The sequence below is a fragment of the Lagopus muta genome, chromosome 2, assembly GCF_023343835.1.
Source record: "Lagopus muta isolate bLagMut1 chromosome 2, bLagMut1 primary, whole genome shotgun sequence".
Lineage (NCBI taxonomy): Eukaryota > Metazoa > Chordata > Aves > Galliformes > Phasianidae > Lagopus > Lagopus muta.
The window spans coordinates 41,559,961-41,632,049 of NC_064434.1; positions in this window are offsets into that span (position 1 = coordinate 41,559,961).

The window sequence follows — 72,089 nt, forward strand, 5'->3', positions numbered from 1 at the left end:
TTTTTTTTTTTTTAAATCAAAAGCCTTGGTTTTTCCCCTTTAAAATACATAGGTATAAGCTACCTTCTAGTTTGTATTCTGAAAACAAAGCCAGTGCTAGATAAAGGTGGAAGAGCCACATCTGGATGTGGCTAGCAGATAAGCCAGGCTTCCCATGGTTTCCCATATTAATTTTATTTTTACATCTTCTGAGTTGTTCTATTATGTCTCCAAATGACAAAGAAAAATGCACTGTAGTCTTATATTTTCTCTCTTTCCATTTCGCTTTTAAATAATGTATTTCCTTTAAGTGCCATAGCTGTAATAGAAGCATGCCCTGATAAAACTATTAGGAAAGAAAATACAAAAAGCTGCAAAGTAACCTTCAAAGCCACCATAAAAATCACAACAAAGGAATTAGAATTTAAAACATCAAAGTACCCGAAGTACTTTAATCGCTGAAATGGAGGGTACGGGGGAAGGAGGGAGGGGATGCATTTCCTGTGTTGTTATATTTTAGCAACTTACATATACATGCACTTCAGAAATAACCTGAGAATAAAGAAACTGTATTTTAAAATACACAAACAAATGTAAATAAGACATGTTGTTTTTATTTCTTTCGGTCTTTTAGCCATTCTTTTCCCTTCGCATGACATTCACTGTTCATCTGAAGTCAGAAGAGCCTGCACACACCTTCATTCTTTTTCAGCTATTGTGATTTGCCTCTATTTTCTTGTTTAAAGTAGAGCATGCAATTTGCTACCTAAGGTGATTCAAGTGCAGAGTGGAAGAGAGAACACTCGGTGACCTCAGCTCGGTGCCCTCTCACTACAACGAATAATGCAGTTCCTTCCAATTGTCACAAGAAGGCAATCACATTAAAACCCTAATCTTGCTCAAAAATTCTCCCTGGATAAAAGCATATAATTTGTACACTCCAATGTATCTATCTGTCAGACATGGATTTATTATCTTCACCTAGGACTACTTTCCTGATCTGCTGTTTCTGTATCTTGCTTCAGTGATTAGAATTATTTTCATCATCTGCTTCTATTTTCAGCTTCAAAACTCCTGTCTGAGATTTATCTAAAAAGCAAGATTCTAACAAGAAAATGTAGCTGGAGCCAGAACTCAGTTTCCTTTGGGAACTCCACCTCTACAACATGACTTTTTTCCCCTGCCTACAGCATTTCAATTATATTAAACTCTCTACAGCACTTCTGTAACAGCTGTAAAAGTATTTTTTCCAGTAAAAAGGGATAAATAAGTATGCATATAAAACTGCTTCCATGTTTTGAAGGCAGTGGGAAGCATTAAAAATCTCAGCCTCCAGTGAAATTTTTGCTGGAATTTGAGTTTCACAACAGTATGTAATGAAAAGTCCTTCTATCCATTCTGGACATCTCTAGTTATGTCAGTATGAAGCAGTCTCTCATCATAGGCCTGGCTTAAAGTCTCTTTTGTTATGAACTTGTTTTAATTTATTTTAGTTTGGCCATCATTTGAAATTCATCTGCACAATCACAGTAATTAGACACTCCTTTTTTCCAAAATGTGGTACTACAAGCAACACATAAAATGTCAAGGGCCAAGCAATAAATTCTACAATTTTAAATAAAAATAGTCTACAGGACATTCAGCTAGTCATCTAGCTTATCCTGTGCCAAGGCAGAATAACCTTCATCTGTACTATATCTCATAGATTTTTTTCTCATCAGTTCTTAAAGATTTCCAGCTCTGCAGATTCCATATCCTTCCCAGAAAATCTTTTACAGTGCTTCACCAGTTCTATCATTAGAAAGGTTTTTCTAAAATCCAGTCTGAATTTTCTTTGATATAAGTTCATTTCTCTCACCCAATAAGATTATTCTCTTCCTCTTTGCAGCAGCCTTGAACTTACTACAGCACAGCAGAGCTGCCTTTCTTTTATGGACTACCCATGAATCACTGCACACAAGATTAGTCTCATAGACCCACAAAATCCCAGATTTCCACAGTAATGCATCTTTGCTAGAAAGGCTTTGTACTAACATTAAATTGATAGCATAAAACTAGTTCCCTTCCCTCTTACTTCATAAATTATTGCTGGGGGAAGAGGGCATTTCTCCTGAAGGAATCCAAGGAAACAACTCTACCAGTAACATCCCATTTGAACCCAAAGAGCACTAGTGGCTTTCAAGGCCCATTAAATTCAGAGGCAAAAGTGCTTCCAATTATGCAATTCAGACAGTAAAATGGGAATATTGCCTGCTGGCACCTAAGAGGGCGTGGGGAGATCTATGCCTCCTCATTGCCTCCCAGAAGAGAAGAGAGGATCCCCACAAATTACTCAGTAATTATCAGGGCTTTGGGAAAGGAGGTGTGTGTTAAGGCTCTGGAATTCTTTCCCATCTTACAATCCTCTTAGGATCCTCATCAGCACAAAGCATGGAATCACCAGCCCAGCCCTTTGCTCCTTTAAGAACCAGGGTTCAACTTTCATCCCATAGCAGCCACCCTCCTTTGGTTTTCTACAGTGTACCCAAGGCTACATCCCACACTAGCCAAAAATAATATAAGCCAGTTTAGAAATATGATTTTCTGCAGGTTCCAAAGTAAGGTCTGTGTGCCACTTCAATTTTTGTTAAGTGCTTCACATAGAGGTTAAGTGGGACTTAGGTGGACTAGGTCCTGTGCTGATCTACTCTGCCTGGCATGTACATGTCCCACAGCACTGATCAGACTTGCACTTTTTCACGGGCGCACCAATAGCTCATCAGCTTAATGATTTGCTCACTTCCCCAGCATAAAAACACAATTGCTATGTATTTCGGACACTTCAAACTGAAAAACAACCTAGAACATCCACAAGCATACACAACATAAAAATTTATGCTTTGAGATTTAAGAGGGCAGCAGCCAGGGAGACATAGGACTGATTGCTGGATAAGGTGGTCATGATTAGTCTATGACATCTGACTTAAACACTGTATTCAGTAGTTTGGATGAGGGTTTGGAAACTGAGAAAGGGGATTATACAGCTATGTAAACATACGGAAGGGAGTGTAAAAAGCAGAAAGGATGTAATCTTGAACTTCAGTACAGTCTTTTCATCACATAAAACAGTCACATATCATGAAGCTTCTCATTAATTCCAACCACTTTCAATCAGACCACAACAGTCTTGGCTCTGTAATGTAACTTCTAACTGTTTTAAGTATTGTTTTATAGTGCTGGCAATACTCAGCAGTATTACTTGCCACCATTTGGCACTTAGTAATGTCTTTTTTTTTCTTTTTTTTTTTTTTGGTTCAGCATTAAATTGTTTAAATTTCTCTAACTACTTATTGTTTACAATTAGGGAGAAAACTTTTAGAGTGGTAAGAAAACATTTAACTTCTCTACAGTTGCTCTCAACTGAGGAGAAACTGAAAAAATGTAGGTCCTATAACTGCCAAGTCAGGAAAAGGTTTCTCTTCCTAACTTTGAATGGCAGTTGAGAAGCTGTCCTTATTGCTTACAAGATGTCTTTGAAGTTGCCGTGAGGTTATAAGCTATACTGTTCAGATAAGAAGAAAAAACAGATTCTGGAACCTCTGGTTCACCTGTGAAAAAAGTGTTAGTCTGAGCAGCCTTTTGGGGCACCCCCATGTGTCTCGGGTCAGGAGAGAGCCTAATCTACCGTAGTCCAGCTTAACCTCTGTCTTCCCTGCTTAAGAGGAACAAATGTGGCACAAAGTCCTCGTTTCGGCTCTTGAGGAAAATTACACTTCTAGATTGGTTTACATTAGCTTTGTCTCACAACCTTGCTAATTTGAATCTTTTAATGGAAATCTGATTTCTCTTTCACCTCTGTTTTCTGTTTGCTTACTTTGATTTCAAGCTCATTAATTTACTGCCATTTTGTGTGTCTTGAATGCAAACTTTGTAATGCACACCAAGTGGTTAACGATATCTACTTAAGCAGTTATTATCCATCAATACCATTTAGCAAAGTCTTCCTTTTCCTCACAGAAAAGCCACGTTTGTAACAATCAATTGGTGTTACTTCAGAAGCAAGAAAACTGGTACACAATACCACACAGAATATAGTAGCTCTGCTGTTGTGCATGGGTTAGGCAAAAATGAGTAAAGAGTATAATAAGTGCATAGTGCAACTAAGAAGTTCAGGAGTAGCGGGACTATTAATCTACTTTCCTTTTCTATATTATTTCATTAACATCTCAGCATAAATCTCCCAGGACAGGATATTATAAACTGTTTTTTGAAGCCAGTTTTATCTCAAGGCTAAAGGCATCAGAGTTTAATATTCCTTACTCACTAGTAATAAGGATTATAAACAATACTGACGTAGTCTGTACCATTCCACACTTCTCCAAATACACAAAAAATTGTAATGTGTAAATACTTTTCTCATCCCTAATAACTGAGGAAAAGATTACTCACTTAAAAATGTTCAAAAAAATTCAAGAGCTGTAGGAGGGATTTGAATTCAAATTAAAGATTTAGCTAAAACTTAATCACCAGTTGCACTGCTACAGCTCTCCACAGTGATGTGCTTCACAAGAGCGCAAAAGGAATGAAAGTTAGGCTAAATTTCAGTTATAATTTTGTTTCTGATAGATAATGCACTAGTCTAAATGTACTTAAAGTTTTTAGGACCATTTTTTGTTGAGGTTAAAAGAGATTGTGAAGTTTAGACTTACTGCATTATTGTATTCTCCTTGTCTGTGGAAAATATATTTTGGTGGCTAGCTGAATCAGATTGATAAAAATGTGCAAACACGTATCTTGTAAGTGGCACATGAGCTAGCAAATGCCATGTCTGGACAAATAAGAATATAGTGCACAGATTTGGCTATTCCTATAGTTGTATAATAATATATTTTTTTTTAATTGCGAGTATAGTTGCATTATTAGTTAAATACCAGAGGTGCTGAAGCCACCACTAATATCACTTTCAGGAAAAGCATTGAACTCTCAGAAGTAAACAATCCACGAAAATGAAATAAGTATACACTAAAATAAAAAATAAAAAAATCACAGTCTTAAAATTATTGATAGTGGTTTTGTATTTTGTATTAACATTTCATTTCCAAATGTATATGTATTCTATTAGAAATTATGTTCTCCAAAAACATCTGAAAAATATTTTTGAGCTATGATTGCCTCATATCTTGTAGTCTTCAGTATCTTTGACAAATTCCAACACTGTCATTTTTTATCTGTGCGAAAAGTTTCCAAGAGAAAGGTCAGGGCAAAGCAACATGTCTTCCACTTCGCTGATCTCTGGCTTGTTTCAGACACAGTATTCACTATGTTTCATTCCTTACTTTTGCTTTTAGTTTTAATAAATCCTAAATACAGTAGACATCAGTTGCTATTCAACAGTCCTTATACCACCTCATAGCTCAGAATAACGTTCAGAACTTTTGGAGATGTAAATGATAACCATATACGCAAATACATATCAGCAACGTAGTTTTCTGAAATCTGTGTATACTCCTTTTCTGGCCTTCCCTGTGTATCCAGTGACTGCTTTGTTTTTCAGCCAAGCAAACAAATAAGTCTAAACCAGTTTTCAAAAGCTAATCACATGAAAGATTGGAGAACAAATGAATTTACTGTCATAGAGCAAAATTCTTTCCACATACACACACACACTATACAAAGCATTGGAGCAGCCAGGTGAGGCTTTATGGAACAGAGCATAGAAACATTTCTTTGAGATGATCTGATGAGTTATGTAGGAATGTGATGCATGTAATACTACAACATTCATGATATGAGACTACACTGCTACTGCTACTGGGGTGTGTAGGAACTGGCTGAAAACTGGTAGGGCCAAACAGTCAAAATCTTGCAATCATTTTGTAGCCTTCACCAGATCTACATGGATATCTGAACATGGGTTATATATTTTAAAGATAATTCAGGTATTTTATTATTATTTTATTTGTCGTGGATGATCTCTTCGAACTTGTTTCAGAAGCAACTCTATTTCTAGGCCTTGAAAGAGGACAGAAGTGGATACTGAGTATCCACGCATTAAAGAGTCAAGACAGGTCAGTATTACTATTTTCTCTCATCTCCTCATCTCTCCTATTGTCCTCTTCACAGGTTTTTCTGAACATTTGCTTAATAATTGACTTAAATAAATCTTGCACCATTACTGCTAAGTTATTCATAGCAAAACTCCTTTCCTTCCTTTTCCTTGGTTTTGCACAATTTTGGCTAGAGATACTAACAAATCTCACCTGTTGCAGAACAATAACAACAAAAAAGCTGATGCTAAAATCCCTATTGTAGGCATTGCACATCTCAGTGAAAAATGCTGTGATGCATTCAGGGTTTTAATTAAGTCTTCTCTTTCATACAGTAATTTGGTAAGGCCTTTGAAATCCATTTCCAGGCCTTTTGTGTATTTCCATGCATGGTCTTCCAAAAATCACTTTCCAAGCATAACTAAGGAACATCTCCAGATTTTGTTTTCTTGCAGACTTCAGCTTCTGTTTCTTTCAGAAACATTCTATAGAGATTCCTCCATTTATGTAAATACTGGTTAAATGAGAAAATGCCAGCAGATGGTGCTCAAGAATATGAAGCAATTTTCTTGTGCACATTAAATGGCTACTATCCTGCAGTTTTATTCACACCCTTCAGTCTCCATCAGAAGCATACCCTGATCCTATTTTTACACAGGAATGATCCAGCAACAGTCATATGCAGCATATGCTGTTTGAAAGTGTTCCTCCTTCCACCAAACTGCCTGTGCTCAGGTATAACAAAGGAATTCAGACATTCCATTGGAGTAAATATTCTTTGTGCAGAGTGGGGCACTGAAATTCACAGAATTTGAATAAACTCAATGCTATCTCTTCCTATCCTTAAGTCAGAGAGGCAGTTGTGGCTTTCTACAGTTTCACTATTGCATTAAATATCATACCTGGAAACAGAAATAATATTCTGAAGGACATAATCTGGCAAAGAAGAGCATGAGAGTTCCAATTTTTCATCATGATGCCCTTCGCACACATACATACTTGAGCATGTGGCTACATAGACTGTTATCTTTTGAAACTAATAAAAGTCAGCCACTGAGAAAATGTACTAACATCCATCAGAGGCAAAGCTGCTCAAGATCTGTGAAGCTCACCATGAGCTGCAGCACCCAATGAAGAAAACTCAGTCAGCAGAACTCATGAGCCATGCCATCTAGCAAGTGAAAGCTAGAAGTGGCAGATTTTGAACAAAATAGCATTTCACAGGACAAGTCTGCATTTAAAGAGCTTCTTAAAATGGCAGGGAAAAAAATTACATGAACTAATAATATCAGTCAACCTAAAATTTTGGGAAGGGCAAATGTGTCACGCAGTAAATTTTCTTTCTTTTGTCTCTGCAGTGGCATTTAATGGCAACACAGTTTGTAAATCTAGACAATCTTCTGCACACACACATACACACAAAAAAGTGGAGCAGTAGAACAGCAGGAAAAAATAGATATATAGATAATTGTCTGGCATCGGTAATTTATCACATTTGGTTACTGAGCACTGCTTTTCACTACCCAAAGGAAGCAGTTAATGTATTACCAAGCTGCAGAGCTCTTTGTGCTGCTAGAAGATGGAGTTATGGAAAAAAAGAAATAATGTTAAGTGACTACATGACAGTCTAAAAGAGTTTTTCTGTAATTATCAAGAAAGAAAGCAGAAAAAAACAAGTCTCCTGTATATTAACTTCCAAAACTTATAATAAATTATTCCTTTAGACATGAGTGACACCTGCTCTAAAACAATCTTGAAAAACTGAACAGTTGGATACGTTCCTGCGGATACTTCTCCTCCATAGAGTGCTGCAGGCTCACTTAACCCCTGTCAGCACCAATCTTACTGTTCTCATACCTTTAGTTCCATCCCACTTCCAATCCTGATCATGGCAGTGGAAGTTGCATGATGATATTTAACAGCATTTACTTTTAGTTGGATTACGACTAGAGAAATTAGTGGGGTCAGCAAAAGATAATAATACAAATTCCCAGAGGAATTATTCTGGTTTAGTGTTTTATATCTCTATTTTTCATTCTCTAAGTCAGAATGGTGAATTAAATCAAGAATAGTTTTGTCTTGCATTTCTTAAGTGGTATAAATGACAGTCATGCTCTTCAAGCTAAAATAGTCACATGGTTATTCTTTTGTATTAGCTGTTAACTGACACAGACAATATCCTGGGAAATTCTCACAGTACCTAAAATCTGCAAAAATACATCTTCACATGTTTCTCCTTATAACTTCCCATGGAACCAAAAGTAATGTTGCAAAAGATGTATTTGCCTTTTTGGTTCTCGTCATTGCTGGCTATCAAGCCTACAGCATTAGAGTAAGGCCTTCAGTTTTGGACACTCTCTCTCTCTCATTTACTTGATTTATTAGCTTCATTTCAAATTATAATGTATTATATATACGTTATATACATTCCACTATCATATTTAGTAAATTAGTTTTCTCCCCTAACTTGTTGTAGATTTTTTCCTCCTTTGGGCCCGTATTCCTATCTTCCCTCTTTCCCCTTTCCCAGGCATGGGTCTATGGGTCCCTCTGCCCCATTAGTCACAGAACTAGGCTGAAACAGGCCAGAACTATGACAGCCATAAGCTGATGCCTGGAAAGAGTTGGCATTATCTCACAGTGCACACAGAGCTTAGATATTTTGAATTTAGAATGGGAAGGTAACATCTCAAAGTGCCTTGTAGACTCATGAAAAATAAACATAAATTGCTTCCTATTCTTTATGCACTGAAGCTGTACTCCAAGCATAAAATAGGTTCTGCACAAGCAAATGATTTTCCTGCTCTGTCTGCCCCAGGGATGCCTTAGCTGTTTGTGTATTCACTAATCAAGATGAACATATAGTGAGCAGAAGACTGCAATAAATGAAACCATTCTGTATTTTGTAGCCACTTAGCATTCTCAGGACTATATTCTCATGAGTGTGTACATCACAGTTCCAACCACCTACAGAGCTCAAGAAAAGTTCATCTTTACACCCACCACTTGTTATGGGTGCTATCAGACAGGCAACAGATACAGCAGGAAGTAAAAGGAGAGTACTGCAGAAAATTTTTTATGACTGTCTCTGGGTGACAGGTCAGCCAAGTTTCATTAAGTAGATAAACCCCACGTGAAAAAGCAAGGAATGCTCTTGGGAATAGATGGTCACAATATCAGTAATGGATCAGTTTCTTCAGAGTTTACCGATTAAAAAAAATTACCCTTACAAGTGTAAAACTAAAATTCTTCATTTAAGTAAAAGCTTCTCTCCTTCTAAAGAGGAAATTAAACAGAAGTAAAGATAATAATGTTATTAGGAAAGTTGAGAGTGAAGCAGAAAACCAGAAGGACAGTGAATACAGATATAAATCCGTCCAATTCAGAAGAGGTCAGGAAGAGCACATGACTCCATTAACATCAAAGTCATTAGAGTACGAGATAACAGTTTGTTACATTACCGTAGTGAACTGCAGACAATGAGTTATTGTATTGCCATGTACTTCATTCCATAGTTTTCTGATAAATTCAAATTAAATATACTCTAAATGCGCTTCTGAGGAGAAATTAGCCTATTTAAAATTTAAAATTATAGACACTTATCTAATTTGATTTGCGATTCCCTTCTGCTTTTTACTTTGAAAAAACGTGTTTAGGGATATCATCTGCCAACTGAGATATTCCCTTTGAGGGAAATGTGACTAACTCACTTTCTGTCCTCCGGTGTCTGTGTCATCCCTGTTTCATTCTTGACTATCACACAGAGCTGCCACAGGAAAAAAAAAAAATGAAAAAAAAAGTTGCTAAAGTGGTATTCTAGCTTACAGAACTGGGGAAGTATTACAATAGGTCTGGTTAATATTCTCATATAGAGCTGCAGAGATGCAAACCAAATTATGCTTTTTAGCATTCTGAACTCCTAACTTCATGTTTTTCTCTTACACTAATACATTTTTTATAGCTGCAATATGGTAACTCCAGGTGGTGTGGTTATCATGAGATGATCGCTCCCCTGGAGGATGCCTCTTAACACCCCAGAGGTGATGATAACCAGACCCCCTGTCATGCCTTATTGCTTGTATATGTGCTGATGGCAGCAACTAGAAAGAATACTTAAACATGAACAGCATGCAGGATTAATCTGCTATGTCCATTTATTAATTATAAAGGCAATGAACACTGTCAGTGAGCACCCTCTACACTTTTACATTGTCATCATAATTAAAAAGTTTTAGTACGTGGTTTTGTGTTGCAACAACATCAATCAAAGTCCATTTCCTGACATGTGCAGCAGAAGCAATATGTTCCATACAGGTTATTTCTGAAATTACATTACTTGCTGTAATAAAGCCCAGTCATACTACTTCCATTGCACCAAATATACCTGTCATGGCTGCAGCAGCTTATTCAGTTTTCTGGCTCAGACTCTCTCAAGCATGTACCAAACTGAATTGTTGCAAAATGAGTGAATTTATACAGTATTCTTCAGAATTATTTTTTTCTTTTTATGCACTGCAAGACTGATTTCTGTCTCTGCCCTTGCTCCTGAATATCAATGAATATGCTGCTAGGAGTAGGGGAGCACTGCCTACAGAGGTGGGCCAGAGAAAGGCAGGTGACAAGGATTCAATACTTGTTGAATGTCCAAACACAAAGCTGAAGAGTAGCAGTGGTTAGTGTTGAATTAGGGCATTGATAGGAGTAATGTAAGGCATGTGCCACAGGATAGAGCCACTGTATAACACCCTACAAAGTTTGCACTTGTTTTCTTGTGGGCCAGCCTCTGAAAGTTCAGGCAGCAGTAAGATACAAGTCATACCTCTACTACAGCATCTGCACTATACTTTCTAAAAAAATGACAGCTCAGAAGCTTTTTGCTTGAAGTAGATGGCTTTCAAAGAGTTAACTACTTATAAAAAAGTAGATAAAGAGGGGGAGAAAAGAGTGGGAAGTTTAATACCCATTTTACATCAATGTCCTACTTGTTTACTCTTTGTAAAAATGTAGATGAGATGTCTGTTCTTCATGTTTTACTGTCTAGCAAATGATGCTTTTCAGCACCTTGTTGTCTGCAACAGAAAAAGAAAAAAAAATGAGAAAAGTTGAAAAACAGCAGTGCCTTAGCAATAACACATTTCTTGCTTTTGATTTTCTATTCAGGTTCTATAAGTGTCATATAGCAGGAAACAGATAATGGGTCATCTTTGAGGATGGTGAAAAGAAAAGACAGCGTAGGCAGGGAATTTGACAGAAAGATGATAGTACCCTTAAATGACACTAAGTATGGATTGCAGAAGCACTGATTTTTTGTGTTCATGGGAGAAAATCCCCCCATAACATTTACTGAATTTGATTGCCTTCCCAGAATTTAACTAACTGCACGGAATTAACGTACTGCTTTGGTGCATTACAAAAATCACTCACTGTTTTACCCAAGTTCAGAATGTTCTCTCACAAAAGTATTAAATGAGGCCAGCTTCAAAATGTACAGTAAAATCTCTTTCTGGACTGATATGTGCCATGAGATACTTGTCAGAAATTAATCTCTCTTTCCATCTCCATTTCTCTAGGTATAGTTTTGCAAGTGCTGTCTTTCACTTGAACAGTTGTGATTTTGAATAGTGGGCACTGGAATATATAGAATATGGCATATACATATGAATCTATCTACTAGTTGCCAATGAGAAAAGATGCTGTTGTGCTCATTAAAGTATAATAAAATTGTGCAATGGAGGATGAAGTCTTCATTATAGGGAGGAAGAATGGAAGGGATGTACTCATTTGGCATACTGACAGCTATGCCAGGCAGTTAAAAAATGCACAGTGATCAGATATAACCTTCCCTGGAAAATCTGCTCGCAAGCACACATTAGCATTAAAAACAAAACAAAACAATAACAGAGAAATGTTATTTTCAAAGTTGTAGTTTAAATTAATCACAATGTGCTCTCCTTGAATGAGAAATACAGATGTGAGCATGATACAGAATCAGAATACCAGGGGTTAATCTTGCTTCTTGAACAAAAAGGATTATGAAAGTAACCAAAACCAAAAGGCAAGCCAATATCAGAATTACCAAAATCTCAGCTGTTAGCCAACTATGGTAATGAAATTTTCCCAGAATCTGAGCCCGGATAACACTGTTTAGTGAAGAAAACACTCTCCATCTTTTAAACGGAATAGTGACTTTTGATTTATTAGACCTATTTTCGAAATTGTGCAGAAGAGGCTATTTCCATTTGCCTGGGCCAACTTTACTGTTCAAAAGACTTAATTCAGTGTTAAAAAGCTCAATTGTCATTCCTGTTCAAACCAACTAATGTGCTGGTATGAAATGAGTCATTGAGTCCTGTTAGAGCTCATTGCTCCCCAGTAGACATCGTGAGCTCTTGAGATCTCTTGTCACTGGTCCCTAAAATGGGAACAAAGATATTTGTATAAATGGAATTAATGATATCTAAGCATTATCTACGACAGACATCTTTATTACATATTCAAGGAACGCTGTCTCCCAAATATGTCACATGCTATGTATAGGGTTCTTCAGTTTTTAACAGGAATAAATGTATCCCCAAGTGTTCTGTAGACTACATAGTCTAGGACATGTGAAAAGAGGCAGAGACAGAAGCCTCCCTTCCTTTTTATTTACTTTACAAAACATAATAAAGATAACTCAAAAGATAACAAAATAACTGCCCTTGCATTCAGAAGATCTCAAAATTCTATCTTAGCAGCTTATTTTCCATATAAATATCCCTTCAAAAGATTAATCATGAAATTTGATAAATTTGATTTTTAAACAGGAGAACATAAACTGCGTTAGAATCTTAGCTTTTGACTTTTGACTGCCAAAAATCATTATCTCCTTATTAGGTTCAAATTGCTCTCGGTCCACCTTGAGTTGAGATTTCTAAATACCACGTTTTAGGAGATGAAATATTTTACAAGGCAAGTGTAGTCACAGGCATAATGTGTTTCTAATGCTAATAGCATTAAAATTATATAATAAACTCTAATCTACTGTGAGGAATACAGTGGGACTACATCTACATGGGAAAGGAGAAAGAAGAGAAAGAACAAGAAAGGAGGAAGGGAGGAAAGTAAGGAAGGAGGGAGGAAGGAAGGGAGAGAGAGGGGGAGGGAGGGAGGGAGGGAGGGAGGGAGGGAGGGAGGGAGGGAGGGAAGGAAGGAAGGAAGGAAGGAAGGAAGGAAGGAAGGAAGGAAGGAAGGAAGGAAGGAAGGAAGGAAGGAAGGAAGGAAGGAAGGAAGGAAGGAAGGAAGGAAGGAAGGAAGGAAGGAAGGAAGGAAGGAAGGAAGGAAGGAAGGAAGGAAGGAAGGAAGGAAGGAAGGAAGGAAGGAAGGAAGGAAGGAAGGAAGGAAGGAAGGAAGGAAGGAAGGAAGGAAGGAAGGAAGGAAGGAAGGAAGGAAGGAAGGAAGGAAGGAAGGAAGGAAGGAAGGAAGGAAGGAAAGGAGGGAGGGAGGGAGGGAGGGAGGGAGGGAGGGAGGGAAGGAAGGAAGGAAGGAAGGAAGGAAGGAAGGAAGGAAGGAAGGAAGGAAGGAAGGAAGGAAGGAAGGAAGGAAGGAAGGAAGGAAGGAAGGAAGGAAGGAAGGAAGGAAGGAAGGAAGGAAGGAAGGAAGGAAGGAAGGAAGGAAGGAAGGAAGGAAGGAAGGAAGGAAGGAAGGAAGGAAGGAAGGAAGGAAGGAAGGAAGGAAGGAAGGAAGGAAGGAAAACACTGCAGCTTCTAGAATAGGGTAGAAAGGCAATCGGGGGATGTTACCATATCTCAGTGACAATTAAAAGTACCTGCAGGGAAAGGATGGTTTAAAGGAACCAATAAAATAACATAGTTTATAGCTGGGCAGCTACTGATGGTAATTCAGTCTGACAACTCTTCACAGGCATGTGCAGAATTTCTCTTTGTAGCTCAGGGTGTCTATCGAGGTAGTACCTAACAACCTCCTCATCAATTAAGTCTATACACAGAAGCAGTAAATTTGTGTTACATAGCTCTTACCCCTCCTCATTAGTTACAGGAACAGCTGCTGGAGAGCAGAGCTGTTAATTTTGCCTTCTAAGTACAATCTATAATCAATTGAGGGTTGAAGAGGAAAAAAACTGAATGAAATATTATCTTCCCTATGTGAGACTTTCAGCCCCTCAGCTGGAGCAGAGCTGTATGAATGTTTGATTTTACTTCTGGGACATCAAAGGGGCATGAATGAAAAGCTGGTTCCAGAGCAGATCTCCTGATGAAGGAGGAAGTGTCCATTCCATTGGCAGTAGTTCTTCTTTAGGAAGATCTTTCTGCAATTCCTGCTGCTTTTCTTTCTATTTCTTCAATTTCCAGCTCTTCAAAGTGTTCAGAAGATTGAATCGGTTCTTCATCAGGCTGTGCTCCGTTGGTACATAAGGAGATGAACCAATCATCACACATGAAAATGAGAGGGAAACTGGTCAAATTTTACCAGTCCCACCAGAAATTCACAGTAACGTTTAGCGCATGTAACAGCTCCTACAGTCTCATAAACTCACCTCTCTTTCCTGGGGACCTCCTTTAATCCCATGCTGTAGCTAGCAGTTCCATAGGGACGTATCATACTTCTTGGATTGTCTCACCTAGCACGTATGCATACAGAATTGAATTGAGATCTTGGATATGAATATGACTATTAACAGGACTGTCTTCAAGGTCTGGAAAATTAATGCATCAGATTGGCCCAGAAAAGGAAATTTCTCAAAGCAACAAGAATAGGATGCAGTGAGAAAGATGTGTTAGGTCAGACCTTGGCAACATTGCAGTGTTTCAGAGGAAGAGAATCAAACAACTGTGCAAAGGGATAAGTGTCATGATCAGACTGGCAAGCACACAGCAATTTGTATACTGATGCGTGCATGCTGGAAGAACACACTCATTAAGCACACACAAATGCATGCATGCATGCATAAATATCAAGTATGCTTGACTTCAACACCAATGTTATCTTGGGCTGTGTCTAAACAGAGAAACCCTGATGTCCTGGCTCTCTTGCAGAAATGCGGCTGAACATTCTGTCTTTCTTCTTGTCACATATTTTGGTTTTCCTTTCATGATAAAGAGCTAATATATATTAAATGCCTTGTCCTTACACAGCTTTGGGATGTAAACATAGAGGAAATGAAACTGATGCGTTACGTACTACTATATACATGCAACAGTATTCTCCAATTCTGTGCTTATTAGACCCAGCAGAGACCATGTTCTAAAAGTTACACTGAAAAACTTAGAGTGTTGGTCAGAGCTCCATTTCTTTTGCAGAAATTCTGCTTCAAGTATCTCCAGCCTTGTAGTTACCTGGGTCAGTGTTATAGTTATCCTCCTCAGTTCATAGGCAAAAACATGCTAGCCATCCTGTAAACATATATTTATAACATTAACATATAAACATCTATATATTAAAAGAACACTATGTGCAGTACTCTAGAATTATGTGCTAGAAAAATATGGCTTCTAGACTTTTCAGATGAAATAAATTGCAGCTTTTCATTGTGATTTCTTTGTATTTTTTTTCTAAATCCAGAACATAAATGTTGTTTACTCCAGCCAATAGAACATGATTTCACAGAGCCATTACATTTCATGTTTCAATTAGAAAACAAATAGATATAAAATAACAATTTATTTACACTCATTATAGTTCTGAACTATAATGTGTTGAAGCCCTTCAGACATGTGGGAGTACAGTGTTTAAAGTTTCCTCTTGCTTTGAAAAGACATTACATAAATCTTATCTATGCTGAAATGTACTTGTATTTTTTGTCATTACACTAATTCCTTGTTCTAAGATAGTATAATTTAACAATGGTTGCTCAGTGTATATTAGTTATCAATAAGTGTCATGAGGAATGACTAACTAGAAGCCTGAAGACTAGATGTAATCTGCAAGGCACCATTATCTGATCAGCCAAATAGCACACATCTTGCCCAAATGGCTGACCACGCCTTAGTCCATGGGTGCCACTTGGTGACCAGCAAGTGAAAGACATCACAGGGTAGGTAAGTGGTACAGATCCAGCTTAGATTCTCTGGAGTCAATCAGTGCAGGTGCAGCTCTGCTTGTATATGATTTGCTGTGTCTAATGGTCAGAGTCATATTTATAGTCTTTAGTGTCAACTCAGACAAAACACAAATTCATGACTACTGAAGAAGGTACTAGTTAGCTATGTCAGAGCCAGCTGGATTCAAGTGTATCTGCCCTGTGCTACTTTGTCTTCCAAATTAACAGCATTCAGAACAGCCCTGATTCAGCTGGACCATGCCGGCTCCTGCACATTTGAAAATATCTTGAATTTGTTGTTCCTCTTAGAATAGCCCTCAGAGAATGCTAAGCATAAGCATATTCTGCATTACCAACCCTTTGATTACAAAAGCATGTGTCCATAGCACTTGATTGGCTTCAATCCACATTGCTGATGCCTTCCAACTCTGTGCCTTACTTAATGGTACTTAATTTGAAATCACTCTGGAAACACGTCACTTCATTTGCACTAATCAACTTTGTCAACCCAGACCTGTACCAATATTTTATTTCTTCCCTCTTTCCCTACTTTATCTCTCCATCTTTATGTTTCCCAACCTTTTTATTCCCTACTTCACTTCCTTCGCTTCTGTGCCACCTCCTTTACCTTCCTAGTTTTCCATTATATTATCCAAAGCCATTCTTATAAAGAAAAAGATAGCCAGGCAATCTTGCTCTGCATATATTGCAGATACCTGAGTGGCTGTCACTATGCCAGTGGAGTCAATAAGCCAGAAGGTCAGACATTTGACTCTGATTCCCAGGAAAACAGTGAAAATCTGGGGTGCATTAAATAGAGTAAGGCCAGCAAGTCGAGGGAGGCAATCTTTTCCCTGTACTCTGCCCTAGTGAAGCCACATCTGCAGTATTGTGTCCAGTTCTGGGCTCCCCAGTTCAAGAAAGACAGGGAACTTTGGCAGTTGGCTATGCAAGAAGTGAACTGTTTCACAGAAGTGCAAATTCACAACCTAGGACCATGCCTCCTGTTGTTTCTTTTCACAGATGACCTTAACATAAATATTTTCAATTTTCTGTCTCAGCACAAGGATTTCTTACTTCCAAGCTTTAATGGAACTCAGAAAACATTGATATTAGCACATTTGTTCAAAAATATCTCTTATCATCACATTGCTGCACAGAATCTACCCAGAAGGGCAAAACAAGGTCAGAAGTTCCACATTAATGTGCAGCACTTTCCACCTATAGGCCAGCAGATCAAATAAGAAAAGGTCATCGCAATTTAAACTTGTGTTGTTGCCACCTGTTCAGATGCCTGCACATTGTTCAGCTGCATGCTAGTGAGCATCAGTGTTGTTCTCTTTACTTAGTGACGCTTTAAATCCAGTTGTAATTATTGTTCAGATCTGTAAGCAGTGATGCAAGACATAAAACAGTAGCGGTTCAGAGCCCTAGCCTTTACCACAAATTCATGTTTACTAATTTCTTCATAAGAAAACTGTCACACACCCATTTCTTGACTGAAGTTTTATGTAAAATGAACACACAATTCGTAATGGAAGGGTATATTGCCAGAGGAAATTTTTAGATTTCTAGAGGTATTTCATGTTCCATTCAGGAAGCCAGAGATTTTTTTTTTAAATCTCTACTTATTTTTCTCAGCTTGCATCCTCCCACCCAGAAATAATTCTTTTAGGTGAACTATTTCAGTACCAATCCACATTTCAGAAACTGATACCATTTTGAAACTAATTACGACATTTTCTCTTTCAGACTTTTCCTTAAAAGCTGATCTTTTGAATCACTCAGTTATTAGCTTGATTGTTGAGAAAAAAAAATACAATAAAAATTGCAGCATTATGATTCTGTAGATATTTTATATGTCATAGGGTACATTTTTTAGGTTTAGCTATTAAGCTAATCTCTGAGTAAGAAGATGTGGAATATTAAAGGAAGCACTTTGGAATTGTAAATAAACATGTTTGGAGCAATCTAGATGAAGAACAGAAAGATAAAAATGGTTATAAAAATCTAATTAACATTTTAACAGTAAAGAGCTTGCTGCTTTAATACCACAAGAGGATAGACTCAGACAGTAGATAAAATTAAATATTCCCATGTGAACTTCCAGCAGATGAAACACTGCTATCAATATTTAATGGAATGTGTCAGAATTTACCTCCATTTGAAAGAATGCAAATAAAGGTTACCATAGAAATCACCTTGACAGAATATCGCACAAAACGCAACACAAACTACTCCTGAAGCGTTCTCAGAGGAGTTAGTAAAATCTTTGTCTGTACCTTTTCATGTAGTCTCTTGACAGGAGGGAAAAAAGTCTTTTGTGTGTGAATGTGTGTAAATATACATTATGATAAATATTAACTATTAACATTAAATAAGAGAAATACGAAACCTAACATATTTCAAACACTTTCACACTGCAGATACATGGGCTCAGTTCAGTACAGTAGTAAATTGTAGCAATGAATAAGTAGCTAACATAAAATGTCTCCATACAGTTTTGAAACACCTAGCTGTGTGTGCCACGTGCTAAAATTCTCACATCAGTTTTGATGGCAAGCTTTTGTACACTTTTCTGTCCCTTTTTCTCCACCACCAGCTTTCAGTTAATCTTTCACTGCTTAAATATGTGCATGTTCACAGAATATAGAAACTTTCATTATTAGAATGAGTTTGATACTCATCACATTTCCTCCAGAAGAAAACTGTATCTTCTTAGAGGCCTATCTTCACCAAACGCTACTTATAATCAGCAAAATTTGGCAGTTCAAGAACTAGCTATATGCCTAACTATCCAGCCAATTTTGCAGTGCCTGCGTCCAGAAGATGCAGTCACTCCCAAAATTGCTTTTGAGACTTTTATTATTACTCTTGCCAGGTAACTAGAAATGGAGCTCCTGAACGTGTTTAAGATATGAACGGTTTCCCTCAGTTTCACAAGACAGCACTATCTTAAAAGTAGTTAAGTGCTCTTTGACTACTGAAGAACATAAATTGATCCAAAGTTCTTCATATATACAAATTCACATGGACTTATACATAACATTTCTTATCTTTTGTGTGTGAGAGAGTTTGAAGGTAATCTGTGATGATAACATTTGTCTCTTCTGCAAGTTGTTCTGAAATAGTTTAGAAATTACTAATGCCATGTGTGTCTGGAATCTTATCTGTAATCATATTGTATAATTGTATTCTTCTTACTCACATTTGAAACTGGCAGTGTATGTTACTACTTGATAAAGGGAGATATTCATAATGTGCAATATTCTTATGCAAAAAAAAAAAAGAAAAAAGAAAAAAGAAAAAATGAAATCTGATCTTTTTTTGTTGCCTTTTGGAGGCTATATGTGCATTCAGGTAACACAGCAAAACAGACTGCATTATGACATTTGCAATAAAGAGAGAAAATAAAAGAAAGGAATTGTTTAGGATGCAACAGTAATCCAAATATACACTGAATAAATTTTTTCTCTTTAAAAATGCCTGCATTTATACATTGTTCACTGTAAAAGGAAAAAATCATTCAAACATTCAGAATGATGTCTTGAACGGTTTAATAGAATAATAGAATCACCAAGGTTGGAAAAGAACATGCTCAAGTGACTGAATCCCTGGTGTTGCAAGCTCTTCAAGAGTCTGACTAGAATCACTGCGATTTCAACTATGACATATATGATGCAAGTATCTAGATAGAAGATTCTTACATTAAAAATATATATTCAGAACTTGTTCCTTCAAGACAGTGAATGTCAGTGGAGCCTAGTAGGCTTTTTGGTTAATAAACTCCAGTGTTTTCTTCTCCAATTCTGCTTGATTGTATGTCACAAACAAAAGCAAGACCCAAGCAGCTGCATCTTCCTTTCCCCTTGCAGGAACATACACACTATGAGTCGTAAAAAAATACATGGTAAGAATGGCAGCAGATCATGGCTTTTCACACATGTGATTATAGTTATCTCATCACTATTTTTGTTCATCATAATTCTGCTCTTTAGTCTTTTAAAGGGAAATAGTATCTCCTCCGATTCTTACTTTTCAGGCTTTTTGCTAACTTTTTACTACAATGAGTTTAAAATCCTCTTGACTGACTAAGGAGCATTCTGTAACTAGTACCGAAGATCTCTGAGGTATTAGATGATGCTACTGACACTATGTTATCTAAAAATACTGATGGTCTTTCAGTCTCAAAAATATGAATCTTTTATAAAATGCCCAAGCAATGCTGGGGTTTCGTTGCTTGTTTTTTAAGGTTCTGGTACACAGAATCATAGAATCATATAATGGCTTAGGTTGGAAGGGACATCAGAGATCACCTAGTTCCAACCCCCCTGCCATGGGCAGAGTTGCCAGATGCCATATCAGACTGCCCAGGAACCCATCAAGCCTGGCCTTGAATGCCTCCAAGGATGGCACATCATTCTCTGGGCAGCCTATTTCAGTGCCTTGCCTCCCTCTAAGGGAATCATTTAAATCTTTGTAGCCATGGAATCAGAATTCTTTCTGAACTTCAAAAAATTTTCACATAATGCTCCTCTTCTCATACTTGGTACATACAAGAAAGAAAACAAAAGAAAAGAAAACATCTTTCTTGTCATGCCATTTTTCTAAGCAAGGAAGCATTTGAAAATTCACAGGAAAGGTTTTCATGGGAGATCAGATTAATTTTGTATACATAAGGGTAATTTGAAGACATTTCTGAATCTTTGTGGTTTTATGTAGGTGATATCTTTGGACTCATCAAATTTGTCCTAGCACATAATGAACTGAATGTTTTGTACTCCTTCTGAAATGTAAAAGTTATTAAACAATGTAGATGGAAAACCTTAGTTCTGCTTTGAACTGAACTTGCATATAGACATTATAATCCTACCTAGCTCACTTTTCCTCTCTGTACATTAAAAAAAAAAAATAATAGGTTTGTTATACATCTTCCAATGTATTACTCCTTGTTTTCATCATCTTGTTTAGGTAGGTATTGGTACTTTCTTTTAGCTGGGAAGAAGGGGCAAAAGGCTCCAGCTAGCTCTGAAATCAATGCTAGTACTGCTCTTTTAGACAGCTTGAAATAAGACCAGTCTGCTCCCTTGGAGTCAAAGATCGTGCAGTCATAATACTAACACCTCCCAGTACACAGCTCTCTGTTGTCTTAGCTAAATTTTCAGACTTGTAGGAAGGGGAAAATATTGCCATTGTGTTCTTTGGATAAATGTCCTCACACTTTCAGTTACTGTTACTTTCCAAGAAATACAATTCAGTTGTAGCATGCTACAGTATAAACTGTGCATACAGAATATCTAGCAATTTATCTGGTGATTCAAGAAAGTTATTGTTTTATCTTTTGATCAAAACTGAAAAGAAATTTTCTGCTAAGTGTAGATTTTGTCCCAGGTGTTGGTTGCAGCTGAAGCAAAGCTGCAAATTCATCTGAAAATCATCTGAGAGGAAGACTGTTTCCTCCTCCTGTTGTAATTCAGAACATGGAACTATTGCAAATAGTGGCTAAATACAAGGCATGTGAAAGTCAAAGAACTCTTTGGCAATCTTCTCAGGTATGTCTATGTTCCAGAATAAAGACTATCTACAGACCAAATAAATCCTTTCCACAACAAATATATAGCAAATGCATAGAAAATTATTCTCAGCAACTGGTCATTATGAAATAATTTTATATGAATATTTTGTCAAAACAAGGTTGGCAATCTGCAGGTGATCTGTGCACTTCCAGAGGAGAAGCTAGATAACAGAAAGTTTTTTCAGATGGCAGTGGATACAAACTCTTATGTAACATAGTATCAAATGGCTGTGATAGGTGGTCAGACCCAACTCAGATCAAAGAACTGTAGAACCATGGAATCACTGATTCATAGAATAACCCGAGTTGAAAGAGACCCACATGCATCATCAGGTCCGACTCCTGTATGTCTTAAGAGCAGTGTCCAAATGCTTCATGCATTCCAGCAACTTCATGCCATGAGGACTTCTCTTGGGAGCCTGTTCCAACACCCAACTACTTTCCTGATGAAGAGCCCTTTCCGAATATCCACTCCGAATCCCCTCTAACACAGCTAAATGGGTAAACTAGTGTCCTAATCACCTAATCTTTTGTCTTCATAGCTGGTGCTCAACCTTATGTCCAGTCAGATATTTTTCAAATGGAAGCTTCCCTTCAACAGCAGGGAGCAGGCTGCAGATGCTGGAAATTCTGCAGTTGCTTAAGCAATCAAAGCTCAGAATAGAGCTGGTCCTTTCCTAACATTACTATGTGGTGGAAAACTACAGTCACATATGGTAGATAGATTTTCTATCCTACTTTGTGTGCTTTCAAATTTGAATGGTAACTTGAGTTGGAAAGGACTTCTAGTCCCTGTGGTATTCTTAACACCATCTAGTTCCAAAATATAGGACCAGCATCATTATTTCAATAGGCTGCTGAGGGCCATATCCAATTAATCTTTGAACACCTCCAAAGATGCAGATCCCAAAATCCCTCTGAGCAATCTGTTCTAGTACTTGACCATCCAAATGGTGGCTTTATTTTTACTGTATATCTATTTGAAATTTACTGTGCTGTAGCTGCAACTATTGCCTCACATTCTTTTCCTGGAGGAGAGGAACCTGGCTCTGTGTTCCCAGGTAATTGAAGATAGCATGTAGATACTCTCTTAGCCTTCTGCTCTCCATGTTAAACAACTCCAGCTGTCTCAGCATCCCCTTAGACAACAAATTTCACACTCTACTTAAACTTCTTCCCCTTCCTGCATATCTACTTCTCTGTGAGTGCTGCTGAACTCAAACAGGAATCAAACATAAATTATACATCAAAATGAGCATACAGTGACACAGGAAGTCAAAGACCTGAATACATGACATTCTTTCCTCAGGTAACAATGATCAGGATTCTCTGAGACTCTTCCTACTTTATGTTGCAAAGACAAATCTGTTCACTTCCATTTATTCAGTACAGCATTTTATAAGAATCAGTAAAAAGAATGTATCTTCAAAATTCATAAAGCTTTGTATTTTAATAGTAAAAATTATCATTGCAAAAGCATTGTTAAATGCATGCTACAGCAAAACAGAACTGTTATTTGTATGAAGTTGAACCCAATAATAGAGCTTCCTATCACTGCTGAAAGATTTATTTTCAGGCTCATTTACCCTTGGACTGATAGAAAAGCTTCACAGAATTCTCAACCTAAAACGTCTTTGGAATATCAATGTACACTCAAGGGAATGAAGAAAGAAGAGCAAAAGCAAGGCTGAACTCTACCTCCACTTGAGTAGGAGCAGGTGCCTGAATTAATTTCTTGCTGCTAAGCAAGAACATAAACTAAACTAATCAAAGGGGGATAAAAAGGTTGGTTTTGAAGTTGAACTTTATATTCAGATTTAATCCAAATACTCTAAAGCCAAAGCAAAACTGATGTCCTGAAATTAAACACAGCATTGTGTACAGCATATGTGCACGTTATGAATTGCAGATGCAAACAATTGAAATTGTCTCTAAAGCAGCATGAGAGAGAAGTGTAAGAAAAGAACATTTGTAGTTGGGTATTAAAAAAAAGATGCAGATGATGTGCTGGGTCACTTAATAATAGTAAATATCCCATGTCTGTCCTATACTGTGAAGCGGGATGTTATATTTTCCTTAAGTCTAGTACTCAGTTTAATCTTCAAGCTTACCAAAGCTTATCGTCCAGGTGTGGAGCCCTCAGTAAAAGAAAGACATAGAGATTTTGGAAAGGGTCCAGAGGAGGGCGACTAAGATGATCAGGGGGCTGGAGCACCTCCCCTATGAGGACAGGCTGAGGGAGTTGGGCTTGTTCAGCCTGGAGAAGAGAAGGCTGCGGGGTGACCTCATTGCAGCCTATCAATACCTGAAGGGAACCTACACCCAGGAGGGGAGTAAACTCTTCAAAAGGGCTGATAACAGCAGGACTAGGGGAAATGGATCCAAGTTGAAGTAGGGAAGATTTAGGTTGGATGTTAGGGGGAAGTTCTTTACAAGGAGAGTGGTTAGGCCCTGGAACGGGCTGCCCAGGGAGGTTGTGGATGCCCTGTCTTTGGACGTGTTCAAGGCCAGGTTGGACGGGGTCCTGGGCAACCTGATCTAAATGTGTATGTTTGGTGGCCCTGCTAGGCAGGGGGGTTGGAACTACATGATCCTTGAGGTCCCTTCCAACCCAGGTGATTCTGTGATTCTGTGATTCTGTGAGGGGGATTCCAGCTCTATAACTGTGGAAAAAGCTGCAGTGGTTTTGGTTGTCATCAGAACTGTATGCCATTCTTCTTTGCAATCTAAACAACTTATACTTTATGATTCCCACAAACTGAACACAAATTACAGTTACACAAAAAGTATATGTGGCAGGCTGAATTCTTGTCTGATTGAAGATATTTAGAGACAGAAAGCCACCCAGTTGATGTTATTTTTGCAATGTAAGAGACTTCTGGATTACTACATGGCACAATTCCTTTCGAAAGAAGGGCCACTGAGGACACAGCTACTGGCTAGCTCAGTTATTAAAAGGACATTCGTATGAACATAAATTAAACATATTTATGTTTACATATAAACTTGAAGTAGTAGAAACAAGTGTATACATCACTGTTCTGAATTCCCCGGCCATATCTGGCATCAACCTCCCACATGCCTGTTTTTCATAATATTTGCTAAAATTCTGCTCTGCTTAATAAGAACTGGCACATCAGTGCCATAGGAAAGGATGTTGTTTACCTGCACATGGCAGCTCTTTGGCCCTTTTACAACAACTTTCCATGTCACTGTCAAATTGAGCAGAAAACTGAGAAGTCCCAGCTCATAGGAAAGTCTTGGGCATCAGTCAGGCCACCATGGTCTTCCCCTTTGACACAAAGAGCAGGGCCTGATCTCATTTCCAAGATCTCCAGCTTGCTGCATCAACTCCTTTGCCATAATTACAACATAACTGAAGCTACCTAGTGCCCCAAAAGCCTCTTTATTGCAGATAAATAACACTGGGATTTCAGCAAAAGAGAGGTCCTGCAAAGACATGTTCACTCTCCAAGTTTTTCTCTTGTGCATTGTCTGATTGATGAGAGTAGTTTGTTGCACTTTACAGGAAAGTTTGGGAACTATCTGTCTGAAACACTATTTGTTAGAACAATTGGGAGTCTAACTTTCCAAAATTACCATGATGCAAAGTGAGTTTGATAGTTTTTGTTTTCCCAGGCACTCATTGTGAATATAAAAAAATGTGGTTTTTAATGCTAGAAGAAAGTTATATTGAATGTTATATGAGGATAAGATTGCTTTTATGACGTAGAAACAGAAGAGGAGAATGAATCAAAAAGCAGCTCCTTTTCTCAGCATGGTTCTCAGTGTGAGACCTTGCACCAGAAATACAGAGGCTTAGCTTTGCCAGAGAATGGTAGAAACCTTGGCTGTGCAAGGAACAGGGGGAAACAAAAAAATAATGGAGAAATTAGAAAGTAGTCATGTCTACAGTCAGAATTTTTTGCATGCCTCATTCTGTGGCACAGCAGATGTGCTCAATATCTTCTTGAGAGTGCTGAAATAGCAAGAATGAGTGAAAGTTGATTGGTCTTCAGATTAATTGAATTTTATATGAAAACTAGAAAGAATCCAAAAAAGTTCAATTAATTACATATATCAGAAAGCCTAAAGCCTCACCACAGTTTTCAAGATTGGCTAAAAAGGATCTCTTCTGACTTCATTCAGTACCATGGAATGTATATAAAAAAAGTCCTTCTGTAGAGTAACAATATGCTTCTCTGTTGAATTTTACTTGGAGATTTATGCTCTTCAAAACAGTAGCCTCATGTGTTTTTAGTGTTTTTATGTGCAAATATTTTGTAATGAATACAGTCACAAAACTTCCATGTACCATCTTTTTCTAAAATAGCCTGGAGAATACTGGTTAACATCAGTGTAAATAAATGTAGGATATAAAAACCACAATTCTGCCCCCGTCTTCTCTCAGAACTGAAAATGCCGTCAGGCTGACTTAAAATACTAATGCGTGAAAAAGAATCCAGTCACAATGGCCCACTTCAGAATATTATTTTATTTTATACATTTGTCTACTGCATATTTGCTTAATTATTATCTACACAATTACATGTTTTTTGGCAGATTTCAATCTTTTGAGTAAACAGTTCCAGCTTGTGGAGCCAATGATCTTCTGCCAGAGTCATATAACACTGATTTATGTGCTTTAATGAATTTTAGACAGAAGTTCTGAAAAACTTTTCTTTCTGATTCTAAAATTTGAATTCTAATTAATAAAAATATTTAAAGAAATAAATGCTTAGAATATGATTCATTAGTGAGCAGAAAGCCTCCATTTCATTAAGCTTATCGTTCTTTATAATGGAATCAGATAAAAAGCTAATGGATAAAAACTACTACAAAAATCCAGTTCTTGACAATTTAGCAAGATGAAATATGCTTTCAAGATTCAGTTCTTCCATTGCAAACTACTAGACAAATGCATTCAAAAATGCATAATTTTATTTAAACACTAACTTTTCAGTGAAGAGATCTGCTGTTCTGTTCAAACCAGTCCAGGAAGCTTTTAAACACATTTCACTTCCATCTACAGTCTGAATAAAAGCATTCTGCTTTATAAATATGTGCATTGGAAAGAGGGAAGGATTTTTTTCTTCCTTACCTGAGAACACGAAAGCATGCACAAAAGTTATACTTTTCACATCAACTATTTGCCTTAAGAAAGCTTTGAACTGCTCAGATTAACTAGCATAATTGGGATTGGCACTCTTGAAGGCCTTTCTCAATTTAGATGATTATATAGTTCCATGATTCTTTAAGTTATACGCAGATGTCACAAGACCTGGAATACTATGAAAACAAACCCATCAAAAACTGATCTCCTTTTACTTTCTAATTACAAAATTTTATTCCTTTGGAGGTGTTTGTTAGTTTTTCATTCCTGAGTGGAGAAATACTTATCAAATTACTTCAGCAGAATGGAACTGTGCACGTGGCAGCTAGAAATGTTGAGAGTAAAATATTTTCAGTACTTATCTACCATGAAAAGAACTACTGGCCTCTAATGAAAAATATATTCAGTTACGTAGTAACTGGAAGTTGAAACCAGTTTTCAGGATTGATTTGCATTTGATTTTTTTTTTAGTTTTTTTTCATTACTATTATTCTACTCAGTTATGGAAGAAGGAAAAAAATCCAGTGAGTTCTGAGAACATTAATTTCATATTTATTAGCTTTGCCTTCAAATTTCCACATTCATCATGATAAGTCCTTGAGGGAAAGGGGTTTAATCCTGCTTGGAATATGATAGGTATAGCAATTTTACAACTGGCAAGAAAGCTGGGAAGTAGACATTTGTGAGGATCCTTCTTTGTTTTTTCTTTTGGCTCAAAGCTTGCTTCCTGAGGTATTTCTTGTGATAAGACTCTGATTGATTTATTAAGGAGACAAGTGATGGGTGCTACTGTGTGACCATAACATCACTTTGTGGATATTTGAAAGCCCCTTCCTCCAGAGCTGCTTGCCTCCAGAATAGAGTGCTCAGGAGTGTTTATGGCGGAAGATCTGGCCTGTGACTAAATAGCTCCAGCCTCTTATGGGAAAACTGGGAATGTGATGCCATTGTGTCCTGTGACAAACAGGATGCAGGTGTGCTGCATCCCTGCTCCCTCTTATCTGCTGACAAGGCCCAGAAGATGGGAACAGAGGAGTTTCTGCTGAGATCCCAGAGCCAGAAGCTGCCACTCTAAGGAGAGCTGACTCAACCACTTTGGATTTGAGCTGTCAGTTCAAAGACAGCTGACTCGATCACTTTGGACTTATAAATAAGTTGGTACTACAATTGAGAAGTTGCCATCATCGCTGTGGTCACTGCTGTCATCAACAGAACAACAATTCCCAATGACCCACCACTACTGAAGATCAGTTACTGAACTATGAATCACGCTGGATCCATGGTGGTGACTAAGTCCGTCTTGCTTCCTATGAAGACTCCTTGCTTCCTCTTTCCAATCTTTTCTATTGCCCTCCTTCCCTTCCCCATTACTCTAATTCATAATAGTGTCCATCCTCCCCTTCCCCATCTCCCTGATTAAGATCTATAATAAACTGGTTGGAACAACATTTGAACTGTTGTTTCTTAATCTCACACAGAGTATACAGATACTAAAAGAACCTCCTCTCCCTCCTATAAATTGGAGCAAGACAACACTGTACTAAATAAAAAAGAAGCATATCAGTCTAGACTCAGAATTATGGACAGCTTTTTAAACAACAAATTAATTGTTGTTTACATTTAAGTTTTACACACCTAGTCTGTAAACTAGTAATAGATCATTGGATGATTTGACAGATATGCAAAGACATTTAAAAAAAAAAAAAACACCCTGAGCTTTGTTAAGAAATTAATTTCTCACATTTGGAGAGGGTGGGTAAGAGTACAAAACCATTAATGTGAATAGTTTTGCCCATCACCTGGTCTACATGAAAGAATACTGCAAGTAAAGTCAATGCAGTTACTATAAAGGTGTAAGCTGCAGAACTGGAAGAATAGCTATGATGATTAATCCAGGTGACTGACTGAAGCCAGCACTATGGAGAACAGTAGATTCCAGTTGTTTTCCTGCCAAAAATTGACTGGGCTGTTACTCTCAACGTTCTACAGAAGAGAGCTGTATTACTCACAGCACAAACTCATAATATCAGCATATTTAAAGGAGAATCGTAAAGTCAAGGAAATGAATACAGTTCTACTCGATATGGATCTAAAATAAAAGGCCATTAATGCAAGAGAAAGAGAGTTCTCACCACATTTATTAATAAGAAAAGACCATCTTGACTCTGGAAATCAGGTCTCAAGCCTATTCCTGCAGAAATAATTCTAGACAAAATGTTTAGAATTACAAAAGTTGTGAATGTGTTTTGCAGAGTATTAAGAAAAAAAATCTTACTTCATTGCTATTTTTCATCAAAACAAAATACAACTTTCAACTCAGTGAAGTACTGAATGACTCTTAGAGAATCTTATTCATTTCTGAAACAGTTATTATTAATCTGATTAAAAATATATATATTTTCCTGACTGGAGAATTAAGTTGATACATCTAGAAAATAACAAAAGAAAGTCTACTGAAGTCAGTGGGTGTCTTTTTGGCTGATTATAATGAGCTTTGCATATTGTCTCCAGTTCAAATATTCATATGCAGCAAAGTAGGATTTGAGACTCACACATGTTTTCTATGAATATTCATTGTGAGCAAATTGGATGCATGACTGTTCACAGAAACTGAAATCACACGAGTCACAACTATATTTATTAAAATGCTCAAACGTGTATCAGAATGTGTTGAACATCTGACCATCTGGATAAATATAACTACCTAGTTCTACAGATTTTGAAAGGAAAACATACAAGAAGAAAAAAAACAAGAACAAAAAAAGAACACAAACCCCAAATATATGCTCCTTACTCAGCAGCATATATTGTGTATTTTCACTGATAATTCCTTATACTGTGGAAACTCCAGGAATTCTTTTCAACCTAATATTTTCTATGATTTTTAAGTGCATTTTGAATTCATACTTCTGAAAAATACATGTAGATTTTTGGTTTATACAAACAAGACTGAAGGTCTGCAAGAAGCTTTTCAAATGGTAATACAGAAACCTCAGTTTCATATCAGAAAGATATGACATCCAGATAAGTGAGGATACAAGCAATTATTTCAAAGTAAGTCTTAACTATAATTCAACAGATAAAAAACATCAGAGGCTGTTCTCAGAAGAGTGATTATTAAGGAGGAGCATAGCTTAATCAAGTACTTATATAAGCAGCTTGAAGTCTACTTAGAGATAAATTGTAGAAACCTAGTGAGTATTTCTTTCTATCAATATCCCCACAAGGAATTTATAACAAGGAAGCTGAGAGATTTCTGTCAAGCTAGATCTACTAGAAATAGATGTGTATATCTGAATTTGTGGAGTTTCTGTAAGTCCAGACTAGACTAAGATATTAAAATTATTCCCTATCTCAGAGTCATGGAATTGTTCTGATGACAAAGGAACAACACTTCAATGTGTAGAGAGAAGTCCATCCAATCCTGGCCAAAAGACTGGTCATGATTTTTTAGGGTGGATCTCAAATGATGCATAGCCTTTCAAAATTTCCAGTCTGTCATTGAATATCTAAGGAAGGGTGGCATTAGGAGCATGCCCTCCCAAGTGGAGAATGACTTTTCAAGAGTAACTGCATTGTTTTTCGCGAAGGGATAGGAAAATAAATCCTGCTTTCAGAGCGCCATTAAATCAAGTATATTTCATTCTGTCTAGTAAGTCATTATGGAGAAGACAGCAAGAAGAAATTACTGTTGCAGGAAGTTATTGTTTTGGTAAATAAATCAATGACTTCTTTTGAACAACACTAGGAACTATCTTGGTGGCCTGATATATTCCATTTAGAAGGAAGAGCTTAGTTGCTAGTTAATTATTTATAAGTAGGGATCAAAATAATTCTAATTTCAATGCTGATGTAATAATGAGAGCTGTTGAGAAGTCTGGTTAACAAAATAAGGTAGCAAATTTCAGGACAGGTTTTGACGTTGCTTGATATGGCAACCTTTTGCTACAAAACACAGACCACAAAAATAATTACAGGAATTTTTTAAAAATTAGAGCCATGTAAGCTTTCTTGAATAGCATATTCTTTGTGCTGGTTTAGTATCAAACATTTACCAGATGCAGCTGGGACTGAAAAGTCAGTAACTAATCAGAGAAAAAAATACGAATGAAAAACTACTGGGTCTTCAGATCGGACAACCAAGACACCAAAGCATATTCATATTATTGATAAAAATTTGTGGATTAGAAATCTTTCTTTTCCCAAGAGATATTAAAGACCTTGCATGAGGTCAGCTTTCATGGTATAAGCCATCATGTTTACATGCTTTTGAATACTTGTTTATTGGAGTATTTTTTTAAGAGAAATATAGAAATATTTAAAATGAAACTTCATAATATTTATTTTCACTTAGTATATAACATAAACTTGGAGGGGAAGTGGGGAAGGAAGGATGAAGTCACTCAACCTCTAACCTTTGACTTTTAGGCTTCATCCAGTTGACCATACCTCCCACAATCAGGCCAATTTTAGCTCTGTGAGATCCCCAACAAGCAGTCACAAATAGCACATCCTATTATTTTCCAGTCTGTTAAAGCTTGTTTGAGAATCTGAACAAGGAACATCCTCAAACTGCCTTAGCTTAGATAGAAAGAGCTAAGACTAGCAATGTGCATACTCCTAATATAAATGGAATTACTTGGAGGTTACATTAGCATTCAGATTCATGGCACTAGTCTGTTAGATTTAGTGCAGCAAGACTACTCAAGGATTAAACAATCTGTTACCAAGGGAATAACCAACATTTCCTGAAAGATCCACTGAGAAATCCACGCAGTCAATATATGGAGGGACTGAAAAGATAAATGGAAAGATTTGAAGCATAAACTATACGCAGAAAAACTAAATACTAAAAACACAAATGGAAAACATTTTGGTGATACTAAAATGCACATAAAAGACCAGAACATGTAACTGCAATATCTGCTACAATGTTCTGCTTTGTCCCAGAGCACTAACAATAGCTTGAGTTAATATAGTTGAACATTACACCATAAGACTAGGAATCTCTTTAGGAAAATTAACCTATTCAGAAAAGGACTAATATAAGCATTCCCTGAAAATTTTAAATGTACTAAAGCAGTTCAAATGTCATAAACAAAACCTTCAGTTTAATAACTTCTTTCACTCTTTTTTCCTCTCCTTCACACAATCCAATATCAAAATACAGTCTAAAACCAGAAAAGCTGCACAGCCCCTGAGAAATTATCATCATATTCCCAGGACCAGGAATCCGACGACATTTCTGGTAGGATAATTTAAATGTTTCATTTCTCTCCTGAAGTCTTGAGTGCTAAGAAGCCACAACAAAGATTGGTCTGTTTTGAATGAGTACAGATAAATGTTCAGATTGGGGCATTGGGTAAAAAAAAAATTCCTACTAGTCTTTGCCTCCACTAAGTTGGTGGATGGCCAGAATAATTCTAAATGTACTAAAAACCCTTAAAATGACAACTATCAAGTGACAGCTCCCAAGTCAACCTTTCCCAAGATCTAATAAAATGGACTGCCATCTTTTGTATCACTTGTACCTTCCAAATACTTCATACATGAAGGATTGAATAGGAGCTAAGTTGGCTTTATTACTGTCTTGGAAATCCTCACTAAAATGTTCCCTACAAAGAAGTTTTACAGCCACTTCATGCTACAGGAAACCTCTGGTTTCTAAATTGTTTACTGGTAAAAAACTTCAGAAATTTTATTTAAAGGGAAGTTACAGTGCCCATATTAAAAACTGTTTACTTCTAATGGTGGAGAGAAAAGAATGTTACATTCCAGGAGCCAGCAGAATTATCTGGCACTGGCTTTAAGAGGGAGAAATTGTTTCAGTTGTAAGGGAAATATAGGCAAACTCAATTGATACACCACAGTAGATGTGACATTTTGCGAGTAAATAAACTACTTAAGAATTTTTGGTCTAGATTGGTTTTGTCTTGATGAATTTAGTATTACAGCTGCTCATAATACACTTAATGACTCACGTCTAGAAGCTACAAAAGCACGAAAAGTATCTACAGCAATTTAAAGTTTTCTGGAAGAAAATAATATTTCATTTGTTGATTTCTCATTAAATATAAGCAACAAACCTTTGAAGGTGACACAATTTTTTTTTATTTTAAAAGACTGAGTTTTGAGGGAAGAGTCTTTTGGTTTCATAAAACTGTGCAGTGTAACTTGGAGAAGTATAGAAAAGTGCAACAGAAAGGCTATCAAAAATATATTGATGTCAGAGGAGGCCTGAGTTCAAAACTTTAATCTGAATTTGCTGTAGGAAAGCTGACGCTGGATTTGTTTCAGCTGAAATTTCAGATAAATTTCCTATTTCTATCTTCGTTGTGGCTGTTTGAAAAACAAATTGAGTTAATTCATTAGGGAGAATACTGTTTTCTTTCCATCCTAAATGAACTAACTTGCATTGATAGAAAACACCATAAATTTTTGAATATGAATCAATCGTATTTTTCTCCCTTCTCTTCATCTTTCCTAAGGCATTTCCCAGATTTAGTGACTTACAGGTGGTTTAGAAGATTTCCAGACACCTAAAGGTATAAGGATTCTTACTGTGCTTGCTTGCTTGCTCTGAGAACCATCCTGAGGAGAATACATCAGCATATTTACTGGAAAACATTAATATGGCTTCTTCTTGCTGGTTTGTTGGAAACTTCTTTGTTTCTAAGTAGCTGGTGTTAGATCTAACAAACATTATGTGACAGGATTTTATTTGTTTCATCTGACTAAAAAATGATGAGCTGAAAAGGATGAGTTTTATAAGGCACAAGACTAAAATGCTATAATTTTGCTAAACCCAAGATATGCTTGTGTCAATACCACTTTTTCTACAAGATCGTCAAAGAAACTTCGCTAAATGAGGTGAGAAGTAAAATGGTGAAACTGTCATAAAAATCTTCTTCTTACCATAACATTTTTATATCTTTAAGGTCTAGATCAAAAAGAACAGAGTTGGTACGCATGTGATTCCACCATCATCCTGCCTCCTTTCTCTCAAGTAGCCACCAAAGAAGAAGAAAAATCAGTCAGTAGCTCATGACCAATGAAAAAATTTAAAAAATCTTATATGTTTTATTTGGCAGTTATAATTATTCTAGGATAACTGATAATAGTTTAAAATTGAATACAAAATTCCTGTGGGAAATTTATACCAGCCAATAATAAACTGTCTGGACAGCATTTTGCCTCACTTTGTCCTTGTTTCACTCCAGAAATATATATATTGCACTCCTCCAATAATTGGTGCAAGACACAGTGTTCAGCTTTTTAACTTTCAAGGGGTTAACTGACTAGCTCAAGAAACCAAGCAAACATGTGATGCTACGGCGTATTTTGTCTTTGTCCCATGGTTAGTTCTGGATGGCTATGCAGAGAAGCAAAATTCCTTGCAGTTTCAGTGTCAGGCCTGTATGAAACTAATCCACTACTTCTGAAGAAGGAGGAAATAAGTTCCAGCCCCTAGTTTGCTGGTTAGCTTGCCTGAAGGCTGGAATGTTAATTTTTAATTGGAAAAAAAAAAAAAAAAAAAGTAGTGAAGTTGACTTGTATCCACACTACAGCTTCTGAGGTTTCACTCTAGGTGAGCTGTATGACACACTTACACTTTGCTCTGGAGTAGGCCTAGAATGATATCTTAGACCAACTAACCATTCTCCTTACAACTGCTAAAAACTTTTCCACATACCCTTGATGCCTGTGAATTTCTAAAGTATTTTCTCAGCTTTTGGGCTGATCTGTTCAGTTTGTTCACTGCCTGGAGGCAAACTTTGAGCTTTAATACCTCAGCAGTTTTAGAGACAGAGAAGAGGTGGAGGAAAATAAAATTTTTCAGCCTGCAAATAAAGTTTTGCAACAGTTTTTGTTCAGGACTCTTAAGAATCTCGACAGTGGCTGCAATTCACTCTTTGTTACACTCGTTTCATTATTATTTTGAAAAGAAGAAGTTGGCTTTAACCACATCTGCTCTCCAAAGGTGGTGAGCATTTTTTTATACAGAAAAAAATAAAATAAAATAAATAGTTGGAGGAAAGGCTGGCCCTCATCTATTTATTTGCCATTGTACAATCATATAGTATTTATTTTTTAATTCCTCTGACATTTCATTTGACTATACATTGTTCTTTCCTTCAGAAAGATGCTTAATGGTAACATCAATCCCAGTTTCAAGCAATGATAAGTCACAGTAGCATAACCTGGTGCAGATAATGAGTTAGAAGCTGAGAAACTTAATTCCTGTTTTGGGCTTTAGCACCTGATTCTTCATAGGATATACTATTTCAGTGGGCCTTAACTTTCCCATGCGCAAAAAGATAGTAGTGCCCAGAAGTGAAATCATGTAAGGGATCAAAATATTTATTATTATATATGTAGCACTAATACTGTACAAACTACTGGTGTGAAGCAACATCCATCCTTTAAAGATTCTCACAACTTCACATTTTTAAAATAATGACCTATTTGGAGTGACATTGAGATAATGGCAATTGACTACGAACACGCAAATGTCAGATCAAAATTGATAATCTTTATATCTTATTACAATAGATTTCTGACAGAGTATCAAGATGCTGGTAGTTATTAAATCTGGACTAGCTAAGGATCCATTTACTGTGTTCAGTGTGTTTTGTCATATATTATTTTGTAGAACTCTATAAACACCACAGGGAAGGTAGCAATATTTCTTGTATTTTCTCTGTGGCATTGCATTTCAGTTATCACTTCTGTTGGTGTGGGGTGACATGACTCTTGTGTGGCAGGAGGGAGCCCAAAGATACATTCATTTGGATAATAGCTACAATTATGCAAGTGGGTACAGTATAGGTTCCTACTGCTGGATCTTTTCTTACATAGCCACTGATTAATGTAAGAAACAAGTAGACACAACTGCTCATTATATTAAATTTCTTATTATTTGTAAGGAAATTCAGAGAGAAAAAATGCTAGGTTTTACCACAGGCCAGTATCTAGTGATTTACCAGTGGGTAATATGAGGAATTTGAACTTCTTATAGACCCAATGTCTGGAGGACTGGATTTCTGGGATTGCTTCCCAAAAATGCCTGCATTTCATAAAAAATATTTGGTCATTTTGACTAAGAACAAAAGCAAGTTAAAACCCTGCCAAATCTATGACCCCCACACTCTACATTGCTCTTACAGGCACCATTGTAGCTACGGCTCAAAGTATTCATTAAATGCTTCAAACATCTGTACATGGAGGACAGTCAACTCTGGAGGGATAAGTGTGTGCTGATGGGCTGAACACACTTGGGCTTCCCAACACTTCAATGAGAAGATGGCCTTGATCTGTTTGTTGGGTGTATATTTGCACGTGTTTTCTGGGCCTGGCAGATATGTTTGGGTTCAAGAGTGAATTCAGCTCTCTGCAGTAATAAGAGTGTACACAATATTTGTTGGCAACAACCCTGGTTTACAAGGTTATGTTACTTTTCTGCATCCACTGTCGTGTTTTACTCTGGTAGTATAACAAGTCTCATAGCTCATTTGAGACTAGAGATAAGCTGCTCAAAATTTGTTTTCACTTTTATCTTACAAGGGTGCATTGGGATTTTCTTAGCCGGAAGCTATTTGCTTTTTACTAGTGAACTAGTACATTTGAATAACTGTACACATTATCTGTTGCATAGTTACAATCGTCTGTCTTAATAAATAGTAAATGACATACAATATTCACAGAATTATTACTTAGCAGACAGAATTATAAAAAAAAAATACCAAACCCTGTCTAAACCTCAGGGGAAAGATAGTTGTTCTCAACACAAATAATCCAACAGTGTTTGCATATTTCCTAAATCAAACTTCTACAAGAATATTCAATCTTTTCTAAAAGCCTAAATAAATATATTTTTACTCAAACTACATCATTTTCAGAAAACTGAGCCGCTGCATTCTGCTATGGGTAAAAAATCAGGACAGGATTTATCTTCGGACAATTTGTATAGTTGAAATACCCTATGTATACAGACAACTCTGTTATACACCCTTCCAGAAAGATTCAGATCATCAGTCTTTAAGATTGATGTAAGCAAAGTATAAGAAATGGTGGAGAACATTTACTCCTCAACAGAATCAAGCCTAAATGGACCCAAATTTGACTGATGGCTATGCCTGAACTACCCAAGATTGTTTCATAGGTTTAGTGGTTACACCTAACTACAAGTGTAGGGCTGCAAAGCTCCATACTGAGCCATAATTCAGAGACAAATCAAGGCAAGACACCCAAACTACTCCTAATTTTGAACTGGTCAATCCACTCTGACTGGAGCCTACGTCACAAATATTGACTGTGATGAGTCCAGCAGATAACAAAGCTATCTCTCTGTGTGGTTTTCCACACTGGCAGTAATAAACCTGAAGATTTACACTGCCCACTTCAAAATCAGAGCAGCCCACGTTACCCTGGGCTGTCATGTTGTCCACCAGGCAGGTGACAAAGACAACTCTTCTACAGGCAAAAGAGAGGAATGGAGGTGGACTTCACAACTAAGTATGAAGAAAACCATACCTTTAAAAACAGAACCTATCATGTTCCTCTTTAAACTTAGGACACTGTACAGCCAAGAATGAGACAGCAACAGAGGCAGAAAACACTTGAGATTAGAATTGAAATTGAAGAAACCTGGACCCTGTCACATCTGAAATTTCTCCCAGCAAATATCTTCACTTTAGAAGTTCTTCACTGTGTTGGAAAAAGAAAAAAACTGCAACTGACAAAGAAAACAATAAAATGTGAGCAGTTTTTGCAAATGTACAAAAAAATGCTTAGGAACTGAGCAAAATGATCCCATTCTCATAAGAAAAAAGAAATGCACAAAAGTACTTCATAGGATATTGTTTGTAAGATAACCTGTAGAGCAGAAAAAAATAAATACTAACTGCATACAGTAACACCAACATTTTCATAATTACTGGAGAAATATATAGAGAAATAAGTCAGATTAATTATAGAATTGATTTAATGCAATCTTCCAATGAATAATTGATATGCTGTCATTACTGTAACAATTAATTCACATGACAAAACTGATACATGACACCTCAGAAATCATTTCTAATCATGTCATTGTGCATTATGGCAAGGCAAGTAGTATGAATAAAAGCCTATTTGTAAAACATTTAGTATCATCATTTTTCATAGTTCTCTGAATGAAATGCAAATAGTCATCACCATTAAGACTGAAATGGCTCTAAGATAGAAGAAAGAATTACACACACCTAACATAACACAAGATTCATAACTGAAAAATAAAAGGTCTACAGACACATAAGCATAATGGTTTTGTTTTGTTTTTACTAAACTGGAAAGGAATTCATAATACTCATTAAAACAAGATGTCAGGACAGCCATGCTATAGACACAGATATTAGTCACTTTTAAACAGGCACTTGAATAATTCTGCCTTCACTGCTTTGCATTCTCATATTTTAAAGTGATTAATAGAACAATATTAATTACATTACATTGACTTTATGTGGGGCAAAATTATCATTTACTTCCCACGAGGGAAGCCAAATTTGTAATACATTTTTTGCCTTTTCACAATCATTTTAAGAACTTGCTATATCTATGAAAAGGGCAGAAACTTCTAAGAAGTCAGGAAAGAAAGAAAAAAAAAAAAGTATTAGTTATCTTTAAGAGGGAGTAAAGAATGACATTTTAAAAGGTTAAATTTGGCAAATTAATTGGCAGTACCAGATGGAGAAATCAGTCCAATTGAACAGATAACTTTTTTCATACAGTTCCAATGCATTCTGCAAGACTTTTCAATTGGCCATGGCAGCAGTTCTGTTATGGCAAGTAAGGAAAAAGGACATTTATTTATTCAAAAGAAATGTGTCAAAAATTATATCAACTTCTTAACTTGTAGGAATGTCTGGAGGAACAAGGAAGAGGATAGCCAACTCCTTTTGAACAGAAGTTATAAGAGCTTTAAGACATTCAGAACAAAGTCTTGTGGGTTTTCTTGAGATGACAGAAACAATTTTAAAATCTAATTTTGGCACAGCATGACTCAATGATATGCCTCCCAAGTTTTACACCATCATCTCACTAAGCCCATTTTCTCTGCTACTTATGTCATACTTTTTCAAGCAATTTCACACCCCTCCTTTTCCCTGGATGAAAGGCAACAAAGGGTAAAATCTTATCCTGATGTGCCAGAATATACATATGTATTAGTTTCTAAACATCTACATATTTGAGCCTGAGACTCTGAACTTGCAACTACTCGTTTTAAGGGAAAAGCTCATACTCTCATCCTGTACGCCATTTATTCAACTGGAACTTCACTGACTTCAATGGAATTTGTCCAGGATAAGAATGCAATAGATTCCTCTAATATTGACAAGAAAACATTTTCCCTATTTTGAACACTTTAATATGATTGATGCAGGAAAAAAAGAAAAAAGAACAACAAAACAACTACTACAAATTATGATTATTCCTTTTAGTACTAAAGGATATTCAGTTCAACATATCTCCAGAGTGAAGCAAATATATGTCTTTATGAATATACAGTACTTAAAGAAAATTTGTAGTTCCCAACCCTGATGGCAAGATCTGTTCTTTCCTTTTCCACCAGCCCCTCTCCCCCCCGCCCCCCCCTGAAAAAATCTTTAGTAATTTAGCCTTCAACTCAAAGTCAGTTCTTACTTGTACCATGGCCTGATAAGTCTCAGATCTAGATCCTTCTGGTCACATATGACAAAGTTACTTTGTTGGAATGTTACCTAAGTTAAAAGTGATGGTGTCCACTCACATGTGGCTGCCAGTGTCGACTTGCCAAAACTATTCTTTCTAACGGTTTTAGATAAGAAAGGTATATTAGTCATCATAAGAGCTATGTAGAGACTGCAAATAGAATGGTGATCCTCAACATATTTGCACTAAATTTAGGATCTTCAGGGTTGATTGATAGGTAAAACCCACTACTTTGCTGCAGATCACATGGAGTTTGATTTATATTTACAGCAACATTTTTTTTCATATTTTCAAATTGACATAGGTCTAGGAAGGGAAGTCTGCTTCTCTGTCTGAAGTTTTTTACACTGCCAAGTTCAAAAACTCTTCTAGGAAGGTTTTGCCAAGACAGAAGAAAACAAAACTCCAGGGAAAAATAGTATGATCTTTCACACAAAGAGTCCATAAACATATTGAGAGGAAATACAGTGTAAGGATAACTTTGAGAGACATCGGAAAACTGTATAAAGGCATTCAGTACAGTTACCACATTTTCCATTTCTTCTGTACTTTATTTCACTTATGGTAAACAACTTACAAAAAATAAGTTTGGCTATTGTAATTCTATTTCCAAGCATTTTTACTGGCATCTTATTGTATTTTTTGTTAAATAGCTTTTATTTATGATGCTGGAGGGAGATGCCACCCTGAAGCCTAATTAGCCCCCTCCTTGCACTTTGTCTGCACACCAAAAAAATTTGCAATAAAACATGTGTCTTTCATATGTTTGCAATGAATAGAGAACAGAGCTACATGGAGGCAGAAATGCTGTTTTGCTTGCCCTGCTGAGGCTGAGAGGAAGAGAGGCTGCCTGCAGCCCTGAGCCACAGCCTTCCAAGGCCCCAGGAGACCAACCTGGGAATCCAGCTGGTCTGTTCTCCACAGTCGATTTTGATAAGGAAATTGCCTTTGTATGGCTAGGGGAGCCATGGGAAAATAACCAGGATTTTTTCTTCAGTGCATGCTGGATGGCAACTTAGTGCAACATCAGCAAGCAACTTTCATTTTGGACACTTTAGCAAAGCAAACCTCTGTTTTTTCAGCAGTAACCAGTGGCCAAGCCCCAAAGCTAAATCTAACTACTGTTGTGCTGGAACACTGAATTTCATAGTTTCGTGCATATGTGAGAAACATTATAGGGCAGCTGCAGTCCAAAGGATCTTGCTGGTAGATGAGTTGTTGCAGCTTAGTGTGATGTTCTGCTACCCCAGTGCTATCAGACAGTTTCAGAGTTTCCTCTGGCTGCTTTGTCCATGACTTAGTCTTTGTTATACATCTAGGCAGATTTATGTTTCTAAGTTGGGCAGAAAATCCACTTTGTCTATCTTTTAAAGAAAAATTAGTGAAACCAAGCAGTGCCAGTATTCCTAGACATTCATGCATGCCTCTAAGAGGCTTTCCTACATTTCAGCATGAGCCCCAAAAACAGAGAGTAGGTCAGAAGTCTCTGAACTTCAACAAGTAAAAATTACCATTGTGATGACTGTTCCTACTCTCTACTATATCATTATGTAATTAGAATAAGAGTACACAGAAACACTGATTTGTTACTTAGGCTATGAACACAAGCACCAAGGTTAGTATAATCAAGCAATTAATTTATTCTACCCTTCATCATGTGCTCCTGTTAGCAGATACCTAGTAGCAGAAAGCTGCAGTTCCATTTCATTTTAACCCCTTCAGTTCTTTCAGAAATTTTACAGTGCCGTGTAATTAATATTAAGCTGTGAACACTCTCCAGGGGAAATAATCAGTTGAGATCATCAACAGTATTAAAATGAGACTAGTCAAAAAAGCTACTGGGCAAAATGAAGGACGGTAAATTAAATGACCCTGTGTTCCGTTTCTATCTCTGTGTTTTTTACCTTCAGTCCTTGGACCCAGTTGCGAGCTAGCCAGCACATGACCTAAGATGCCAAATGTTGCTGCTTCAAATTACAGTGAAATCATATTTGTCAAAATGAAGCATGTTATGCATAGTTATTTTTTTTTATGATCCAACAGGCATTGTTAGTCCCAGTGACTTTTCTTTCATTTGCTGATACACAAAGTTAGTGGCTTTGCTTCTCACCAATAGCATCATGGACCGACAATTTCCAGTCATAAGGAGATTAAAAGTAGAGGGCACCTTGGAAACATGTTCACAAAATCCTTTAAAAGTCTTTGAGCTACTCAGTAGCCAGCCACACTCAGCAAGGAAGCCCAATGGTCAGACGCTATGCTTGCTCACTGTAGGTAAGAGATGAGAAACTCCGGAAGCTATTGAACAGTGAATTTTCACAGCAGCTCAGCACCAACATATTTAGCACAGGGGTTTCTGTCACTGTGAAGTGTCAAAAGAAATTGGAGAATGTTCAACAGTTTTCCTGCTCTGCAGTTGGCTTGTATTTCTTTCTTCCCCATAGTTTCTCTTTACTGAATTTTTATATGCTGTATGGTAAGAAAAATACCCTTTTATTACACTGCACGGAATTATTTAAGAGGACTTGACTAAACAAAATTTTGCTGACCTCAGTCTTTACTCTCCTAGCCTTATAAAGCAGCGATTCAGAATATCTACACAGAAGAGGTAATGAATAAAATTTCTGTTTAGATAGCTAATCCCCCACGGAGCACCAAGTCAGACTGCAATATACAAAGGGTCATTGACCTATATTTTCAGTCTTACTCCTCAGGATGATAAAGACTACAGGAGAGTCAAAACAACAACATAATTAAACAAAATGCCTTGTAACCGGCTGTTTTCTGAAGAGACATGCACACATGCCATTGAAACCCTAGCATCAACCAAAAATTAAAGCCCAGTGGTACCTAACATATAAGCATGATCTCTCTTCTGGATTAAAAGAAAGACTTAAGGACACCTGTGATAATGGGTAGCAAATGTTTGCTTTACTATGATATCCACTGAAATTCCCACCATTACTTCTCAGTGTTCAGTAATAGCTGTTTTGGATCCATTCACAGCAACATCAGCTATTAGAAAAGACAATAAAATATCCAAAACTTGTTGTTTAGAACCTCTAATTATATGAGCGCAGATTTAAAACTAAGACACCAACCTTGCAAATATACATCTGCATAAATCTCAGTCATTTTGTTCTGGCTCACATTTATGCTGTCAACAACAATGAAGTTTGGGATGTGCGTACAATATGTTTCCATTATTTAGGCCCAATGCTGTTGAAAAAATTTGACACCTTTCTCTTCTCCACTGTCTATTTCACAATGTAGAAATTGAGTCTTGGGATATTTATAAGTGTAAAATACACTGTCTTTTTAAGAATTAGGACCTGAAACATCTACTACATGTCCCAACAATTTCTAAAATTCAATTAAAATTCCAAATTGTTCATTGCATGTGAATGAACTAGATGCAACAACAAAATTGCGTTTTTCTCTACAGATATTACATAAACCCATATTCTTTACAACAATGTACGCATTGCCATCTGCATATATTTGTTTATGTATACTTACATATCTAAATACTTAATCTTTAGCAAGACTCAGAATAATAGGGTTTGATCTTACAGTACTGATGGCATTGGGAAACCAGAAGGTGGACTGTGAAATACAGTGCACATGATGGAGATGACGATACTCTATCAAAAATGCACTTAGAATTAATTAATTAAGCAGTATTGAAATATTCTGTTTTGGCAAATGAAACAAGAAATCTGGTTCAAAAATAGCAAATCTTAAGCTTTTAAAGTTGTGTTGACTGTATTTTCATTAAAAGAAATAAAACACATCACAAAGATGCCTGTAGCAAAGGCACAAAGAAACATGCAGACAATGTAATTGTGTCCTTTGTCCGTGGTAGTGTGAAAGCAGGGAAAACGAAAGATGTGAGGAGTACTTGGAATACATGTCTAGCTGAATCTGGCTAGCTCTTGTGCGTTTTGAAAGCTTTCTTTTCCCCATTTTGAAATTATTCATTACATTATTCCTCATACGCATAAAGTTTTTCTAGACTGCTCTCAAACTAAACTAGAATTTAATGAAAGCAGGTTATTCTGATTGAAGGACCATCGCTGCTGCATGCAGTGGTTTGGGGCTTGCCTCTCTGACAGCTATTTTAAGGCATTTACTTTCAGCCTTTCATGAGGCCTTCAATATCATCTGGTATGGGACTGAGATTCACACAGGTGCTCTCTCCTCCAGGATAGGGAAAAGCAAAGGTGCAATATCAGAAAAGCCAGAACAGCAGCAGGAAGCATGATTTATTCTGCTTCAGTGGGAGACTAACACAAAAGAATGTATTTTTTATAATGTGTCACAACTAGCTTTCTAATGATATAAACAAAACGCACGGCAGCCGTGCCAGCAGTGATCATAAATACATGTTTAGCATAGCAGCTATAATAACTTGCACATCATCATACAAAAACAAATTCTTGTCACACTCTTGTACGAGGAAAAAAAATGTGCTCTCTAAAATGTTTCACATGAAAATTCAATGCTCCCATTACCAGAGAGTGTAGTTCTCACAGGACAAATAAGACTGCAGTCTGAAAACTATTTTAATAAATCAAAACTAAATACACTGCTGTCTATATTCTCTTTAAAGGTGTATTTTGACTCAAGGTTCTGTAGAGCAGATGCAGTAAACATATGCACACTTACTACTGTCTTTCTCTGCCTCTCTTTTCAAGCACAATAGACAGAAAACAAGTAGCACTTGATCACAATCTCCAGTCCCAGAGCATCCTCAAAGCTCCTTCTAATCCCTACTTTTGCTAATAAATATAATATGTAGAATAACCAAGTGGAAAGCCCAACCCTCAAAACAAGCAGTGGATATAATGTCAGCTGTGCTCTGTTCCCAGTTCTACTCTAGTGAACAGTTCCTGGGACAAGCACAGAAGTCCTTTAGACTCTCTTAACGTCCACTTCATTTTCTGTCTTATCCCCTCATTTCAGATCACAAGCTGTAGAACATGGTGTTTTTTGCACTACCAAACCAACTTTAGGAAGATCAAACTGATGAAATCATTTCCAGATAGTTGCCCTTATATATCAATGAATAAATCAAATAGTTGTGCTTCCCCATTCTTTCATTTCTGCACCTCTTTAGACCATCCCTTCTCACACTTTTGCAGCTCATGGAGTAATTTCTTCTGACCAAAATCACATGCAAGCATTCAGCTGTTTCCTGTGAACTGGAAAGCCTGCTTTGTGAGAAGCAGAAAAGCATACATCTGTGTCATGTTCTTACATGTTTCTATCAGAATTTCTGATCCATGCTGATTAAGAATTTAAAATACCGAAATCAGGAGAATGCAATTCTTATTCCCCATGTCAGTAATTTCTCCTTTCTCCTTCCTGTTTCTAACCTGTAATTGGAAAGGGGTTTAGAATCTATTCAACTGCATGTCTTAACTGTTCCAATATTACTTTCACATCTCACTTCTATACAGTATACATTTTGCTTTTACAACACTGTCTTTTAAACACTTTTACTCTCATAGTATGATTGAAATCAAGTAGGAAAATGTACTGCTGTTCCACGTTTCCTTGCACTGCCAGCATTTCAAATATTAAGCATTTATTCACTCCTGTATTTCTGATTGTTCACTCCAATCTACTTAGTCTTTCTCTTTTTTTCCTGGTATCCAGGGAATCAGGGCTACAGGCTTCTCAAGTCAGTTCAGATGGTTATCTGCAATTTCTCTTTGTAGTGCTCTTCGAGGTCAAATCCATTACAGTGTGTGCTCGGACTGACTTTCCACACTTAACTCTACTAGCTGTACTGTGTCACACTCAGCAGTTCCTCTCAGAAGCTGTTATCCATTGATACAGCAGATGTTAAACTTGATATAGAAGAAGAATTTGTTTCTTGCCTTCTCCTCACCTTAAAAATTCTTCTGGAAAGGACATTTCTCACAAAAAACATACATGTCATACCAGATGCTAATTAGTACCACCACATCCAAAATAATACACACCCATAGAAATTACATTCATGTAGTACACCATACAGCTACATTCAGAAAGCCTGATCACGTTGGTCATCCCAAAAAGCATAGGGATTATGATTTCTTACTGTCATACCATGTCAGCAGGGAAATAAACGTACAACAGCGAACAGATCTGCTTCAGTATTTGCAGGTGATTTATACTGGAAATTACAGAGCTAAAGTAATGTTATTTTCTTATGCCCCACACTCTTGGTTAAAATAGTACACGTTTGGTGTTTAAAATACAGGAACAGATTTAAAACACCTCATAGTCTTTCCAGTGCTGAAGCAGCCTGCCTCAGATACCCACAATTCATGTTCTAGTAGGAGATTAATACATCAGCCTTTTACACCTGCAGCTGTTTTGTTTTCTTTTTCCACAGTTTTCAAAGAATGGTTTGGATCTTTTTTTTCCTAATCTAATTAAGATGGAGATTATTATAGTCATTAGGACAACAATATAAATGCAAAAAACTGAAGAAATATCAGTTCTCCAAATGAAGATAATGTTCTGAATCTGGATGGCTTTTTCAAATTCCCCTGCATACCAATGACTAGAAATGTCCCTTCCCAACTTCCTGTAGTGAGGAGATGGAGACAGCCCTTGTATACAGAGATCAAAAATAACTCATCCTCAGTTAAATTAAATTTCATTTGTGACACAAAAATACAAAAGCAGAAGTGGAGAAGTAAAAGTAAGGCTGATTGACTCTTCACCAAGCAGGATATCTTCTCAAGTTCCCACAACTGTGATATCTATATTTTGGAAACAGGACTAGCTATCTTTACCCTGTACTTTAAGGGAACGGGTTTTGAATGATTAGTGTCCAGTTATAGACACCAAAAATGGGGCTAGGACTGCTTATCTAAAGACATTGTGTCTGTCCCTGCTCCTCTAGTCAATGTTACGGTCATCACCCATAAGTAGTACAGATTTTGATACCCTGTCAGCATTCATCAGTTTCTTCTTCCACAGCCTAGTAATCCCTTTGGTCTTAAGATGGAGGATCCCTATCATTAGTTCAACAGACACCTTACAGTACAGATAGATGGGAAAAAGGGGAGTTAAGGTTTACAGATAAGCTTACCTTTATCTTTTTCAGTCATTTCACATTGCAAGCTTATCATTCACAGCTGAGGTGGTCAGATGTGCCTCAGCTGGGCATGCTAAGAGCTTCTGTACTAACTGCAGCTACTTCACTAAAAGTCAGCAGAAGCACCCCAGAGCATTTTGTAATAAAATAAAGAAAGCAAAAAAATTATTCTAAATGTTAGAAAAGCAGAAAGTAAAATATGTGGCCATATCATCACACAACAATAAAATTCTTCTCTTAATTGCTGGAAAAAGTGCCTTTGATTTTCAGTAAAAGGTGCTTTGTACCTCATAGGTATAGTACAGTAGCTTGATTATTATCGTGTAATGTGGCATTTGCTAAGATAATGACTTTTTTTTGGTGAATGGCTAAGTCAATAAGCACATAAAATCCTTATATTTTGTCAATGCCTGTGCTACTGCTGCCCTTGGGCTGAAGTAATTATACCTCTTTCCTTTTCAGAAAACTTATCCAGTGTTTTCTTTCTCTTTATTATCACAGTTCTACTTGTATTTAATTACTCAAGGCTCAGTGAGTCTGCTTCTTATTGTTTGCGCTCCTGTTCTCTGAAATGAGCTGCAATAGACTGGCTGATGTGCTTGGTCAGAAAAAATAGTATCAGTTAAAACTATCTGAAAGAATAAGACAAAAAAAAAAAAAAAAAAGAAATCCTTGAAAATTCATACAGAGATTGAGAAATTATAAAGCAAAAATACTCACTTCACCAGGTTAACATGTTCAAGGGTATAAAAAAACCTTAGAACAAGTAGATACTTAGTTTGCTCTGAAAATAGTGCCTTCTATTTATTTCCATGGAAACTACAGCGGATACAAAGAGCACAACAGCAGCAAATTCTCATCAACAAAACTTTTTTCAACACAGTCACCACCATCAGCTATGCATTTTTGCCAGCAATCAACATGAGCCTGCGTGATACACTCAAAAAAATTGGTACCAGAAGAGGTGACCCACTGTTTCACAACTGCTTTGACAGCACCATTTCTAGGAAGATTTTGCCCACACAGACCATCTCCCACTGACCAGACGGAAGTCAGATGGAAGTCAGAATATGCCAAATCTGCACTATACAATGGGTGTGGTTGGACAGTCCAGCCAAGATTGGTAGCGTGCTCTGAACTGGTCCTCAAACTGGTATTGAGCTTGGCATTATCATGTTGCAAAAGAAAGGTTGTCTTCTTCTCTGACCTGACTTTGGAAGTTTGAGCCTTTTGGAGTCATGATGTAGCGGTCAGAGCTGAAGGTTTGTCTGGGTTCCAGGAAATCCAGAAAGATCACATGTTTCCTATTCCAAATGACAGTGCACATCACTTTCCCCGCTGAGGGCTGTGTCTTGAACCGTTTCTTCAATGAGCAATTCACATGTCAACGCTCCATGGACTGTTGTTCTGAATCTGGCTCATAGTTGTGACACCACATCTTGTCACCGATAATGATACGATCCAGAAAACTGTCAGCCTCATATTGATACAGTAGATGCTGACCAACTTGTTCTTTCTGTTCATGTGTGAGCATTTGTGGAACAAACACAAATGCTGCAATATCCTGACATTCCGACCATTCTTTCCAATATTCAGCTCCATACATAATTTCCTGTCATAATCCACTGATTTGAGCAGATGATCAAAACACTCTTCATTTCATGGTTTGACAACTGCACATGGCTGTCATCACTGTTAGTGCTGCCCCACTGAAATGTACCACTCATCACCTTACTGTGCCAACATCCATTGTTTGGTCTCTGTAAACATTCAGCAAGCATCAGTGAATGTCAGTGGGTGCCATATTTTCATCATGGAGGATTTCAATTCCACGCCATACATACTTCCATGTCAGACATCAGTTTGTCAGACTGCTCCTCTGCTTCCATTTGTTGTATGGCAAAAACTGTAGTGAAATATTGTTGGGAAGGTTCAGCCTCTACTGCCATACCATCATCTGCCTCTGATGTTGTGGACCAAAAAAATAAAATAGAACACACACTTCTGCAACAGCCCTTGTATGTTTCCTGATCCCCAGTAAGATTAGCTAGCTCACTCTTTTCTGTCTCTTTCACTTGCTCATGTGTTAGCAAGAGGTCTAAAGGAGGAGATATGATGACTGGAAATTCCTCCAAGTATACACCAGAAGATTAATGTATGGAGGGAAGCATCTGGGAGATTGGGATGTTTTTTGGCTTTGCCATATACTGTTAATATGGCCCTAAATAAATCATTGGGTCCTTGAGCCTCAGTTTCTCACAGTGATAAATGGGAGTATTATTACTAACTTTATCCCATTCTAACTTTCTCTACTTTGATTTTACCTTTTTCTAGACACTAAGTTCACATACTGTGTAGAGGCCACAATTCCAGACTCCGTGAATGATTTTTTATACCTCGAGTAAAAATTGTATTTATTTCAGCTCATAAAAGGAAGTCCCAATTGAGCAAACTCATGACCCATACATATATAACTGAAGTCAATGGGGTCACTTAAAGGTAGGATATTTTTAAAGACATTGCTGATTCAGGGCCTTAACCTCTCAGAAATACATTGATTCATAGCTTGGGGTAGTGGTTATTTTGCCCTTTCTTTCAGTGCATGCTTGTTTATAAAGATTTTCCTTTCTGAGTAGACCTTATGGCCTTCACAGTGCTGGGTTTCTGCTCAGTAATCCCACCAGTTTATAAAGATTTCTAAATATCTAATTAAAAACTTTTACATCTGGCAATTGAATCCATCAAGGGATTGAAACGGAAGAAACACAAATCTTTTCACTGACAGCTTAATGGCCTGAAATACAGCTGCAACATTTGGGAGAATCTGCTGGAGTTTATGAATCCCAGTTCCAATCTGTAGAATGATTCATTCCCTTCTTTTGCTTTCAGATTCATATATGAGTAATAACGAAGGAGAGAGGAAAGGCTTTGGGTGGCATAGTAGGGATGACAGTGGGACACATCTTTGAATGGAGCATTCCAGGACAAGGGGACAGCTCAAGCTCAAAGTAAACCAAGTTTTCAGCTCTGCCTTTCAAGACAGTGAGGAATAAATGATTTGCTGTGTTTTTGATAGTTTTGCAGGTCAAACTCAAGATATTTGATCAAAGTTTGTGCTGTTTATATAAAAGGATCTCACTGGTCATATTAAAGCAGAAAAAGAAAATGCCAAAAACAAAAAAATAAAATAAAATATACTGCACTATTGGGAAGGAGGAGACTTCTTGTCTGGGGATCAAAGTTGGACACGGATGAGAGGAACCCAGCATTGCATACACATGGGCTGTTTTCAGATACATGTACATCCTTCTTATGTAAAAACACATCGTGGTTATATTTTTCAACCTGATGCTGTGTACACATTTATCTTGTTTCCGACTACCACATTGGCTTCAGGAGGTGATATGAAAACCCAGAACTATCAGAGGCAGGAGCCCTGTGGGCTTAGTCTGGAGACCGAGGACAGTGGGCTGTACAGTCCTATGTGTGTGAACAAAAAAGGGGGCTGGCAACAGGAGCTAGGAGCATAATAAAATGAGAGAGCACCGCGGCCTCTTCAGACATAGCAGCTGTGCTGGAAACCCAATGCACCTGAAGTTCCTATGTTTTCTCTGAAAATATCTGTGTGGGTGCTCTGTATACTGCCAGCACTTACACTGTGCAAATTCCATGGGTAAGCTAAGGACTTGAGTTTTCATTAGTCTCAAGCTGGTATCTACTGTGAGCATAAAAATCCTCTTTTAAAACAATGCTCATTCACCTGCTTTCAAAGACTGCCAGATTGGCACATCGGAGGGATGAGAGATGCTGCTTGCCTTTCCAAATGCAGTTCACACCATCTGGGAGCAGAGCAATGGCTCTCAGCCTAGCAGACCAGCAGGTTCATAAAGCAGCCCAGGAGGATGATGAGGCATTTCTACCCTCAGGAGCAACTGAATTTTCCTGGGCAGCTTTGAATGATCTTCTGCTGCTTTGTAATGCTCCTGTCAAGAGGTTTAATTGATGTTATGTTTTCTGAGCACACTTGTATTGACTTTTCTGATAACCTTTACCTAACAAATCATGCATGAAAACTCACTGAACAGATGCTAAACTTTTTTCCTAATAGCCATTCTGTCCAATTTCCTATACACCACACATTGATGTTTATTACATATTTAGCAAAAATCTTTATAGCTGCACAGCAGATTTTAATAAATCCCTGGTGTCAGCATGAAGCCCAAGTAAAAAAGATCTGGTGTGAATCTGTGAGTGGCCTATAGAACATGATAACCATGGCTTAAAAGGCTTAACAGATGTGTCAGTCTGAGGCATCCATTTGTGTGCATACCTTTCACATGAGCATAGATAAGATGAGGAGGAGATCAGCACAGGGATAATAAGAGCTGCTCAGTAGGCACACAGCAGCTTGTTAAGCTGCCAAAACATGATTTTGTGTCTGAGCCATCCTGGGTTAATAGCCAGAGATTTTCCATTTCCCATTTTTCTATGTGGAAGTAGGGTGTCATAGTCATGCTACTAAACACTGGTCAGTAGCTCTATGTGATTTCTATTCTATTCTTTTTATTACAGATGCGTGTAGCTGTTCTATCTGCAGTGATGGTTTTCCATATTACACATATAGTGATGCCTGTCATGGCAGACAACAGTCTGTCTGAAGAGATGACAGGAGGCAGATGCAGCAGGTAAAACTGCCTCACCTAGCTTCCACCAGTTACAAACGGTTACTTGGGCAAGCTGATTCATAAGTGCCAGGTACAAAGAGGGCATTTTCCCACATGTCTTAGGCACTTCTTTTACATGAGGTGAATGCCTCACTGTCACTCCCAGACACTGGTCATCTGATCCCTCTCTCAACAAAAGCAAGGACATCACACCTATCTTGCCAAAGGAGATATGAGGCACATGTGTATAATCACCATCTGAGTTATATGCTAGTACCAGACCTGAGCCTAGACCCTTGAGCAGTGAAGCTGCAGGCCCTGCCTCTGGCCCTGGCACTGCTAGCGAGCAGGCAGCTGCACTGAATGGCAGGGGCCGGAGATCCTCCAGCTGTGCTGAGTCCCAGAGCATGGCCCCAGGAGCTCCCACATGCCTGCAGCTCTCAGCAGAGAAGCCCCCACGAAGCAGAATAATTCATTACATGGAGCAAGCCCGGAGCTCAGATGCATCGCGCTAACCACTATTAGCCACGGATCAGTGGCTGAAAACAAGAGTTTATTTTGAGGAAAAGGAAGAAGCATGAGTGACTGCAACATTACCTACAATTAATTATCAGGATAGTCAGTTACAAACCATTTCAAGCCATTTTTTGTTTCTAACATCACTGTTAAGGCCACCTTCTGGCTGGCTATGCTGGAACCTCCCAGAGCAGTGCACTGCCTCATTCAGCAATTTGTGGGCTCACGTTCAGAGAGCCAGTTGGCCTGCAAACTTGCTGGATTATCTGTAAACAAAGAAAGAAGACGGTTATTGCATGAAGCCCATGGAGTGCACCTGCATGCTAATGAGTTAAATGTCATGGCGGAAATGTAAGACCAACACTGTGCTACCCTTTAGATAGAAACTCATTTACTTCTGTAACATTTCAAACAGAAAATTACAGTGTAATTTCTTGTGTCAATACATAATTTATTCCAATAATAAATAACTAAATGCATATTTATTGCACTCCTACTTAATCCATCTGTTGTGCTCTTCCCAGGTTCTCCCTGCCTGAGATGCACTGTTCAGGCTGGTTAAAATGCTTTCTATCTGAGGCTGTTCTACACTAAAGCTCTGTGGCAGTAAAGATATTCAGACCAAGACACAGCTACCATTCCCCTCCAAATGCCCCCAGCTTATTTATTTTGCTATTTTTGCTTTGTTTTAACTTAAACTTCAGGGTGCTCTAGTACCAATAAAGAAGTGGAGCAGGCATCCACTGTAAAGCCCATAGGTTTTCTTTTATTATTATTAAATCTGCTTTGCAACCACAATAAAAATCAACAATGCCAATAAAGTCAGGGCTAAGGCTGCATTCGAACTTTGGTATTCCCTATGCAGTTAGGAATCATAGAGACACATAGGACATGCATCATTATAAACTGAACTATGGGTTCATATTTGCAGCATATTTGCAAGCTGATTTTAGATTTCTGCAATGCAGATCTGAAGGACTTGAAGAGAAACTTCCTTTTTCTGCTATGTTTGAGGCTGATTCACTTTAGCATTGATCAAGAAATGTTGTCAGATGGCTGTTTGAGTATCAATCTAAAATGAGATGGATTTACTTTATTTACACTTTATTTATTTTCACCGATCCTACTTTGTAACTGACAAGCATCTGCAGCACAGAATACTTCTGAATACTATCAAACAACGGGTAAGTTTCTATTAGTTCTTAAAATACTACAAAGGAAATTACTGTGATTCCCCGGTTCCATTTATGCATAGTCTCAGACAATTTTAGTTATGTCTTCAGTTGTATCTTGGGAAATGCCATGGATTACATGATCATGTATTACAAAGCCTCTGAGCAACACCCGTCCCACTAAGGCCACACAGACCCTTGGGAGGGCAGAGCAGTGAAGGGAGCCACCTCATCTCCCATTCAGTTTTGTGCTTATGCCACCAAACCATTCTTAAAACACAAAAATAAAAGTAAATTCTTACCATAATTATGCAGCTGAATTTCTGACATTGGCACTGTTGAAAACAACCTTTAGACTTAGGCCTTGCCAATAACAAAATACCATAACACACTGCTTGTTTCCCACCCTGCCTGGCAGCTGTTGTGTGATGTGGGTTTCAGAACTCACACAGAAAAATATGGTAGCACCATCAGGGGACCTAAGCAGGTTCTGTTGTCTGCTCTTTGAACATCTCCTGCCCTCCCCAGCTCAATGTCTACCCTCCAAGACACACCAGATCCTGACACAGAAGTGCAGATTTACCAAAGAGCTGAAGGGTCTTATTCTTATCTCACCTCCTCGTTTTGTACAGGGGAACACAGGGCAGAGACTGGGTAGGGTGCACACCATCTCCATATCAGCACCACTGCCTATCCTCATTCTGCTGCTGCTCTCAAGACACATTTCCAACAAGAAGGTTGCTCCCAGTGTGATGAGAGGGGGAAACTGTCAATGGAAGCAAAGCTGCATGCCTGCTCATGCAATGAAGCTGCAAGGGCACTGACCTGCTCCCCGTGAGCAGCATACATTTACAGGGCCATTATAATGCAAACTCGAGTATGTACATACACACTGAAGGCTTTTAAGACTGAATATAATTGAACCACCATGCTGACAACTCAAAGCTGCTAAAGTCTGCTGTGCTAACACATGCACAGGGACTCCTCCATGTCCTCCTTCAGCGCTCTCAGCATGCAAAGTGCTTCAACACCCAGTATGAGATGATGTTTTCTGATTCTTTTCTTCAGAGAATTCCCCAAAGGTGGCCCTGGACCATCTATTTTTTGGAACAACATCAGCGATACGCACATTTTGCCTGTAAAGAATGAAGCTGTTACTGAACACAGAACAAGAAAGCCATCTCACATACTTAGAGCAAAAGAAGGCAAGCCTCTTTTTACCAGTCAGATACAGTAGATTTATATATCCACTGAAAACACAGACATTGGCTTTGATATCTAATAGCTGTGCAGATGGAGAAGTGTCCTTGGTGGTTTTCACCACTTTTCTGGAAAATGGGCCATGGCTGTCCCTGGGTTGAGTTTGCTGGCAGGCAGCCCTCATCCATCTCCTTTTGCACACCATGGGGCTGGCAGCAGGATCGGAAGGCACACAGATCCAGCAGCATGCCCACAACAACACATCCAGCTGCTCAGTGCACTGCCTAAACTAATCCCTGCTGCCAGAGCCCAGAAAGGAGCTGAGAATCTGTTATATGGGAGCTGAGAATCTCTGTTATTCTAAAAACATTACCTGAGGACGAGTAGTGAATGCTGTGCAGGACTGTGGTTCTAGATAGCTCCAGTACTCCTGCCTCCTCACTGCCTAAAAGGATAGCCTAATTAATTGACTTTATTAAATCTCTTTCAGGGTGCAGGTTGCTGATGCATTGGCTAATAAAACCCAAAGTGAAGCTTGCACTTACAGAAAATGACAGTATCAGGAAAAGGCAGGGTGCTTTATGCTATGTGTCACAGCTCATAACAGAGCACAGTGGATGACATCTTTATTAGTTTCTAACATGGTATATGAGCATGCATGTGCACGTGTGTGAGCGTGTGCCTATGCCAGAAGGAAGAAAAAGCAGGATTGAAAAACTTTTGTAAAATAGAAACAATTTTAAAATGTTACTATTTATGGACAACAGTTATTAAAAAGTCTTCAACAGAATTCTACTTCTATGCTGTTTTTCTGAGATTCTTTTTAAAAATACATATTTGAAAACATTTGGCTTAAAGTTTTAGCAGATTCTGGTGGTGTAATGAGGTCAAGCTGCAATCTGCATAGGAGTGTATTATAAAAGAACTAATGAGAACTAATTTCAAATGTTTCCTGTAGAGCATAACTAGCAGAATACAACATCTCCAAATGCAAAAATAAAATGATCGGCAAAGACTTTATTCATTTAAGACCCACACTGATTTTTAAAACAAGTCAGGAATCTATTTCACAGTGTTAATGACCTCTCAATGTCCACTTTAATCAACGAGCCGGTAGCAATTTTTCAGAAAAAAAAAAAAAAAAAAAAAAAAAAAAACTTATGTTAATTGGATTCTTCCATTGTTCATTATGGTGAATTAAGTGTAAAAGAGAAAATTCTGAAAATCTAACCAGTGTGACTACTCAAAGCTAAAGATACACAGAACTGTTCAGTGCGGCCAAAGCAAAGCGGAAAATTCACTCCAGGGAGTACTCTTGGCTGTGTCATCTGCTCTGCTCCTACTTGAGCCTGCTACCCTGCAAAATTCTTCTCTGCATATATCTCCCATTCTGAATTATCATACAAAGGACCTTGGTATCAACCTTCACTGATTCCCATAAGAGTAAATCCTTTACTTTTCAAAGGTTTTTCCTGCTCTTTTATTAATCTATTTGTTTCTGCAAGTGAAATACTGCAAGCCTAGACTAAAACTACACCTGCTTCAATACACACTGTGCAAGCATCTTCTAACAGCTCTGCAGATTTATTTCCATATTGACCTAATTACCATTTCTTCTATTTAACTTCTAAGTGTCCGTAAGCCAAGATAAACTGAGCTAAATATCATGAAGCAGCCATGATATTTCAGCCAAGACCAGCAAACTCATTTAAACATTGACCTGAAGTAGTTATGAGCCTCTGATCTGGGAACAGAAAGATTAAGGAATTTACATTCTGCTTTTTTTTAAAGGATGGGAATTTACTTAAAAAAAAGTACTTCAAGAATTAAATAAAACAGTCTTGAAAACTAAAGTGTACTGATAAATAGCATTCTTATTCATATTCCATTCCCAGAAATGCAGTAGCTCTGAAACTGAAAGTTTTAATAGCAACCTAAGATATTTTTTTTTCACTTTCTTTCTGAAACTTTTTTAAAGGCTTTAGATTTAATCTGTGAATTATTTTTAAAGAGAATTGTGGCAATTGGTGCAAATTTCAGAGATGGCAGGGTTTTTTAGGTACTTCTTTATTAGATGCTGTCTTACAGCAACATCTAGTGGTCCGCTGGTTCTGCATCCTTCAGCTTGCACTGCAAGAGTTAAGATGATAATTAACTATGACAGGTTTACACACACATACACAGTGTGGGAGGCATTACCCCAGCTGGTCTGGGAACTACTTACACACCTTTATGGTGTATTCATTATATTCTGTGTAATCTTTAGAAAAACAAAGTTAGCTGCTCACACTGATAAGGCGAAATGTTGAGTACCTTACCTAGTTTTTTGGAGCTGGAACTGCTTTTATGGCCCTGCTTTTTATTTTTTTAGTCTGTTTATCAAACATATGTACACATACATACATACATACATACATATATATACATATATATCTTCTACAGAAATTTCAGCATTCAGAAAAGGAAAGGATACATGGATATATTTTCCTGATGCAGTTTCTCTATTTGTGTGGTTAGGAACTAGTTGCACAAGACTGAACACTGCCTCAGGCAATTAATTCTTACTCTTCTCTGTAGTCTCCTTGATTTCAATAGGAATCCATTCTGTTCAATTGATTTCACATGAAATCAATTTCAATTATGTGCCTGAGGAGTTGGGTTTGTACCTTAGACTATCATGGCAAAATTGCTTTTATCTCTTTGCATTGCTTTTCTAACATCCTCAGCACAAAATCTACCCTGTAAGTTAGTTATACAGGTTTGATTTATACTCTCTGAAGAAGAAAAGAAAAAGAAAACTGTTGTGAGTTTAGACACGTTCAGGCACTACCTGGCTACTAAAATTGAAGAAAATGTTATTAAAAGAAGGTGATTGAAACATCTCAAAAATAATTAAAAACTTCTAAAGCAAAATTTGTAATAATTAAAAAGATAATCAGTCTTAAAATGTCATAAAAATATTTTTAATGTCTTAAAAGCAGAAGAGTTTTTGTGACCAAGTTTTTACAGCAGGTGAAACCAGGAAAATGATGGGAGGGCACCAGGTGAAATCATGGCTAAAACTCTGAAGTTTTACACCTCTAATCTGAGGTGTTAAACTATTTTAGCAGCTCTCTCTCATGTGCTGGATTATTTTTTTTTTCCTCTTCATTCTGGTTTAGCAGTTTTCTACAGAATTTAGTTCATTCAAAGTATAGAAATTGAATAGGACTGAAAAATGAGAGTTTCTCCTCTTCATCCAATCTACAAACAAAAACAAGCCACGGAAGACTAAAAGTTAATTATTTTGAAAGCCTTCAGGAGACTGTAACCATAAGCAACACATTCAATTCACTAGCTACAATGAATGCTTTCTAAATAATGAATCATTTCAAAATACAAAAATGTTTTAATTTTGTCACTAGGCTATTTAAAATAATTTTATTTCATTAATAAAAGGCATTAGAAGATGCATTTTCTGCAATTAAGTAAAACTCCAACTTAATAAAATTTCCATTTCCATCACAAGCAGTTTGACACAAAAAGTAATAATAGTATCAGACAATAAACAAGAAATGACATTTGACATTTTAATGATAAAATGATAAATTGAGGAGTAGCTTTGTGTAGATTTAAAGTGTAGTTTACATTTATTTGAAAATCAGCATGTCTCCACAGGTAAAAACAAACAAGAATCAAATATTTCTGAAGAAAATAATTTGAAAGTATAGCAATGGTGCAAGACTAAAACCGGTAATTATTTCAATCAAGATTTATTACCTCATATTAGAAACTGTAGTTAAAATTACCTGACATATTAACTCTTGCCTACAATGGTATTACATACACAATATTCAAGTAATAGTACTGAATCTTGCTTGCTTTTCATGTTTCTCTAGCTCAAATTGCACCCAACAGCTAAATCCTTAGTAACGTGACCATGTTTGTCACAATCTGAATGACCCATGACAAGCATCATGCCAGCCCAATGGTGAGGAAACACTGGATATTTTTTCTAATGAGAAAAAAATAATAATAGTGTCATGCCGAAGCTACAGAAACCTTCAAAATAAAGAGAAGGCTGCAGAAGGGCTTCTCCACCACAGGATGCCAACTGAGCTCTGCAACCACAGGCAACATGATGCAGGAAGAAATGTTGAGCTCCTCAGCTTCATTGGCTAGCCCAGCTCTGATGGGCACTCATCAAGAATAAAGACACATTTACTTTGTAAATGTATTAGAACATGTACAAGAACAACACCTTTAAACTGCAATATCAGTACAGCATATTATTAAAACCAGTCCAGTATAAACACTAAGCTCTGGATCTTCCACATAATTCTGGCATGCTACAAGATCTTCATGAAACCTGGGGAACAGATGACCCATTCCACTCTATGCACATATTTGAGCACAGTTACAAAGACAGAAAATATCTCTGCCATGTGTGGAAAGAGGATATTCACACTATCCATCTTTAGCCATCTAATCTAAACAATTATTCTCTCTATGACCTTGCAATGGGCAACATAGAGAGAAATAGTCGTGGGTTTTTTTGTTTTTTGTTGTTTTTGTTGTTTTTTTTTTCCCCCAGAGGTGACTCAGACCATGTAAATCAGAGCTCTCCGGAGAGTCTGACAATAGGAAGTTTGGATAATAGGCTGATCATATCCGCTTCCAAAGACTGGGTGACGTGAACACTTCCTTAAATCTTTTCAGATTGATTCAGCTGCTCATTATGAGCCTATTGTACATGAACAATTTAAAGTGTAAAACTTGCTTTGGTTTGAAACATTTCCCATTCCTCCTTTCTGGACAAAAAAGAAAAAACAAAAAAAAAGAAGTATGATTCACTTCATATATTTAAATAGGTTTCTTTGTAGTCCAAAGGCAGCTGAAAGGATTCTGCTGAATCCAAATACCTTCTCAGGCATGTAGAGCTACATCATAAAGGTGAATGTTACAGGAATTAATGAAAGAATAAAAACAGAATTTTATAACAGAAACTGATCCAAAACCTCCTGATGACCTCTCTGTAAAGCATTAGGTTGAAGCCCTGTTCAGATATAACTATTTAAACACAGGCTGAGTGTAAGTATCTTTGGGAGTTGAATTACTGAGTCTGACAAATTTATAGGAAATTATAAGCATATGGATAAAGATAAGTTGAGAATATTTAACTTCTAAAAGCCAAGTGCATTCAAGTTTTTCGGTCAAGTATTATATTGCAATCCCTTCACTTTTACCAATAACCTCCTTGTGAAAAAAAAATAAACAAAACTGTTTATTACTCATCTGCAATGTTCAATCCCTGAAATAAATTTGTTAAACTGCAATATTAACATTATAATTTCAGGATTGCATCAATCTTCTCAAGATCATTGTCATTAGCTTATTTTGTCTCTGCAATTGTCTACCCTTCTCACAGTCTATACTACAAGAAAGAGATATAAAAAAATTATGATGCCGCTTAGACCCTGTGGAAGATGAATTAATTTTTCCTCTGTCTTATACTATATCACAAAGTTTAATGGCCTGAGAATACTGCTGTCCAAGTTTGAAGATTCAGCAACAGACATGCTTTCCCCTTCCCAATTGAATAAATAAATTGCAAAAACAGTACATTATTGATTTTCAGAGTAGAATTCAAATGATCCTCAAAAAAAACCATCAGACTGAAATCAGGAGTGTGATCTTTTTAGGAATTTTGTTATATATTTAGTGATTATAATCACATAGAAAAGTATTCTTGGAGATCCAAAGTAACTCAGATTTACTATGTTCATTAATACCCAGTGCTGGTGTGTGCTGAATTACTCCTGATGAATACTAGTTTCCAGTTATACTATGAAAAGGCCTCGTATAATGTGGGAAAAGACTACATTTTAAGTATGTGCATTGCCTATTCATATTTATTCTTTTTCATAAAATTCCTGTCAAATTGTAAATTCAGAACAAGCAAATGAATATAAAATTGGAGTAAACTGTGACAAGACCAAATATCTCATGTGGCTTTGGTTGCAAGCTACTGTAAAGTCACCTAATCTCAACTTCAATCATGATAAAGCTATTAGAAAAATGAAACTAAGCAGAACTCATGGATTGTGTAATACTTTACGTTCACCAGTATGAAATAAAATATTCTCACTGGAAAAACATGGAAAATATATAAACTTTCCAAACTAAAGTGATCACTCTTTTGAAAGGGATTATTGCTTTATTTATGCTCTGTAGAAATACAAGGGAAGTCACTACCTGTCACTCCCTCAATATCTCTCTCAAAATACTTAAGTCTAGAGAACACAGACATCCAGAAAGGCATTTTTCTCCTGTGAAATATTGCCTTTGCCAGTTGAAAGGACAGAAATAGAGGAGGAATGAGAATGGGTCGCCTGACACTAGCCCATAAAAACAGAGAAAACAAGGCTAAGAAGCCATCGAAAAATACCAAAACCAAGTAGTAAATCTGAAGTGCTTATTGGAGTAAGGAGAAGAGAGGAAGAACAGAGGAAAGGAACTCAAGTATTTTGCTCCAGCTCAAAACTGGAAATTTACAGGATTGTTTACTTCCTATCCATCTCAAGCACCACAACATCTCAATTCAGAATTATTTCAAATAAAGTTCAGAAAGTTTAGGACATATTTGCCAAACACACAGATCTTCTCAAGGAAGATCTTCTACAGAGGGCATCAGTTTCACTGCTTTTCATATACATGGAAGAACTTCAGTTCACAAACAGCCATAATGTTTGGCCAACTGCATATGAAAAGAAAACTGCGCAAACCCACAGAATACTGTTTCACAAACAGGGTGCTCTCTGTAAACAACTTGAGATGCCCTGAAAGTGTCTAATTTTCATAAAAATTAACATTTCCTTTCCTTGATGAATGAACAAACCTACACACTTAAAATCATAAATGTTTTGATATCTCATTCTACACACCCCACTCAAAAAAGCTACACTTGAAACTTAAACAGTCACTGTAAAATCAGGAGTCTTGATGAGGCAAAACTTCACTCACCGCTTTATCAAGAGAATATTGAAAGAGATAAGTATTGAACGAATAATGCAATTACATCCTTTGCAAAAATATGCTACATTTTTTCATCAAGAATGGAGGTTTCTGTACTAATGACAGCTGATAAAATTCTCGTGCTCTAAAACAAGGTTATAAATTTATGTCAACATCAGATGCTAGTCTTTGAAAAAATCTAATAAAAATATATTTCCAGTCATCTAATTGGAAACAATTATTGATCACATGTTCTCACACAAACCTGTTTACCATATAAAATCTAATCATTATGTCCAGTAGCATACATAGAGTCATACGATAGTTCACACACATTTCTGTGTGCATATATATATGCAAATGGGGGAAGCAGGGGGAGAAGGGAGAAAATTAGGGAAAGAGCCTAGAGTATAAGCATATCATTATTAAAGAGATATTTTATTATTTTTTATTATTTGACTTGATCTGGTTATGTGTGTCTAACAACCTCATACTGGTTACTGTTCTGCACTTTCAGAAATCCCAGTAAAGTAGTGTAAAGTGACAGTGAGCAGACCTGAAAGGCATCTACTCAGTTCATACTGTCAGGGTAGTACTTTATAAAATCTTGAGTTTCAGTAGCTCCTGAACTGAAAAGATTGATTTGCTTGTCATGTTGAGTAGAGTCTAAAAGAAGCTTAAGGAACAATTGACCCTCAGCAGAGCTGCAGCTAAGTATTCTGTGCATCAAACAGAAGGCAGTCCAAGATTTCCAAGATAACTTAAATTGTCTCAGTTATGAAAAACAGCAACAAAGCTCACTGTGGACCAAAAGACTCAAGAGGATTTTCATAATTAAGAGAAAAGCTTCTTTAAATGCTCTATTTGCATAAATACAGTTAAATTTCCACTTGATTGGCATTAAAAAATACATCGTTTTGTTTTTATATCATTTTCATTATTATTGTCACTTTTAAATATGGTTCTTCAGACTTACACCACACCATCATTCTTGGTGAATAAAAGAGAAGGTACTCTGAAGGAAATCAGTCCTGGCTTCTCATGGTGGGTGTGCACCCTTGCCAGCACTTGCCATACAGTCACATGTCTTGTTACAATGCTTATGGGGGTGGGAGCAGGGGGTTCCTGAGGGATGTATTTAGAGCCTATGATACAAAAACTGATAGGCCCAGTGCAATTTTCTTTTTACACATGGAGAGGAAAATACTCTTGAAACTAGCTAAGTTGCCTATAGATTTGAAACTCCCGTTCCTGATTATTTTAGACCAGGCAGACAATCAATAACCAAAGGAAAAAAAATATTATTGTTATTATTATTATTATTATTCATTTGTTGATTCTGAAAATAAAATGGTTGTTTCGATTGGGTGGATTACTGAGATAAAGCAAGCTGAGGAGCTCTGTCTGAACTATAAAAGGCAGTTCTTCCAGTGCACATGGGTTTCCAAAGCACAAAATGCCTATCTCAGGTGCTAACTGACATCGTGGTAGCCCATCATGGAGTGCCTAAGACACTTTAACTGTTCATTAAGTCCATTAAAATCAGGAGGTGAGGTGACAGTTATATGAACTCAGCTCCAGTGTAAATAGAACATGCAAGTCACATGCCTCTATTTTCAGATCATTATTTCAAATTTGGCTAATGAAGAACGAGTGCTTTTACATCGGTGCATTCCAAGGTTGAGCTGTTTTATAGCGTGCAAACCCAATCACCTCAACTGGCTGCATTCCCACAGGCAAGGCGAAAAGATAGCCATTAAATTGCTGTACAAAGTGATAGTATGACCGCTGGCAATGTTCAAGTTAAGGTTGTGTCAGCAATAGCCTTTCCATTACAAACCCCCTTTTTCAGGGGGTATTATGCCTTGAGATAAAATCCACTCGTAATTCTTCATTCAATGCCTTCACTCGGTGGTGAAGTTTTTGCATCCATCATGTTGCTTTTTTTTTCTTCACTGATTCACTTTCAGCACTAAGCACAAAATATGAGAAAAGAGGTGCTGGTAAAGAACTGCAGCAAGCCGAACAAGCAGGGCTTCTTCCATTTTCAGGAGCTGAAAACAGAAGGCAAGCAAGGCCTCAAACATCCTGCTGGCAATACTTCCCTTTGCACCTTAGGCTAGCCAGCATGCATTTCACTATTCAAGGTAAAAACACAGCTGAGACAGGGCCTGTACCCTTATGCAAAGTTACCTTCTGCATTGCTTTCCCTGTATTTTTATCTCAAGTTACCTGAAATACTTGGTACCCCAAGGTAAAACACAGCATTTGTGGTAACAAATGCAAGCCCTGTCAAGGATTCCAACCCTGACAACAGTTAAGAAGAGTTTTACTACAGAAGAGATGTGCATGCAAAAAACATAGTTGTCCTTAAGAGTGAATGGCTTCTCTCTACACCCAGTGCCAGAGACAGCTCAGGGCTCTTAGCATGCAGAGCAGCTGCCTGTAAAAGAAAGCTGCTGGTGCTCAGTCCCTCCTGCAATAGCACAGTTTTCCATCCTTGCTTCAATTCAGATGATCTGTTACCTAGTCTGAGCCAGGGCTGTAGCGTCCTTAGACAGTGGTTAATTAGAAGTCACCGATGGAGTTGGAAACTAAAATGTCTTCGTATAATAGCACACAAACTGAAAATAACCCTTAGTGCTGATCAGAGGATTGAAGATCTCTGTCTCTCCCATTAGCTGATGTTGTGGATCCATATAACTAACCCAGCTGTACCACTACCCTTCAAGAGCTGCAACCCCTCAAAGCCCACAGGACCACATCTGATTACAAAAGCTCCACAGGTTTCCCTCATCCCCTTGCACCTACAACCACGTTAATCAAGCTTATCATGCCCCACAACAGAGCCCTGTCAATGCTAGGACACTGAGGTGAGACTCATCCCAGGTGGGAGGCTGAAAACACAGAGCCAGCATCTTCAGTGTCTGAAGCCCTGGCCCTTTCAATAGTTTGTGGTTTGCTTATCCAAACCTATTCGTTAGTGTTACAAAAAGAACTACCAGAGAATTTTCTGTATGCTCTTTTTCAATCAGACACTGTCGTCAGAGAACATTTCCTGTATTCCATATTTTAAATTTGACAATACTGGTGTGATTTTCTTTGCTCCAGGTGAAAATGACTTTAATATAAACAATTCAATACCGTTTTGAGGCTGAAGTTTGATATCTGTACACAGATTTATACTGCCAAGTCCTACCACTGCACATATTCTAGCATAGGCCTTGGCTTCTCATGTTAAAACCTTTTCAATTTCTATAAATAAATATTTCTGGAGCACAGACTCAACATTTTAGCCTGATGAGTGCAAAAAAATTTATTCAAAGAGAAACAACTCCAGCAGACAAGAAAGAGGTTGTCTGTAGCCGAGAGGTTTGCACTGAGAATGAATTGAAAAGAAGAAAGCAGAGCCCAAACAGATCTATTCAATGGTTTTCTGTGCCTACTGTTGCTGAACTCTGACTGCAGAGTTAGCACTGCCCAGCAAAGAGAGAGACCCTCAAGCCTCTTATAAATTAACAACTTGAACTATCCAGCATTTATTCTTGTGTGCTGCATAAAGCCATTTTCTTACATCCTCCTATGCTATAGCTACACGCTTTGCCGTTCTGAAGGATGCTGTGCAATGCTGCTTTCCATTTTAATTATTTCAATTATTTTAGGTTGGCATCAGCAACATTCAAGACACGTTTAAATGAGGCTTCTCATTGTGAGCAGCATTGAGTGTTTAATGGGAACTCCATCAATGTGGTAAACAAATATCTTGACCTTGAAGATTTCCAAAGCCAACGACACAAGTCCGAAAACAAATATTTATGTAGATGAAAATTTACTGTGCTTGGTTTTACCAGTCTGAGTTACCCACATTTCAATTTCCCTAAATATGTTCAGAAAGCATGCTTTGTGACAGAAAGGAGAGCGGTGGATATTGTTGCCATGGAAACAATAACATCTTTCTTCTGCTCCAAAAATGCTGTCTATAAGAGACCAGTGCAGAAAAAAAACATACGTATATAATTAATTTTACTGCCTGGCATGTTTTTCTGATTCCAAGAGATTGTTTCTGATAAGGTTTTCAAAAACAGGGATGCTTAACAACAGTAGAAATCTTTACAGGCAAGAGGGAGCACTGTTGCTAATTTAGTGAAGTGAAGGTGCTTCTCTCCTTGCTATCCTCATGCTTCGACGGGAATATTATTTCCTCACTTGCTATTGTACTGAATAGGACATTCAGATAGCAGCTAGATCTGCATTTTATATTTAAGGCTTACAGCTATTGCCTCTTGATATATTACTGTTAACCAGCCAAATAAAAATGAGAGAGATTTTTTATGAGCAGACAGTTTGTTAAAATGCAGGTGATCGCTGCTTATTCCCGAAAAGCTTTTCCAAGCTTATTCTCTCTCAGACTGTGCTCCTTCCATTGTTCTACACACAGATGACTGCAGATTTTAATCTTAGCGGAAAAACCCTAGAATTCTTGAAAATGCTGTGAGTTCTGGCATTCAGCAGAATTAATATTTTGCCATCAGACCACACACATCCACATTCCCCTGTATATATTCCCCTACATGCGAAGAGGAACATACGCATAGTCTCCATCTGAATGCCAATCTGGTCAGCTTGATTTTTGTGCAGGAGGAAAATGTTTTGTTGTGTTTTTATTTTTTTACCCAACAAATACATATATTCTTATGAAACGGTTTGGCCTTACGTCAGCTACACTGCTGTTGGAGATGCACACTGGAATATTCAAGTATATTCCTCTGTTTCATTTCCAGAGTTTTGGAATTACAAGGTAATTTGCACTCTTCTTGTGTTTCAAGAGTACATCATAGGTAATTATGTGATTTCTTATTAGCTTTTTGTTGATTTGAGCTTATTTGGTTAGTTATTTGTGATTCTGCAATGCATGCAGCATCATCTCTTTGATTTTTTTCCTAATTAACTGAAGAGACTGATGATCTACTTCCAAATAGTTTTTAAGTACCCTCAATTATTTTTTGTTTTTGGCAATTGATTTAGAGTTGAAACATGTTTCAATTAATTGCAAGAGATAATACCACACAAACTGTACGAATTAACAAATATTAATGCATACTTAACATCCATTCTGGATAATATTTATACATATACACAGAGGATGCTGCTACAGGCTGAAATTAGAAGGCAGAAACAATGCAGTGTATCCAAAGTCTGTATTTCTCTAGCAACATCTAAGTAGGATGAGGAAAATATTCCTTTCAGACTAACTTGAGTATCTGCTATGATAAGATGAGCTTCTAAATTACCATTTGCCAACAGCAGTTGTGCTCCTTGCCAGTATTACTCCATTAACATTCAGTGTGAGGAATTTATCCAAAAGCTTTGATTACTGTATCCACCTTGAAAAAAAAAATGCAGGAAAAAAACAAGGCCTTAGATTTTTAATTTCTCGGGTTTGTCATTTAAATTACGTATATTTTCAGCTTTACCAAGTCACGTAAAGCAACACCAACTCATATTCTGGGCACAGCATAAATCTTCACAGGAAAAATAATGTGTTTAGAAACCCTTTAGAGCTGTTAGAACACTAAGTGGTGCTATTTTTCAGTGTCTTCCAGCCTTGAAGCTACCTCAGAGTATCAAAAATTCAGCTGTAAATGCATCTAATAAATAAATAAATAAAGGAGGAGGAGAGAAGGATAGAAATCCAGTTTGACCTTAGATGGTTTTAAAACTTACTCAGAATATTGTACCTTCATCAATGATTGACAGTCACTCCCTTTCAAAATGTATGAAGCTCTTGTTTTTTATCTGGATGTCTGTTATGACACCAGAACTCCAACCTCGCAAACACACACAAAAAAAGGTGATAATTAGGATTCAGACAACCAAGACCAGTCCAAATGCAAACTTTTCCCCAACTCCTTGGAAAGGGTTGGTATCCCGAAGAACAATAAGCATCTGGAGCCTAGAATATCCAAAATAAGTAATAGCAGATTCTCAGCTGTCATCAGCACATCAGGTAGCCATCACTCTGGGAGGACAGGTGCTCTGAGAACTGGGCACTTTCAGCAAAATTTACAAGAATGTAGTCAAACATCAATGTGCCCCAATATATGTGTTTTGATAAAATACATTCTGCCTCTTTTTCAAGTCTCTCATTTCTCTTTGCATGTGTCTTTTCTTCCTTGCTTGGTCTGAAACCAGAACAGGGTGAAAAACACTATAGGACTAGAATAATGTATAATGTATAATAATATATATATATATACACATATTAGTTGTATATATTTGCATATGTCAGCATGCTGTTTTTATATGTACTTTTGACTGCATACTTACATTTCTTTCACTGCTGATTGAAGATATTCCGGATGTTTTTAGAATGTATCTTCACACATAGCAGAGACAAGGAATGGGCCATATGATTTGGAATCTGCCCAATTCAGATGAACTCCATCTGTATTCCAAAAGTTTGGGGCTAGTTAGAAAGACATGAGTGAACTGAACAGCAAAGATGCTATTCTGCAGAGAAAGCCATAATCCTTTCCAGTCCACAGTTTTCGCCAAACGTAGCATCTCTTTATTTTTTTTGGTTCCAGGGAGGCCGAAGAGGGAGATCCTGAGAGCTTGGTGTCTATGGATCATCCCAGATGAGTGAAAGAAAGGATACTGCATTGTGTGCTTTGCTGCTTGCATGGGTCTGTGATGGAAAGCACATTGCAGCAGCTGGATCTCACATCCCAGCATGGGATCCTTGGTTGTTCCCAGACTCTGAAAAGGGGTATCACCAAGCCACCTGGAGCAGCCTTTGGGCCAACCCAACCTGCTTATCCTGGGGAGCTCGCCAGACTGCACAAATGGATCAGGCTTGTGCCTGATGCAGATGGGGCAGGAAGAAGCTCTCAGAGGGATTACATTATCAAAGCTTAGCTCTGTCACACAGAAATTTAAATATCAGAGCATTTTTATGTTTCACAGACTGCATTCATTCACCTAGCATCTTGGACTGACTGCCTCCTAGCCATGATCACATTAGCTTCAGTGAAGCTCCTCACTGAGTTAGCTGATGATGCTAGCCAGCATGCTCTTCTTGTGTGCACAGCTTAAGCAATTTCTAATCATATTGCAGTGAAGAGCAGGGATTGCATGTAGTTTTATTCACAGGAACAATGTTATCAGTCTATGGGAATGCACTGCAGACTAAAAACTACAATAGGATGTAGAGATTTGTGAGCTAACTTTAAACAAGCAGCTTGGGTATCAGAAGCAGCCTAATGTGGCAGCCCAGATCTCAGCGTAGCCTAATTTAATCTGTTTAATTGTGTATAGCTGGTGTGGAAAGCAAAACTAGATTTTATCAGATATATCTAAATGCTTCTTAATAACCTGAGCTTTCATCAGTGTTTTCTCTACACCTTGCTCTTTGTGAGCAGTACTTAACAGTTTATAGTCCTTCAGAGAGAGATTGACTGCAGCTGTGAAGCTATCAGAGAGAGTAATGACTCTGCTTTATTTTCAGATATTCAGGCCAAAATGCCATACAATCATGACAGAAGTTACTTGTATCCGGGTATAATATTACGGGAAAAGAATCAGTCTGATTGTCATACCTTGAAGAAAAAATAAAAGGAGGAAAAGTGTCCAATTGCCTCCATCTTAACAAAATGCTAAAGGCACACAAGACTGTTTGGCTGGAGGTATTTGCCACGTCTCTAGTTACACCACAGTGACTGTGCCAATATCACTCCCAGTGCACAGACTCTGGAGCACTGCTGTGTCTCTAACTCTGTACTCCACTACCTGCTGCACACCTGGCTGCCTTTATTCATTCAGCCTGCTGTGCACTTGACCTGATTCAAACATGGTGTCCCACACTTTTCCAAGGGCTCACCTCTGGCTGTGCATCAGCTCTCAATGGGCACTAGCGAGAAGCCAAGGTCAGAGAGGAGGACAAAGGAAAAAACACTCCAAAGGAAGCAAAAAGTTCACTTTATGAGCATGCCTGGTGTCAAATGAGGGGTATTTATCTTCCTCAGCTCCCTGTGAAGCATCACCACATCATTTGTCCATCATTTACATTTTCCTCTTAAGCCTCTGTTTAGAAATTTCTCTCACACTGACGGCAGCCTGCTCAGAAGTTAAAGAGCAAGTAAAAGATAACAGGGAAGAAGCAAAGGAAAGGGTCAGTGTAAAAGAAGCAAGGATCTCCTCCATAGACATCCCCTGTTCAGGACTGCCTGGAATGGAACATTGGTCATTTTGCAGGAGAGGGAATGAATCTGGAAGAACTCATTAGGCTATTTCCTAATGTGTCAATATGAGCACATAAAAAAACAAAAAAAACAAAAAAACACAACAGTAATCATAAAATTACAGGATCAACGAATCATATGAGTTAGAAGAGACATTGAAAGGCCTTCCAATCCAACTTCCCCGCAATGAACAGGCACATCTATAGTTAGATCAAGCTGCCCAGAGCTCCTTCTGGCCTGACCTTGTTTGTTTCTGAGGACGGGGCATCCACCACCAATCATAATCAAATTGAAATATAATTTATTTAAAAAAAAATAGAAAACCCTTAAATATACGTTAAAGAAAGAGAATATGCCTTTTCACATCACCTATTTGAGATGAGGCTATAAAGACAATAGCTAGTTGTAACCTCTGCAGGTACATCTGGAAAGATATCTGGAAGAACACCAATGCATGCACAAAATGACATTCCTTTGCAGTTCTTGCATTTGACCATATTTAAGCCACTGCATCCATTTTTTCTTGTTAATATGCAGTCCAAAAAAATTGATCTAGACCTAGAAATCCCACTGACATTAGAGTAGAACATGGCCAGTCATTTGCTATTGCAAATTGCAGAGTATTAATGGTTGAAGGTACCATGTTATTCCATCTGTAATTACTATATAATTTGTGGCATTGCAAGAAGATTGTAGTGCAGAAGACAGAAATGAATGTCTAGTGGTTATTTCATAACATGGAATCTTCTGTGCAGGTTCTTGGTCAAATTTTACCCTATAACTCTCCAACTTTTAACATAGTAACCTGACTGCACCTGGTTTCATAAAGAAGAAATGGATAGCAAGGACCGGGGCAGCTATATTTGAAGTACAAGATTCTTGAAAGCTCTTCTCTAATGCTTTTTGCTAAATTTCTAACACTTCTGAAACTATTTGTTTCAATTTGCATATTTTAAAATAATCCCATAGTGCCTGAAGATGTAGAGGGGATTGACCTAGATGGGCTTTAGCTTCTTTCTGTTCTAAAGTTTCATAAAAGGATAATAGGGCTATTCTGAGAGCCAGAAAATGTATCTGTTTCATGGCCTGTGAAGAAAAATGCTTAAACTAAGTATCTTGTCTACTTTTATTTCCTTGTTTTCTCAATGCATCTTATCAGGAATTCTGCTTCAAAACAGGTATTGTAAATTCTGTGGATGTCAGAATAAAATACTCCAGGTCCATAGTTCACTCTCAGAAGATGAAAGAGCCTGCAGAATGGAGAGTCTGTGCTGCTTTTTCGGTAGGTAACTCAGGAAGCTGCTTCATTCTGAAATGTGCCAACCTTACCCATGCGCTGAGGATTTATAGTTTTGTTTGCACAGTGAAATTTACAGATCATGAATATCAGAAGCCCTTAGTTCACCCTAAGGCACTTGAGGAACTCAAGTGCCACAGAGATGGCTGAACTCCTACGAGTAAGGAGGAAAGCAAACTGCCAGGTAGGGCACAGGCATCTGGAGAGCTGGGGGAAGCCAAGGAGAATAGAGGTGCTGAAAAAAAAGAAAATTCATTGGTAAGGGGCAACAGTGAGATGGCAAATGGCAAAGGGCTTGACTTCAGCCTGCATGGAGTTGATAGCATCACTTCCACTGACTTCTTCCTGTAGTGCAGATGGGACTTGGGCTTGAAAGTGAATGTCTCAAAGGACAAATGACAGCTCTGTTTAGTTTCCAGCTGAGGTGAGGGAACACACTGCAGCCACAGCAGCAAATTCTACCATTATTTCTTAATTATTCTAGCAGTAGAGAGGGAGCTGAGCAGAAACAACAAGCTGGAATTTGTGGTAGAAAGCTGAAGAATTTCATCTGGTTTATAACCACACATAAAATGTAACTGTTCCTCCATAAACTCTTGCAAAGTTTTGTCTTAAGTGATACAAAAAAAAAAAAAAAAAAAAAAAAAAAGCCAAAGCAAACCTTACCATAATTTTAAAGCAATGTAAAATGATGCTGACCTACTAGAAAGCATTCTCCCAGTATCTTTAAAAGGGGATGGGATGGGTACCATGGTTCCCACTTCCAGGAAACAGCCTAGCATTTTCCCCCTTAAGGAAAGCTTGGAAAGAAAGAGAAACAGAAAAATAAACCAATGAACTACTGTTTTATAATGTACTCAAAGATACTAAGATCAGATGAAATGAAATAAGATTTCGACTTCTTTTTCTCTATCTTTAAAACAAACAAACAAACAAACAAACAATAATGATATGGATCTGCAATGCATTTGTCTTCTGGCAGTCTGGTTGCCTGAAGCCAGGACACTACAATACAGGGAGTACAGGACATGTGCTTCATTCTCAAACTTTCCCTTAATTGCCTGTTAGTTGTTTCTGTGTAACCAGTGAACTGGTTTCAGATTCTTATTTTTTTTTTGCCATATGTCATCTGTACCTCACAGAGCACCAGGCACAGATCCTCACAGAGGTCTACAGAGGTTTTGCCATATTAGGACAAAAGGGGTAGAGAGAAGTGAATTATATACCTGCCATCTACTGCTTCAGATCCTTTGTGTATTTTCTGTAAATTTGAGAAAGGCAATTGCTCAAAGGTAAGTGAGAGGGGTGAGTGCACTGTTCCTTTGTAATTCCCAGCAAGATCCCCTGTTAGGCACGGGGACGTGCAGAGAAAAGTGCAGGATATCTCAGCTCTTGGATATCTACAGCTGTGCCAAGGTTCCAGGATAACTGCAGCCTTTCCTGATATGAGTCT